A 69,915-nucleotide genomic window follows, 5' to 3' on the forward strand; every position below is an offset into this window, starting at 1 on the left:
TCAACTGATTAGATAACGCCCATATTATGGAGAGTAATCTGCTTTATTCAGTCTACTGATTTAAAAGCTAAACTCATCTACAAACACCTAGAATAATGGTTGACCAAATATCTGGTCACCTGATGATGCAGTTCGCTTGATAGAAAATTAACTGTCACACCACACTGGTCTCAAAATTCGTCACTAAGTTGCCCCACTCTTTCTCCCTCCTGCCTAAATATGGCCTCCCTCTTTCACCTGGAGTCTCTCAGACTGTGCCCTCAGACCACCTGTATCACTCCTGTGGGAGCTTGTTAGTCATGCAGAATGCAGGCCCCACCCGAACCTCCTGCATGAGAGCGCCCAGGAAGGAGAACCAAAGATCTACTCTTTGTTAAGCCCTTAATCGTCTAATATGCCCCCTTCCGACCTGCCAATACCAAGAGGAGGAAGTGAGGAGAAACCCTACGAGGGAAGGTCTGTTCTGAGGACCACTGAGGCTTCCAAAGGCACAAGGGAGATAGGCCTTGTATAGTGAGTCAGAACCACAAGCACAGTGTGAAGAAGAGGAGGGTTTATTATGAAGTCAGGGGGCCAGGGGTGGAAGAAGGACTTCTGCATTATAGCAGCTTTAGGGCTGTTAACTCCTGAAGGACCCAAAGGCCCTGCTGGATCTGCTTGTCCATCTACCTCTGCAAGCTCACTTTGGTGTCCTCCCTTGCTCACTATGCTCTGTCACACTGAAATTCCCTGCAGTTCCTCGGAGAGCCCAGCTCTCTCCAGCCTCAGGACCTTGGCTCATGCTATTCCCTCTGCCTAGAGCCCCGTTGGCATGTCTGGCTCCTTCTCATCCTACAGGCTTCAGCTGGAAGATAGACCTGTTTATTTTTTTTTAAGATTTTATTTATTTATTTATTCATGAGAGACAGAGAGAGGCAGAGACATAGGCAGAGGGAGAAGCAGGCTCCCCTCAGGGAGCCCGATGTGGGACTCGATCCCAGGACCCCTGGATCACAACCTGAGCCAAAGGCAGACGCTCCACCACTGAACCACCCAGGTGCCCTGAGGATAGACCTGTTCAAAGGGCCCTCCTCAAACCACCTCTTCCCACGTGAATCCTCCCTCTCAGCCTCTATGTCATCACCTGTTTTTTTCTCCAGAGATTTTATGAAGTGTGTCATTTTAAAATTTATTTGTTTGTGAAGGGAAAACAAATTCATAAGTCACATATGGGTAAAATGTAATAAATTATATTTTGTAATTTTTCATTGCTTTGTCAGAGGAAACATAATCTTACCTTCTTCTGATAAACTCAGCCAGATTAATGACTCTGGAGTCATCTCAGATTGTCAATTTAGGTTTAGCATTCTGCGCTTTAATCTCTTTCTCAAGTCCCCTTAGCCTTTGATCATTGAAATCTATCCTCCTGGCTTTCATGTTGACCATGACCCGGGTCCTGCTGGGGCCTCCAAAGCCCTCTGCATCCTCCTTTTCCCAAACCTGATGGGGTGTCTGGCCTCCTTCACCTCTCCTGGGTCCCACCTGTGGACAGAGAGTCTCGGCTACTCTTTCTGCACCACGCTGTGAGGCTGCCCCCAGGCCAAGGACCTGGATGCCTCCCTCACCCACACCTCTTCTACTCTCACAGCACAGGGTTCTCTGGGAGTTTCCTGTGGAAGCAGGGCATAAGTCTCCTCTGCTCTGAGCTTCTCCAGTTTTCCATGGAACTTCTTTTATCTTTGACCCCAGGGCTTTTTGATGGCAGAGAGGAGATGCACACAGCCAGCTCCCCTATTGCTACCTCTCCTGCTTCTCCCTTCTCTACCAAGCTGGAATTTTATTTGGGGCAAGGGGAAGGTCAGAGGGAAGGAACACTGCTCTTGGGCCATGGTACTTTCTTCCTCTCTACTTCCTCATCAACCAAGTGCAGGGTTGATGGTATGAAGGTAACTTCAGGAAGGCACCCCCAGCCCTAAGCATGGTGTCGGGCACATAGTTAGCCTTCAGTAAGACTCGATGAATGAAAGAATGAATGAACAAATGATTGTTATCAGTATGTGTTTGCCATCTTGGATGAGACTCTTGCCCAGAATAACCTTGGAGAAAGTGCCAAGGAACTTAATTTGGTAAGAGTTTCAAATGTCCGCTGCAAGGCAGTTGTCCCCTCTCCTCATAGTGAGAGCATTGTTCTCTGGGAGCCAGAAGCAGCCCAGCGTACAAGAAAATAAACACATGAAGTGCTGCAGCGGGAAGGCCAAAGAGAGCCAATGGTTATTGGTGTTAAGTCTTAAAGAGTGCTTTTTTGTTCAAGTCAGTGCTGCAGCCTTAGTAATCCCAAAGATATTGATAAGGAGCTAATTTCCAATTCTCACAGTGTCCTGGAGAACGCACTGAGTGGCTTCCTAGGCAGATCCCGTCACTGGGCAGAGGAGTCCTCTGGGTGCTTCTCCCTTCTAGCATCATCAGGAACTTTCTGTCTCTGACAAAGGAACATTTTCACTGACTCTGACATAAGTTTTGCTTGTCTCTAAGGTGAGGCTGGTGAGTTGGGGGAAGGAGGGAAGAAGGGGGTTATGTTTGGAAAAGAGATGACCATTTGGAAGTTAAAAACAATAGAAGCTAAAAATTGAGCCAAATGATGTATTTTTAAAATTTTTTTGATAGACTCATGATAATATAATGCTCAATTGGTATTCAATAAATATAAAGGATGAGTATATTAGTAAATAAAGAATATATCATATATATATATATAAGCTTTAAATAGACCCTTAAAAGCTGGCCTAGGAACTAAAATAGTCCTTTCTTATATTGTTTCTGTAGGAAAATATGTTTTGCATTCCAAACAACTGACTTGCAGTGGGACTTTGTAGAAAGTGGGGTCACTGCCACGGGGGTGGGTTACGTGACACATACCACAGTCACTCGCCTCGGCCTCTTGTGATCAACCCACATGTTTAGAAGCCCACAGGCTGGGGGCTCAGGGAAGCAGTATTGGCCAAAGGGACAAAGTCTTACTAACAGGGAAATACCTCAGGATATGAACCCACAAGAAAGGGCAGGAAATGGTAAATAAAATCCAGACTTTCTGTTTTAAAGTCAGTTGCCACTTCAGTTAAAATGGAGAATTAACCATTCATTCATTTATTCATTCACTCACTCATTAAAAATACGTGTATAGTCCCACTCTTTCTCCCCATAAGCCTCCTGAAAATAACACCAAAGGGATAAAAACGCGAGTTAACTTGAAAGGACAGGGGGATTGAGAACAGTAGACAAGAGATGTCAACAGAATTCTGGAAGATGGGGTGCAGGGATGGGATGGGGCACATGTGATTACTTTAGGAAAACGGAAGAGTCCAAGTGAAGTGCCAGCCAGAAGGGATGGGGGTATCTCTACAGACCCCTGCCAGGCTTAGCATCTGAAGGCAGCAGTAACTGCAAGAGGTGAGGGTGAGGGACGAGGCTGAAATCAGGGAGACTTACAAATCTTTATCAAGAAGGTGACCCACGACTGCCCCTACCACCTGTAGCTAGGTGACTGACTACTCCTCCCACGTTGAGAAGCTTCTTCTAAGGAGAAATTAAAACTGGAGAGGCTCAGGATGTGAAGACTATAAGCAGGATGTGGACTTGGATGTTAATGGGGGGGGTTAAGTGAGGTTGCACGTTCTGAATTTTGGGGTGCTCAGCACACTTCCCACTCTGCTCACAGACAGTTCCCAACCAGGTGTGCTACAGCCAGCCCTGACCAGAGGGAAATCAGAGAAAGGACTTAGGCTTGCTACCCTCATGGTCCTCCAATGAAGAACCACATCTCATGCCCCTCAGGCATCACCACCAGGCACAAGGCTTGCCTCACACAAACAGCCCCAATCCCCTCTCTTTTTGGTGCCTTGCTTTCAGCTATTAGATTGGGTGGGCAGCAATCATTTGAGGAGCGGATAAGAGAGCAGTTACTATATTTTTAAATTTAATTTTTATTTGTATCAAAGCAATACATGCACAAAGTCCAACTATTCTGCGGGACTCTGTAATGAAATATACAACTGTCTCCCAGCCAAGGCCACCCCATCCTTGATTTCCATTTGCCAAAGGCAATTGCTTTCCATTCTTTGAGCTGCTTTTGCTTCTATATTTATAAATAATATGGTTATACTTGTTAATTTCCTGATTTTTCCATTTTTGGATATTATCTACTGACTTCTCACTTTGGACATTTTGGATTTAGCTCTCTTCCTCCCCCATCTTCGTAATCCCTTCCCTCAACTGCTCAAAATAATGCCACAATTTAGTTGTCTTCATATTTGGTCAATAATTTCCTTTTCAAAAATATAGGTAATACGGGTATGTGATTTTTTTTTTCTGTGACTATGTAGACACCGTTACATTTTGAAAAAGAAAATTATTGCCCCAGTTGAAAGCCAACTAAGATATAGCATCACTTTGAGCCCAAGAGGGAATCTGTGTGATTGGCTTTACTAGGCCTGTTCTGTAAGTGACAGAGAGGTGATGACTTGATCTGGCAGAGAAGGAAATATGGTCCTAGCATGCTCCTGGGCATCACAGTAATCCAAATTTACATGGTCATAATAATACAGACCCTGTCTGTTCACTTTTCATTCTTAAAATCAAACCACCCACAAAGCAAGGAAGACTTAACTTTGGTGAGAGAGCTGGTATAGAGGTTTCTTGATGTAAAAGTAAGAGTACAATAGCAGATAATGGGAAGTAAGGAGAGAGGCAGATGGAAGGGAATGATGCTAATATCCTCAGCTAACAGTGGGGAGTTGAAATGTGCTGCATTGATAAAAGAAGAAAAGGTGGATTAAGTATGTCATATATGTGTACAGAGGGAACCAAAAGAATAACTAACATAAATCAGAGCTGGGAGCAAGGAAGTAGGAAGCTAAATCCTCATATTTAATGGAAGTGAGTCAAGAGACAGTGTCCTAAGCTGACCAAGAAATTGTTTTCAAATTTTATTTAAGATTTTATTTATTCATGAGAGACAGAGAGAGGCAGAGACACAGGCAGAGGGAGAAGCAGGCTCCCTGTGGGGAGCCTGAGGAGGGCTCAATCCCAGGACCCCAGGACCACAGTCCAAGCCAAAGGCAGTTGAGCACCCAACCTTTTGGCTTGGTTCGTGGTCCCCGGGGTCCTGGGATCGAGCCCCCAGTAGAGCTCCTCGCTCAGTGGGGAGTCAGCTTCTCCCTCTGCCCCTCCCCCCTTCTGTGCTCTCTCTCTCTCTCTCTCTCTCTCTCTCTCAAACAAATAAATAAATAAAACCAATAAATAAATATAATATGTATATTGTTTAAAACAATTTTTTAAAGAGGTGGGCAAAAGCAGTGGTCTCTAGAAAGTGGCGTCAGTGTGGAGTGAGCACTGTGGGATTTCTCCCAAACAACTGAAGTTTTAAAAGTTTTGTTATATATTACTTCAATTTTTCAAGTGGAAAAGAAGGAAATGCACACATTTTTAAAAGTTGAATTCAATGTGAATACAGGAGCCAGAATACAGACGTCCATTTTGCAATGGCAATCCGTATGATTATTTCTTCAAAAACTGCACATTTTCCAGGCACTTCTTTAAATGGTAACATAAGCTTAATGGCTGTCCTGTTGAGATACTTACAAAGTTAGCATTGGATACGGGCAACATGAGAGGAGTAGATAATGTATTTTCATTGCTCTTAATGTTGGCTACGACGTAAGTGAGCCAACCACTCAGATAATGAGGACAGTCTGCACAGAAGTGGGAAATATCTCTTTGTGATGGACCTGGTTTCTTGTATCAAGCCCAATTTATCATCTGGAATCTTCTTTTATTACCTAAGCAGGTCTCTCTTACTTGCCCTAGTCCCACCCATTTCTGCAAAGCTGGGTTTAAAGGAGGATTTGATTCAAATAACTTTGGGTCCTACAGCTACATGTCCCACATTGTGCATGGATAATGCATTTCCCTTCATCATTTCTCCTCTTGGTCAAACTTTTTAGAAAGTCTGGAGGGAAAGGGGCAGTGTCCATCTTTGCAAAGAATGTGCCTCTTAGTAGGTTCTTAATTTGTTAAAAGAATGAAATTCATAGCAAGACATATAAAAGCACAATTTGAGCCCAGCTAGCTTTTCCAGCCTCCTCTTCCCTTCCATGTCCCTGCAGCAGGAGACACTCCTTTGTGCTCCAGTGCCTTTGCATAACCCGATTCCTCTGCCTGGAATGCTTTCTTCCACTGTCTTAAGGCAATGAATTCAAGACCTGCCTTCTCTGAAGGAGCCTCCCCCACTGCAGCTTCCTCACTCTCCTTAGCAGACAGGACTCCTTGCAAGTATTTCCAGCAGCCTGGAACTCAATAAAGAGCCATCCTATTGCTCAGCAGTCAATTATTGTCCCCAGGACCCTACTGCAAGGAAAATCTAAAGTGTTATCTTGGCTTATACTTGCAGGAAAAATATAATTCAAAAACTCATCAAACTGGTTGAGAAAGACAGGTGTTGCAGTAAGGGCAGAGGTCAGGAAAATGTTGTAACTGAGTTTTGAAAAAGCAAGCAGTCTTTACACTCTAATGGTGTATGGATTACTCGGGTGGAATGTAGAAGAGGCTCTTCGTAGCCTGGCATGCAGTCCATTGCATGTGCCCTTCCAATCGGCTGGACTTCATTATGTTTGCCAACAGATTTCTACTGAATTCATTTACCCTTGAGAGTCAAACATTTTGCTGTCATTTAAAACCTTCTACTTATGGAAATTTTCAAACATGCACATATCAATTCTCATATACCCATCCCCCAGTTTTAACAATGATGGATATTTTGCCAATCTTATCTAGCCTTCCACACCCCTTTTTACAGGAGAAGGAGGTAGAAGTATTTTAAAGCAAAGCACAGGCATCTATCTCAGGTTATGTCTCTAACAGAGAAGTACTTTTTAAAAATTGTGGTAAAGTACACATAACCTAAAATTAACCATTTTCTCATTTTAAGTATATAATTCAGTGGCATAATGTACATTCACATTATTGCGCAATTGTCGCCACAATCCCTCTCCAGAACATTATCAGCATCGTAAAGTGAAACTCTATACCCATTAAACACTAAATCCTCATTCTCCCCTCACCATGACCCCTGGTAACTTCTATTGTACTGTTTGTCCCTATAAATTTACCTATTCTGGGATCCCTGGGTGGCGCAGCGGTTTAGCACCTGCCTTTGGCCCAGGGCGCGATCCTGGAGACACGGGATTGAATCCCACGTCGGGCTCCCGGTGCATGGAGCCTGCTTCTCCCTCTGCCTATGTCTCTGCCTCTCTCTCTCTCTCTGTGTGTGTGTGACTATCATAAATAAATAAATAAATTTAAATAAATAAATAAATAAATTTACCTATTCTAAATACCTGGTACAAGTGGAATTGTCTAACAGAATTGTCTAACACTTGTCCTTTTGTGTCTGGCTTGTTGCACTTCGCATAACGTCTGTAAGGTTCATCCACACATTGTCACATGTATCAGAAGTTCCTTCCTTTTTAAGACTCATAAGGACTTTGTAAGTAATCATCACAGCAATAATCCCACTACACCACAGCAAGAGAGGACCCTGGTGTCTGGTGGTCCTACTTCTGGGGATATTAAGATGGATCGATGGGTTCAAGGGCTGTCAGCCAGATCCACCTGTTGATAATGTGGCATTTTAAGATAAGTGTCCTTAAGTCTTTGTAAGTGATCTTAAGCACACATGTGTCTGTATAGCTCTGTGTATGTATCTATACCAGTTGCCATGCTCAGCCCTACATCTGTCCTCTCTTTGTTCTGTAGATCTTCAAAACTCCCCACCGTCCCTGCTCAATCTCTGATGCTGAATAGCCACTCTTAGGATTCTTGAGCTCTCAGGTTTCATCCAAGACAGCTCTCTATTTCCAGTTAGTCCTTGACTTGCTTGCAAATGGGAACCCTCCCAGAGCCACACAGATCTACCTAACAGGACCCTCTCCCGCCTGCCTTGGACGCTTGTCCTAAAAGCAAAGCTTTCTCAGAGAGTAAGAGTAAGTGTAGGAGCTGAATTCTGTTTCCTCTAAGTTTGGAGCTTGGTGAGGCTGAAGAGCAGACTTTGCAGATGGGGCCTGGGGACATGACACACGAGGCTAAGACACATCCTAGGCGGCCTACAAGCTTCATGAGTTTAACAAAACAAGGACTAGAGTATGTTTTATTGTAACTTCCCAGCTTGGGTTTGTTATTTTTCTTTTAAAATGAAATACAGATAAGTTGTGTTTAAAAAGTACGTATTTAGAGAATAGGAACTAGAAAGGCCCTGACCATTTCCCAAAGTTCAGAGTTGACGTTGTGCTTATTTTGCATCCTTATAAATTAGCAGAGGCCAACAAGTGCCAGACTTAAAAAGTCAGTCTGTGTCTGTGTGTGCTTTATTAGGGAGGAAAGATGGAGCAACAAGGAGGGAAAAGACAGAGCAGAGACAGTGGGGCAGGAGTGCCTGAGGTGAGGGTGGCAGGAGGGAAGAGGAGAGCTTGAGTCTATAGATAGAAACAGAGCACGAGCCAGGATGCTGGATGCTGGATCAGTTATCCAATAGAAATAAAATACGAGCCACAAACGCGAGCGGTGCATACAATTTTCAGTTTTCTAGTAGCCACATTAATAAAAGTAAAATTAAGCAAGTGACATTCATTTTAATAATTTATTTTATTTAATCCAATGTATTCAAAATAGCATTTTAACATGTAAATAATGTAAAAATTATTAATGTGCAATTTTACTTTTTTTGTGTGTGTACCAAGTCTGTGAAATCCAGTTGGTATGTTATACTCACCACACATCTTAATTCGGATTAGCCACATTCAAGTGCTCAATGGCCACATGTGGTGGGCTGGCTCTCATACTGGACAGCATTGCCCTAGATCCTGACGAAACTGCTCAGACTGTTCTCTCAACTTCTAGCCTGTAAAATGGGGAAAACTCACCCTGTCCTGATCCCTTTATAGGGCTGTGTGAGATGCATGAGACTAATAGGTGCGAATGTGCTTTGTAGGCCAAAGCTATTGGGCCCCTCACAGGCCCCTACCTCAGGAGAAAGAAGAGAGTGTTGCCAAAAGCAGCCTGTTAATCTATTGCCTGGTCTTTCAGACTTAGCATGGATGGAACCAAATAGAAGTGTAGCAGGGCCTCGCAGACATCTCCATGTTACAGACCCGTTAAATTTTCCAACAAAAAAATCAGAATAACGGAGGTGAGGTTGTCAAGTGTTGTTTTACCATCTACTATCACAACCATTCTGTGTATTTAGAAAATGAAAGGGTATTTTAATACTATCCCAAGCACTAGGGATGGTAAGATAAGAAAAATAAGCTGCTTGCTCCTGATAAGGTCATAAACTAGTGGGGGAACATGTAGACAAAAAATTTGTATATAATGTATCCCCTATGGCTCTTATTTGCAAGCATCAAAAAACCCAGTTCAAAATGGCATAAGCTAAAAGGGGGAAATTTACTGGCTCCAGTAACTGAAGGCTGCATGGTAAAAGTGGCTGCAGGCCCACCTTGATGCCCCTTGCCTCTCGGCTCTGTCCTGTATCTCTGGCTCCATGTGGCAAGCCCAGCAGCCCCTGGCTCACAGTCCAGCAGAAAAACCAGTGAGCCTGTCTCCAGCAGCCCCAACCAAAAAAGCTCCTGGAGGCTCATGGGCCCTGATTAAATCCTCAGTCACGGTGGGCCCCCCCCCCAACATGGTGTGCTCCTGGACCAGGAGCATGAGTGGAATGGCTTTCACAAAGGAAAACTGGTCAACAGGTTCTTAAGTTGGGTGGAGAGATGTTAACCGGCTAAGAAGAAACAATGCTAACTAAAAATTATGGGAACATAGAAAAGGTGAGACCAGGGCTAGCTTCATGAGCCTTTGGTCTATGAGGTCCTGCTCTTTAAAGGTCCCACACTTGGTTTACTGTTCTGCTGTCAGCAGTGTGAAATGTTTAATAATTTGGGAACAAGGGGATCCACATTTTTTTTAAAGAATTTATTCATTCATGAGGGACAGAGAGGCAGAGACATCGGCAGAGGGAGAAGCAGGCTCCTGGAGGGGAGCCCGATACAGGACTCGGTCCCAGGTCCCAGGACCATGACCTGAGCCAAAGGCAGATGTTCAACCACTGAGCCACCCAGGTGTCCCTACATTTTCATTTAAATGACAAATTCCATACATATCCTGGATGTGACTGATGTTACATTATACACACGAAGAAGTGACTTTGGAACTGAATTTTTAAAGCTAAAATAGGAATTTTCCCAGTGGGAAGGGCTAACGGATAGAAAGGTGCAGAAGGAGGTTCCAGGAAGAAGGATAAGTATAGGCAACCACCAGGCGGATGGGGAACTTGAAACCAGTAGGGTCTCAGGTGGTTGGGGCTTAACGGGCAGCTGGGGAGTGGCCCCAGTTGAGCTGAAGAGACCAGGACAGAGAAGGATAAGTGGGTGTCAAGCCCCAAGGCTGGCACTCAATAACTATTTCTTTAACAAATTAATAAATACTTTTCCCCAATGCTTTCTTTTATCTAAATTCAATTTGCCAGCATATGGTATAACACCCAGTGCTCATTTCAAGTGAATTACACTAGAAAAGGTATTCAGTTGTAAAACCTTACATTATTGCAAGCGATCATTATAAAGGAACTGGCCCCACTTTCCTGCTTGTTTTTCTACCGCAGAGAAAAGCTAACTTTTCACCATGTAGTATTAGCATCTACTGATCTTTATCATCAGCATGTTAACAAGGTTTGCATTCCACCTCTGTGACTTCACCACCCAAATATTTATGAATCAGAGAGATGTTTCTAAGAACGTGTTTTCCGACTGTTTATAACAATCATAGTGTGCTGTAATTACAAAGATGACGTTTTCAAACCTAAATAGAACAAGCCTCAATTGTGTGGGAGTTCATTGCTTTGGTGATAAAAGAGAAACACAGACGGTGACTCAGGTGGAACACTGTTTCATTTTCATTTTGTGTTTCCTTTGGTTCTACATGTCAGGACATGTTACAGAACCCATGCAGAAGTGTGCTGTGGGGATGTGAACGTTAACACTAAGGCTTTACATGTGAGCAGGAAAGAACAGCGTCCCCTTTCCAAGGCCTGCATGAAAGGGAGGGGGGGCTTCCCTCCAGCACATGGCTGATGAGCTGGTAATGGCCAATATTTTGCTCCCGGATTACTTGAAAAAATGCTAACGAGGCAACACTGGCTCTTCTGAATTGAAAATCTTTTTGAGACTTATTTCAATTTAAAAGAAACATAAGAGGTGAAAGTAATGTTCAGGTGTTTGCTCAGTGCTGAGTACGGAGACTTTGTCTGCCTTGTTCATTCTTGTATCCCTAGCACTTGAACAACACCTGGCATGTGGCAGGCACTCAATGAATAGTTGACGAACAAGTGAATAAATTTATTCCTCTCAGCAATCCTGGATGGCTGTGACCACTTTCCAGATCAGAATGCAGATACTAAGACTATGTGCTGGAAATTGAGGGAAGGGGATGGTATGTCCAGGCGGGCACGTGTAAGACAGGCAGAGACAACGTGTGGCTTCCTTGGTGACTCACATCTTTGTGACTAAGTGTGTTTCTCTTCTGTAGAACCCTTGGTCAATATAGAATGACAACAGGAGCAAAGAGGCTCTTCAAGTGTAACATCCCTATCATGATTATCATCTTTATCATCATTATTGACTATAGGCACAGCTTAAAATTATAGATTGAAGAACTGTAAGAAGGTTTCAGAATTTATCATATTAGAAACTCCCATTTATAGAGAAAAAAAGAAGAAAGAAAGAAAGAAAGAAAGAAAGAAAGAAAGAAAGAAAGAAAGAAAGAAAGAAATGACTACCACATCTCCTTATCAGACCTCCAAGATAAGTCTTACTATCTCCATTTTCAATGTCCCAGGTCAGCAAATATCAGAGCTGGGACTCTTGTCACCTCCCAGAGCCATCCTATTAGCACAATTCCTTGATTAACACAGAAAGAATCTGACCGTCAGAAGAGGACCCAAGGTTATTCAGTTAGTACAGAACCAGGACCTGAATCTAAAATTGATGCCGTTTCCACTTACCCAACGTTCCAATTTGAGATGAAAACCCTTTGGATTTCCTTTTGTTTTGTTGATGTCAGTGAATACTAGGGGTAGCAGGACAAAAACAATTTGAGTTTATTGGGAAGTGATAAGTAATAAGTCATTCCGTTTCCCACCTACTACTTTATTTTTTCCTGTAACCCATCTCAGTCCCTGGCACATGATAGGTATTCAGTAAGTGCTTGATACACTTAATTAAGCCAGGATTTGATGTGGATGGAATCTCAGTCCTTGTCTTTCAGTGGCAGGACTAGGAAAAAGTAGGAAACTATACCCTTTGAAAGACATGGGATGACACTAGTTGTTACCTTCATTATAATATAAAATGTATGCTTTTATCTTTTAAGAATTAACATACTCCATTATCAGAAAGTTAAATAATTCAGATATATATATAAAGGGGGGAAAATTACCTATTCGTATTTCCAACCCGAATAAAGCACTTCCATTATTTTATGGCAATCTATTTTTTCTCTATTCATGTATTTTATTGTTTATAGTTTTTATTAAGTTGTGACTGGCATATATTTTACAATACATGTGTCTGGCCTTGTTAAGCTTATATTATCCCCAGCATTCCCTAGGTTATAAGCTCTTTGTAAGCATCTTTTTAAACAGGGACATAGCATTCAAAAAAGTAGGCTCTTACTTAAATCAGCATCTATTTTGTCAATTCTCAATTATGGCTGGCTAGGGTTCACTGACTTCTCCTGGTTCCTGACTCCACTGCTAATTAACCACTTTATCAGAAAGCTAGCTGGTCTCAACATTATTATTTTTGTAGTATTAAGACTTAATTTTTTAAAGCAATTTTAGATTCACAACAAAGTTGAGAGGAAGATACACAGATGTCCCATAGGCCCCTTGGCCCACACATGCACGGCCTCTCTCATTGCCAACATTCCCTATCAGAGTGGTACATTTGTTATAATTGAGGAACTCACACTGACACATCATAATCACCCAATGTCCACAGTTTACACTAGGGTTCACTCTTGGTGTCGTACAGTTTATGGATTTGGACAATTGTATAATGACATGTATCCTTCATCACAGTATCACATACGGTATTTCACTGCCCTAAAAATCCTCTGCCTATCCATTCCCCCAACTTCCTACACACACACACACACACACACACACTCAACCCCTAGCCACTACTGATCTTTTTACTGCCTCCATAGTTTTGCCTTTTCCAGAGTGTCATATAGTTAGAGTCATATAGTATGCGGTCTTTTCAGATTGGCTTCTTTCTCTTAGTAATATGTGTTTATTTATTTTTAATTTTATTTATTTATTCTTGAGAGACACAGAGAGAGGCAGAAACATGGGCAGAGGGAGAAGCAGGCTCCCCACAGGGAACCTGATGCGGGACTTGATCCCCAGACGCTGGGATCACGATCTGAGCCAAAGGCAGTGGCTCAACCACTGAGCCATCCAGGCGTCCCTCCGTAATATGTGTTTAAGGTCCCCAATGGTTTCTAATGGCTTGATAGCTCATTTCTTTTCAGTGCTGAATAATATTCCATTGTCGGATGTATCACAGTTTTTATCCATTCACCTACCAAAGGACAGCTTGGTCACTTTCAAGTTTTGGCAACTATGAATATGCTTTAAGGGTGGGGGGTGGCTATCCATAGGCAGGTTTTTGTGTAGACAGGTTTTCAACTTCTTTGGGTAAACACCAAGGAGTGGGATTGCTGGATTGTATGGTAAGAGTATGTTTAGTTTTATTAGAAACCACCAAACCATCTTCCCAAGTGGCTGTAACATTTTGCTTCCCTACCAACAATGAATGAGAAATCCTCTTGACCCACATCTTCACCAGTATTTGGTGTTGTCAGTGTTCCGGGTTTTGGCCATTCTAATACCTATATAATTGTACCTCATTGGTTTAATTTGCATTTCCCCGATAACATATGACATGGAACATCTTCTCATATACTTATTTGCTATCTGTAGAGCTTCTCTGGTGAGGTGGCTGCTAAGGTCTTTCTCCCATTTTTTTAAATTGGGTCCTTCGTTTTCCTATTGTTGAATTGATGTCAGTATCACTGGCAAAAGCCTGAGGGAAAACACAGATGAAAGCTGTGGAACCAGTGGGGGCAGATTTCATGGCACTTGGTAATTAACAGTAAGTTGCCAATAATCCAGAAGAGGTTACATTAACCCCCACATTGAGCCCTAGAGCCCAGCTTGGCCACCCTTTGTCCTTCTCTCCCTCAAGTCTTTTTGTCATTTTGATGTCTCCAACATGCTGATGCTGGGGCCTCTCTTCTTAGACATCCTACTGCTAAAACCTGTCCCCAGATGAACCCACTAGCCTTTTCCCTGCCCCTAGTACCTATAATACCAATCAGCCCCCTCCCTACCTGCACCCAGCTCTCTGCTCTATAACACCTGAGACAGGGGACTCCTCTAGGACACAATCCAAAATGATTATTACAATCTTCAAGACCTATTATAGTTGTCCTCTCTTGCCTCTCCCCCAACTTGCCCTCTCCTCCCACACACACCTGCTCAGCAGCTGCCTCACCCTTCTTCAAACATACTACAGGTTTTCACAATTCTCTATTTGCACTCATTGCATGCATAGTTATGGTGGGGCCAGCATGTGCCAGACCGGTGCATGGAGCTAGGAATAAGCCTAGAGGCGAGCAGGGCACAGCCCCCAACTTCCTGGCACCCAGAGCTTCTGCATATGCTTCTCTTTATGCCTGGAACGCCTTCCCTCCTCCTCTGCCCAGAAAATGCTCAGTCTTCGGCATCCAACTCAAAAGTCACTTCACCCATCAGCCTTTGCCAGCTCCCCTGGGCAGAGCCGTCCTGCCCCACTTATATCAGCCTGTAACTACCTGTTGTCAAAGTCTGTCTCCCCATGAGCTCTGAGCACTTGCGGGGCAGGGAAGCTTCACCGTGTATCTGTAGCTCCCAACCCAGTACCTAGCGCACACTAGGTGCTCATTAAATGCTTGCAGAATAACATATATATGAATATATGAATATACATATATTCATATATTTTCATATAACATATAAACGGCACCTGCTATTGCCGGATACTGTTTCATGCAGGTTAATTGGCCACCTAAACAAGATTTAAAACTCCTCAAGGGTAAGGAATGCTCTTACCCTTGCAACCCCAAGGTGTCTACACATATTGCTGAGAGGATCTGGCAAGAGGACACATTTGAAGAATTGACAGATGGGTATAAACTCACCGGAGTGACTCACTATGCCCTCAGCCACTCCAGTTTCAAGTACGAGTTCATCATCAGATGATTTCAGTTCATCATATTTTGGGAAACAGAATAAAAGTCCAAAAAGCCCTACTCAGTTTACTCAGTCAATAGCAGGGCTTATGTTTGTGGTTAAAGCAAATTATGGAATAATTGCAAATTTGGCAGATGGGATAGTATCACAGAGGGCACAGGGATGTGGCATTTGTCAAGTGAGAATCTTCTGGGACTTTGAGTAAGGTCAACTCTAGAAAGTTCCATGCGTTCGACAAGACTTTGGTAAAGGAACGGTGGCCGTTTTCAACATGGGAAGCAAGGGTAGAGAAAAATAAGCTCTCGAAGATTTGGAGGATGATATAGCTTAAGAGAAGTTTTCAAGGAAGCCAGTGTTTGAATCAAGTGCCTATGAGCAATTTTCTTAACATTTCTGAGCTTTGGTTTCCTCATCTGTAAAACTGAAATCATGATACCTACCTCACAGGGTTATTATAAGGATGAAATAAGATACTTGGTATTTTAAAAAGTGCTTACCATTGTCTGGCATGTAGTATGTGCTCAGTAAATAGTAATTACTAAATATAGTGGGAGAAATAAGTTCCCTTGCTGAGCAAGGAGCCCAGTGCGTGACTCGATCCCAGGACCCCGGGATCACGACCCGAGACGAAGTCAGACGCTCAACCACTGAGCCATTAAAGGTGCCCCTTTAATCTGTTTTAAAATCAGTCTGAGAGCTAGAACTTCCCTTTGGAGTCTAGACATTTCTTATGCATCTGAGTTCTTTGTGACTTGTTAACTTCCGGGGTTTAAGTGGGAGAAAGGAAGAAGGTGACATTTATTGAATCCCTCCTACATGGAAGCCTTGAGGCGGTTCTTTAATCCTTGGGTATTACTCTGTACAATCAATATTGTCCTCCTTTTACAGGGCAAACTGAGGTTTCAGGACCCACCCAAAGCCAAGTAGGAGGTGGCGGCGTGGAGATTTGAACCTAGTTCTGAGGGCCTGCCCAAGGTTCTTTCCAGCCATCTCTGGCTCCTACCCCTCTGCTGCTCACCTTTTCAGCTCCAGGGATGCTGTGCGTGGATGCCCCCCGAAATGTTGTGTGTGGCTCCCACAATCAGCTTCCTTCACCTTGGCTCCAGTCTTGGCAAGGAGGGCATCTCCCAGGACGGAGGGCAGAAAGGGGGCTCAGAAACCTGGCTGCTAAGTTTCAGTGTAAGAATTGATGATCCTGAGACCATGTAGAGCTGCTCTTCCTCTCTTAGCATCATCTCCCCAATATCAAGTGAGGACACTGAGCTTCCCAAGATTTCCCATGAACGGTGGCTGAGAGGCGGTAGTTGTCATGGGTAAGCACCCACGGGGGCAATGACTTACCCTTTCTGTGCCTCAGTGCCCTCATCTCTAAAATGGAGACGTTCGCAGTACTTACATCATAGGGTTGTTCTGAGGATTAATAGCAGTAAGTACACCTAAAGGGCTTAGCTCACAGTCCGGAACACAGTGAGTGCTACATAACCGCATTTGCTGATATTATATTACACTTAAAGGCAGAAGAGAGCTCACTAATCCCATAATCCCACCCCCCACTGCTGGGTCCTAGGAATGGAACTTTCCATGGCCCATCCCATGCCCAAAATGTACTTGATATCTTCTCCCTTTCCTTAAACATTCTTATGTGACTTATATTTAAACTCTACATATCCATATTTGTTTAATATAAAAAAATGAAGTACTTATTTTTTTAAAGATTTATTTTTTTTGAGAGAGAGAGAGAGAGAGAGAAAGTGGAGGTGGGACAGAGGGAGAGGGAGAGACTCTCAAGCAGACTCCCTGCTGAGCATGGAGCTCCATACAGGGCTGGATCTCATGACTCCGAGATCATCACCTGAGCTGAAAGCAAGAGTCTGATGCTTAACTGACTGAGCCATCCAGGTGCCTCAAAATAAGAAAGCACTTATTAAGACAGACACTCCAGCAAGATCTCTTCTGTTTACCCCCTGGCTCTGGTGCACAATGGTGCACCCATGTGCATGGTCATGACCAGTTTGATGGAAGTAGATGACTTCCAGGGTCTCTTTGGCTCTGATGTCTTCTACTTTGGAGAATTAGCACCACCCGACTCCAGGAACCTGCTCTTGTGGCCACCTCCCTAGTATCACCCATGCCACCGTTGCCACTAAGCTGGCACAGAGATAGATACCAGAGCTGACGTGCTAGTTAAGCCACAGTGAGCCAATTGCCCAGGAAGCAAGGTAGAAGCATCGCTCCAGCTGTTCTGCCTCTGTTACCACTCATCCACCCATGCCACACACTGGATTTCCTGGTCTAAGGTGGACAAATAGAAAATAAAGGGGAATGGGTAGGTAGAGAGCGGAAGGATGAAAGCAAATGTTCCACAGGGGAAAGTACCTGCAGGGCTCCGTTTGTTTGTTTGGATGTTAGGAAGCCAGGAAAATCCACAGGTGGTCACAATTACTGAGGATCCTTCCAGCTCCCACTATGCCCTGTGTGGCCCTTGAAGATAGAAATCAAGACCCCCAGAGATCCCTGGGTGGCTCAGTGGTTTAGTGCACCTGCCTTTGGCCCAGGGTGTGATCCTGGAGTCCCCGGATCGAGTCCCACATCGGGCTCCTGCATGGAGCCTGCTTCTCCCTCTGCCTGTGTCTCTGCCTCTCTCTCTCTCTCTCTCTCTCTCTCTAATGAATGAATAAATAAAATCTTAAAAAAAAAAAGAAATCAAGACCCCTTTCTGAACTCCATGTAAGCAGTGGGGGTAAATGATGGAATTCAATGCCCTTGCTCCCATAATAAAGACTTAAATTTGTAATAGCACTCTAGCAAAATATTGAAAATACCCTAACTGCTAGAAGTAGGGAAATGGCTAAGTAAATCATACTACATCCATGACTGTGAAAATTTACAGTAATAAAAGTGAGGACAGTCATTATCTCTGGGAGGTAGAGAGAGGTAGGTATGATCCGGAGTTGTCACATGGGGGATCTTCATGTGGTAAGTTCTTGAAGTTTTATTATTAAAACAGGTTTAGGGGCACCTGGGTGACTCAGTGGTTGGGTGTCTGCCTTTGGCTCATGTCGTGATCCTGGGGTCCTGGGATCGACTCCAGCATTGGGCTCCCTGCAGGGAGCCTGCTTCTCCTTCTGCCTATGTCTCTGCCTCTCTCTGTGTGTCTCTCATGAATAAATAAAAAAATTTTTTAAAGGGTATATATGTTCTATATAATCATATGTATGTATACTACATTTCACAATAAAATGAACAACTTTTAATTTTAAGAAAAAATTATGGTAATAAAGACCACATACAATTCACAGTAATAAGCAAAAGAGCAAATTTCAAAGTTGTATGCAATTTCAGTCATATGCTCTTAAAAATCATATGCATGAAGAAATAACTGAAGGGAAACACACCAAAATGTTAATAGTGTGAGACTATGGGTACTTTTCTTCTCTTGCTCATTTCTCAAATGTTATGATGGTTATACATATAATGGTTTACAATGGTGATAGAAAGAAGGAAAGAAAGAAAAAGGAAGGAAGGGAGGGAGGGAGGGAGGAAGGAAGGAAGGAAGGAAGGAAGGAAGGCAGGCAGGCAGGCAGGCAGGAAGGAAGGAAGGAAGGAAGGAAGGAAGGGAGGCTCTCCTACTTAATTATTTTCAGGTCACTCTCATATCTGTTATCTCATTGATTCTTACACACCCCTTTGGGAAGTCCATGTTAAATAGTTCTGTTTTTTAAAAAAATAGTTCTGTTTTACAGACTGGAACACAGGTGAAGTGTTTATGACCTGCACTAAGTCACTGAGTTTGCTAGAAGGATACCTCTGAGTGGGTCCCAGGTCTCCTGAGTCCTGCTGTCACATAGCAGCTGGAACCTCATCTTGGACACCCAGGGCTCTAGGCTCCCCACTCTTAAATGGCAATAGCTGTTACCTGGGCTTTGGTCACATATTCCAGGGTGGGTGTCTATGGCAGTAGAAGATGGACTATGTACAAAGATGTCCCCAAAGATGTAATCCCCACCTGAAGTGCTCTCACACCCCCTCCTTTCTAGCAAGGCACCAAAGTCCATTGGTAAAATTCCTTGGAAAGGCTGAGAGAGTGAGAGAGAGATCCATTGTCAGGACCACGGGCTGTTTGAGAATCAAGTTGGACAACATTTCTTAACTCTAGTTTTTGGAGAGGAAAAGTGTTTACCAAAATGGGCCTGTCCTTGTGCTATTTAATGTCTTCTCTCGCCACTTCTCTCCCTCCAGCTCTCCCACTTCTCTCCCTCCAGCTCTCAGGAGAGGTCGCCAGGGGCTTGCAGGATGGCTTCACAGCAGGTGTCTGTTTGAGACCCTCAGAGCTCATCAGCCCAGGGCGCCTCACTTCAGAGAAGGTGGGGCCTTAGAGAGGGAGTAGCTTGCTTAAAGGCAGAAACAGACCAGAACCCAAACCCTCTGCTCCCAGCCCAGGGCACTTTGCACGGGACCACTGGGAGCTTGGAGCAGCACCCTGCACTGAGGAGAGTGGCAGGTGCGTACCAGAGCTGTGTGGGTGGAGAAGGGGGATTCCCTCTCACTGTTTTCTGCACAGAGTCTTATCCTCGCTCCCTTGAAGAATGGTCATTTCTGGATATAGCTCCACTTCGTCCACGGCTGTTGCTACTGACTAAAGGGACAGGATGGGCTCCAGGACAGATTCAGGGGTTTACCCTAGAAAGCTCTTCTTGACTCATAATTAATGATACCACAACTGAGGACTGGCTGGGTGCCCCACGCTCAGTGAATCCTCCCGACAAGTTCATGTGTTAGGTGCCGTTATTGATGCCATCTTCCAGCTGAGCCGAGAGAGAGAGAGAGAGAGAGAGAGAGAGAGAGAGAGAGAGAGAGCAATGACTCCTCCAAGGTAACCCAGCTGCTTGGTGCTCAACCCAGCATCAACACACCACCTTCCCCACTTCAGAGTTCCGTATGTGATGCTTCCCCGGTTTTTCTGAAAGGCCCATTTTGGAGGATCTTAAATGAGTAATCCCCACATTCTAACTGACTTTATGGAATGTGTGCACTTTGGGAAGCAGAGCAGAGAAGAAAAATCCTCCCTTTCGTGGTGAGGAAGTGGGTGGAGCCAGATTAGGGCTGCCAGGCCAGCGCCCCGCTGCTTCCCTGATTTTGGGTTTGACTTACCTGCCCTGAGCTCTGTAAGCAAATGCAATCTTGGGGTTTGAAGAAGAATAATGCTGGGGCGGGGTGGGGGATGGGGGTGGAATAGGAAGGGACTGTTCCCTGGACTAAGAATCTGCTAAAACCTTTAAATATCCCTTGAACTTTTTTTTTTTTTTTTTGGCTCCCTGCAATGTTTTGGTGTTTGGATTCCGTTGCCACGAGTGGGCTGTTTTTAGCTGCCTAGTTCAGTCCCCTCTCCTTTTAACTTTTTCCCCTTCCTTTCGCACATGCCCCGGCATGAAGTTTCCAATTCTTATCTCAGCAAAACACACTACGGCTGGTCCGAATGTGGATTCCCTCGGTGGGTCTCCAGGGTGGCACCTCAGCAGTATTCAAGTTTCTGCTTAACCCTCTTCCACTGAGGATTAAACACCCCTTCCCACCCCCATCCCTTCCCCAAACCCCAGCCCCAGCTTCCTTTCTCAGCAGGGAGGGGAGGTATGCTTTGCCTTTGGGTAAAAGAGCATTTTGGTCTGGGGAGCTTTTCTAGCCCCCTCTGCTCGATGGGACACAAGGTGCACGCTAGACATTGGTGGCATTAACTCAAGTCAGGGTGAAATGAGGACACACAGGACTGAGATATTGATCACTCCTCCAGCACCGCACACACCTCGAGGCTCTTCTCTTGCACGGAGGCTCTTCTCTTGCACGGATCTCTCCCAGTCTCCCTCCAGCTGGGCAGGCATTTCACAGCCCTCCTGGGGGCTGGGGGCAGGGAGGCAGGCAGCGGCGGGTTTTGTTTTCCTTGGATAAGAGTTTCATTCACCAGGGACGGACTTACTTCTCTGTCAAGATTCTTATCACTTTTAGAGTTTCAGTGGGACAGAGAGGCAGAGAGTGCGAGGCTCACACTTCTGTGAACAGCATTTTCTATCCAGATGTGACTTGGAGATTGAAAACCAAGACTTACTCGAATGAAACAAGACCACTAGAAAAGGGACGGGAGGCACGATGGTAATAAAAAGAAACGGCTGGGGGCTGTGGACTCCTGTGTCGTAATTACCCTTCTCTTGCATTGTTTCGTGGAGGCTGGTCTGGCTGTTTGTTTACCCTACGCCCTAAATTGAATTCCCCCGCAAGGACAGGACTAAACCACAAATCTGGCTTGGGTGTATTAAAATGTAAACCGGTTTAAGATTTCTGCCAGCATTCCACGGAAAGAAAAAAAGGGGGGGTAGTTTTTTTTTTTTTCACATGTTCTCCTCCATCTCCTTGTTTCACTTTAGGATCGTGCAATTTATTCCAAGGCGATAGATGTAAAGAGGCATCCGGTAGATGCCAAATAATTTTCATTTGAATTTACGAACGTTCTTCCTCCCGGTCCTGCAGCGTCCTCGGGGTTGTGCCGACACGCCCGGGGCTTACCTGCCCGCGCGTCTGCAGGAGGGAGGGCTGCGGGAGTGTGGGGCTGGGTGCGCGGCGGAGTGGGCGTGGGGCCGGAGGGTGCGGCCCGGAGAGCCGTTACCTGGGCGAAAAGTAAAGCAAAAACAACCTCCCCACGCTTCCCGCGCGGCGCAGCTGGAAACTCGGTCAGGTCCGGGGCTACCTCCTGGAGGATCTCGGGTGAAACCCCTGGGCTCCCCGAGGGGCTGCGGGCCGGAGGGTGGGGGGACTTCCGAGGCTGCCTTCCACGTTGTCACGTGCGAAGCTTGGCGACGGGGTGGTCTGAATGAGGTTCGGGGTTGGGGGACACGAACACGGGCGTGGGGACCTGCAGTTTCACCTGCAGCTCTGAGGCTGTCTGCCCCAGGCATCGGAGGGGCTGCGGAAGCGGACAGATATCCCCCGGGTGTGCAGGGCTCTGTGTGTAAGCGGGGGTAGGGGCGGTGTGGGAGGAGGGGGCGACCCCTCCATTACCGCGGACCCTAACAGGTTAGGGGGTGCAGGTGCGGGTGTGGGGCTGCCGGCGAGGCCCGGGCTCCCGGGCACGTCTAGCTCTTGCCTCCAATCACCAAACCATGACCTTCGATCGCCTCTCGCAAGAGGCAGGTGGAAGCAGAGGTTTCTGCCCCCGACCGTGCCCCCAACACGCTAGGGGCGCGCGCCGGTCCCTCCTCCTCCCCGGCAGGTTCGAAACTTCGCGAGCCACCCTCCCCCGTCCACGTTATGTTCGTCCTTGGGCAGCTGAGCAGATCCCTGGTTTTGCCACTTTCGAAGCCGAGACAGCTGGGGTCGAGGAATCGGAACCCGGAAATCGGTTTTAGGGTTCAAATCCAGTTCTGCTGAAGCTCCAAGCTAGTATCTGGGGCCACAGGACCCCCCCTTTCCCGACAGCCGGGCTTGAGTGTCGGAGGAATTTTTGAAACTGGGCCTCATTTCGGCTGCGGTCAGTGCGCCCCCACTCCCCGCCGTCCCGTCCCGGCCAATTCCGCTCTGGGCGCAAAAAAAACCCAAAAAAACAAAAAAACAAAAAAACCCAAAAGCAAGCAAACAACAACAAAAAACACGTGAAAGGCGAAGATGGGTTTCCTCCTTAACTTAGCCTAAGAGGGTGGAGACACCCCCCGCCCCCGCAGATCAAAGCCCCCTCTGGTCCGTCCGCGGCCCCGGCCCCACTCGTGGCGCCCAAGTCGCCTCTGGGTTTCCAGCTCTCTCGTCTTTCCGCGCTGCGTGCGTTTCGCTGAGAAAGTGCCCGTCCATTTCAAATGCTTCGCGGTTGTAAAAAAACCCTAATCGGCACGGTCCTGGCCCTGGCCCCGGCCCGGGAGGCCCGCTCCCCGCCGGCCCGGAGGCGGTGCCGCGTGTGCGCCCGTGCGGGGGGCGCAGGCGCTGCGGGTGGGGGCGCCCGGTGCCCGCGAGCGCTGCCCCGCGCGGTCGGGTCAACCCGCCGACTCCAAGCGGGCCGAGCCGCGGAGGTCACCCCCGGCGGGTAACCGCGTGGGCTCACGCAGGGGGCGTCTGGGCACCTCTCCCACCGCGCGCACCAGCGCTCCGGACCCTCCCTGCTCCCCCACCCCCACCCCCACCCCCCACTTGGGAAGGCGGCGTGCGGCCGGGGAAGGGGTATTTTCCTGAGGCTCCAGAAAATGACCACGCATTTTAGAGGAAGGTCGTGCCCGCTTCCCAGCCTCACCTAGACTGGGCCGCGGCCAGGCCCCGCCCCGCGTCTGCCCCCATCCCCCAGCCTAGCGGAGGGAGAGATGCCAGCGCAGTGCAGTCATGCCGCTGGCTTGGGCACCATTGGCTCATGCCTGGAACACGCAGCGGCGAGTACGCACATCTGGCGGCCCGCCCGGCCGGCTCCGGGCCTGATATGGAGAGAGAGGGCGGGCGGCTGCGTGTCCCGGCGCAGGACGCCGGGGGAGCGCGGCCCGGCCGGCTCCTCCCCGCGCTTGCATCACCGGGGTCCCCTCCTCCCTTCCCCCGGTGGCCCCTCCCCCGCCCTCCCCCCGGCCCAGCCTAGTTCGGCTGGTTCCCGGGGGAAGCTATTAATAGCATTACGTCAGCCGGACTCGTAACCCGGAGTAAACTGGCCCGCCGCCAGCCGAGGGCTATAAAAGGGGTGATGCAACGCCCTCGGAGCCACAGTCGCACGCAGCGAGGCGCGCAGTGCCCAGCGCTGTCCTGGCGCCGCCGCCGCCGCCGCCGCCGCCCGAGCCCGAGCCCGAGCCCGAGCCCGAGCCGACCCGCCTGCCCGCGCGCCGGCCGTGAGTCCCCGGGGCCCGCCCCGCAGACAGACAGCCCGACCCCGCCCCGACCCCGCCCGCCCTCCGGACCCTGGCCGCCCCGAGTGGAGACGGGAGGTGAGCGCCGCGACGGGGGCCCGCTTTCACCCCCCCTGCGCCCCTCTAACCGCCGGGCCCGCGACCCCGGCGCCCGTGCCCGACCCGCGCGCTCCGCCTCCGGCTGCCGGAGCTTCTCCCCGCCGAGGCTGCTGCTCCTCGGCGCCGCGGGAAGTTTCTCGCAGAGAACTTTCTCTTTTGACTTGGGGCGCGAAAGGTTCGCGGTGCCCGAGAGGTCGGGCTCCCGCTCCTCCCCGCGCTCGGCGCTTGCTTACCCCGGGCCGGGCGGGCGCGGGGAGGTGGTGCGCCCGGGCGGCGGAGGCTCCCCGGCGCGCTGGCCCGCTCGTCCTCCGCGTGGTGCCGGGGCCCGCGGAGGGGCACCGAGGCCGGCCGCCCCGGGAGCCCGCCCGAATGAATGGAAGGGGGCCGGGCGAGCCGCCGGGGGCGCGGGCGCGGCCGCTGGGGGTCGCCCTGCGCGCCCTGGAGCGCGGGCCGCGCGACCGCGCCGGAGCCCGGAGCGAAAGTTCCTTGGGATTAAGTTCCGAGGTGGCGAGCGCTCGCGTCGCTGTCCCGGGGCGGAAGGCGGGGAGATCTCCCGGCCCGGCTGGCGTCCAGCCCCTGCGCGGGAGGCTCCCTGTCCCGGGGCTCTCCACGCCTTGCGCCCGTGGCTCTGCCCCGGCGGGCCCGCGGGTCGCTCTGCGTTTCGCCCACGGAGACCCACCTGGAGGAAGCCAGGGTGCGAAGCCAGCGCAGATAATTGAGAGAATGCCCTTGTGGTCTAGCGCCGGGACCCTGAGAGCTGATACTGCGCTTCGTGTCTTTGAGCCTCAGTGTCCCCAGCTGGGAGAAGTGCTGGCTCCCTCTCTGCCTGTTTGGAAGCCCCAAGTCATGGTTGGGACAGACAACCCGTAAGGTCCTCTCTGGCAGAAGTTTTTCAGATTCCAGGGTGGTGTAACCAAAAGAAAGGGGGCCGGTGAGAAGACTTGAATGACTTGACTGAGGGTCTCTAATGACCCTGACCGGTTTTGGAGGGGATGAGGGGGAGGGGACCTCTCAATGGAGCATGTCTTCCCTTCCTAAACTTCTTTACATTGGTTCCAATGGTTCTCCTTCTCTGCTGCCTTACACCACATTTTCATTTCATCTACTTATCTTCTTTCCTCCGAACCATTTACTTTTCCCTGATTCTATTACCGAGGTCACATATGCATCCTTACAATTAAAGGTATTGCTAAACCCTTGATTTAGCAATTTAGGGGGGGATGTGCTAGAGAGTTCAGGAGGTCTCCCAATGCATCTATTTCGGTGTGGGTGACAGTCCCATCTGTTGGAGGCCTCCTCATCTTTAAATGAAGGGGAGATTGCTATGACTGCCCTTCTTGTTTTGTATTTAGTATTGGGTGTAGAATAATTCTACAGCATAGAGACTCTTGCCTTGAGGATATCCTGGAAAAGACTGGAGTGGCAGAGGGGTTTGTGGTTGTTATCGTTTGGATGAATTCAGAGACAAAGTGACAGGTAACACTCCAGGCTAACAGTGTGGTTAAGATACAGCATCCAGAACCCATGGCAACTGTTGGAACCTTCCCATCCTTCCTGTTCTAACCTCACCCCTCTTGGCCCTTTTGCTCCATTGTTCTCTTTCTTCTGTGTTCCCTCCCTGCGCCAGTCCTGTCAACGCCTCCTCTGTGGTGGATACCAGTTTACTAAGACTACTGACCCTTCATCTACCTGGCCAGTGGCTCTATTCTCCATTTGCCTTATTGGTTAGTCCTCTTGGTGTTGGATCTCTGTTGGTGGTGAAGCAGAATGAGCAGTGGGTGAGTGGTCAACAGCTTGGTGAGAGCTGAGCCAGTCACCTGCTTTATGGCCAAGTCATTATCTTCCTGGATCTCATGTTACTCAATTGCAAGATGAAGATCTGACCTCCGTTGCCTCTAATATCAGGCATTATATCCCATTCCATAGAGCCCATGATTTCTTCTCTTTTCAGTGGGCTGGGCATGGAACAGGGTCAATGATTCTAAGTGTTACCCCGCCTGGAGAGGAGGAAGTACATAACCAGGACAACAGAGAAACCAGAAATGGTTTCATGTGTGAGCACTGGCTATTTCTTAAGTATATAAGAGCAGTAGAAACAAGCTTTTGCCAGCAAATAAATAGTGGGGTAGAACTGACCTGGTGTGTTGGGAGCTCTGGGTCAATCAAAGTGCAAAGGAAACTATGACCTGAATTTCATTAGGGTTCCAGTTAATTCCTGGAACTAACTAATGAAGCTAACTTGCTTTGACAACAACACTTGGAGTTCTTCCTGAAATGGGGAAAGTGGAATCACAGTAATAATGGCTATCCAGTGGGTGTGTAAATCCACCTGCGTGACTCTTGTTTGGTCTTCTTGACTGCTCTGTGATGGTGCCGGGGCGATATTGGTCTCATTTTACAGATGAGGAGACTGAGGCCCAGAAGGTATGAGTGGCTTGTCAGTGGGGTCTCAGCTTGTGAGTGGTAGTGATCATAGGCCTGTTCATGAAGCCCCAGCCTTACACCAACAGTTTTCAGGTAGGCTGGGATAAAGACCAAGATAGGAAGTTAGTGAAAGATCAGTATTGGCTTCCTATACCGTGAGATGTTTTACGAGCAGCACTTAGTGTGAAGAGTTGAAAATTAAAAGTGAAAACACAGCGTTGTTGTAACTACTAGGAAATAAAATCTGGGAGTTGAATTTCCAGTTAAAGAAATACATGAGTAAAGTTTCACTTTCTTGAAAATGATGAAACTGCCAAAGATATGACATGGTTTCTGATTGAAGATAATGAAGCAAAAGCAAAATGCAGGTTCTTTGTAGCAAGTCTGGGCAATTTTAAGATCAATGTGGAAAGCCAACTCAGAAAAATCCCCACACAGATTTTTTTGTTCTTCAGTGAGGGGGAATGTTGGCAGCTCTCGACTTTCAGAAAAGTTGTCTGAAGATTTAACTTCATTTTCCCTGTAGGGACACAGCCTGAGTCTGGGCTGAATCAGACCTTAAGAGAATCAGTAAAGGAGTAACTAGAAAGTATCTGAAGAAATTAAGCTTTAGCAGAATGCAGAGAAAGCTCAAATCTCTACAGATACAGCTGCTCTCCTTTCCGAAAGGCTTTTAGCATTTTTACCACCCATTTCCATCCCCCAAGTGAGCCCACCCAATGCTTTTCATAAAAAACATTCCATACCACTGACATTCTTCAGTTTCTTTCATCGGGACTGCGGACTTTAAGAAGGAAAGAAACCAGTCCCAAACAGCAGACCCCAAGCCCCGAGAGCTCATTAATAAACTTAACTGGGGCTGAAACAGGACTGTACTCCACTGCAGTGGAATTCAAACTACCCTTTTACAGGAGAGCCATCCAGGCCCCCAAACAAAGGCCAGCCCAGTGGTAGCTCTGAATTCCATCCCTGAACTACTGGGTTTTTTAATCAAATTGGTTAAGGGAGGGAAAACATGAATGCACGGGAGAATCTTAAGCCTCGGGCTTTAGAAGGCTGGTTTCTCCAGAGTTCATCACCTGCCGAGAAGTATCCTCCCTCCGTCCTAAGATGATACGATTAAATTGCTGGAGGGACACCAGTTCTGGCTCACAACACAGGGCTTTGGGAAGAGAATTACATGCGTTTCCCAGATTTCTTTGAAGAGTCAGTAGTGGTATTGGTTGGCCTGGAATTCTTGCCTCCCTCGGTGTATTTCAGATCTTAAGGGGGAGTCAGTTAAGAGGCCAGGATGCTCTATTCAGAAGTGTTTAAGGTCACAGAGAGTGATGAGCCACCCTGCCACCATGACCCCACAGAGCCAGCGGGGTTGGAGGGATCCCTGGGAGGCTTCCCAGTTGCCTTATGTTTTCCAGGGCACGTTCATGAATTACTTCCTCAACTCCTTGCACAACTCCGAGGGTCCCCAAGTCCTCACTTTTTCTTCTGTTTGCTGATAACACATTCAACCTGATTTCAGATACCTTCCAAGTTTCTTTGCAAAATAGAGACTGAAAATGGGGTTACGTAAGAGTCTCACTGGGTTTTTTTTTTTTTTTTTTTTTTTTCCTTTAAAAGCTCTTCCTCTTTCAGGACTGTTTGAGGCTGCATTTGCATATATGCACACCAGCCAAAACTTACAGCTTCTTGAACTCAGAATAGCCTGAAATGCCACCTCTGGTAAACTTCAAGTAGGCATTTTTTTTAAAGATTTTTATTTATTCATTCATAGATATGCAGAGAGAGAGAGGCAGAGACACAGGCAGAGGGAGAAGCAGGCTCCATGCAGAGAGCCTGATGTGGGACTCGATCCAGGGTCTCCAGGATCACGCCCTGGGCTGCAGGCGGCACTAAACCGCTGCGCCACCAGGGCTGCCCTCAAGTAGGCATTTTATCTACATCACTGAGCTGTGTATCTTAAGAACCTGTTTTACCCAAGATGAGGATGGCATGAAATGAAAATAAAACAGAAGCCTGAAGGCTTTCACGACCTTCCTCTGGGGGTACAGCTCTGGTGTTGGAGGCCGCAGGTGTGGGGAGACTTGATCCCGTACCCCTAAATCCCTGAAGTAGTTTGGGTCTCGATATTTCTTTCAGCAAAATGATGCTTCAACACCCAGGCCAGGTCTCTGCCTCGGAAGTCAGTGCGTCGGCCATCGTCCCCTGCCTGTCCCCTCCTGGGTCACTGGTGTTTGAGGATTTTGCTAACCTGACACCCTTTGTCAAGGAAGAGCTGAGGTTCGCCATCCAGAACAAGCACCTCTGTCACCGGATGTCCTCTGCACTGGAGTCGGTCACCGTCAGCGGCAGGCCCCTTGAGATGACAGTCACGAAAACTGAGGTAGGTCCTCTCCGAGGTGCCCGTTCTTCCAGGGCTTATTCATCATCTACCCACCATGCCAGGCATGCTCCGGGCGTGGGGCTGCACAGAGTGTAGTGACTGTGTTCATCACTGCTGGGACCTGGGCCGCCAGACTGTGGAGCAGGGACCAGCCAGCCATGCTCACCACCCTGGTAGCAGCTTCTGCTCCAGGTTCACTTCTATCTCTGCCATTTGCATTCTTCCCCATCGAGCAACCTTTTATGAGACACCTGGAGTCACATATGTGGCGACAGTCTTGAGAGGTGCCTGCTGGGGATGCAGTGGTGGCTGGAGGACCTCAGAGTGGAGGTCTTGGCTACTCTGTGGGCCTTCCCCTCGTGGATAAAAGATGAGAGTGTATCATGCTTACTTAATTGCCACGATCACTGTCTTTGGTCAAGGGTAAGTGGAACTGGCCAAAAAAGAACTGAGTTTAAAAGGAAGTTGGTTATGAATCTTTATGATTCTATAAAAGGGGGTGGGGATAATAGTGACTCCTGCATGGGACTGATCTAAGGGTTAAACAAGATGGCATTTGCTAGGGGTCTAGCTGATGGTCGACATTTGATGACTGGTAGCCAGGACTACCATATGACGCTGTATCCAGACGGCATCATTGGAGGCATTGCCTGAGCTCCAGTTAACCTTGGGAGGTCATCATTGCCTTCTCTAATACTGCACAGTGCTAGGTGGGCCATGGGACACACAAGGAATTTTTTTTTTTAATTCTTCAAACATCTTGAGTTATCTCAAGATAATCTCATGTCATGAGAAGTAGTAGGATCCCCACAGAAGAAAGAAAAGAATTTTGCAAGGGTATTTGGAGGGTTCTTCATAGGAAAAAGCAGATGTCCAGGGCAGAGGACATCCAAAATATTTCCTGCTCCTTGGAAAAACTCTTTAGAGCCACCCAACTCATCCACTGATTGCGTGTTTACTAAGTGACCTTCTGATCTTAGGTCACTTTCACAAATAAGTTCTCCTATTGGGAAGAGAATGCACCAACTGACCTTTTTAATTATTCAAGTCCCCTTGGTTTGCTGCAATTCTCATCTTAAAATAAAATTCTGAGCCTATGAAACCCATACGCATCCTGTACGTTTGGGCAGTTGGAGTCTGTTCCACCGGGTCCCTGTCACCTCTGGGAAGAAGGCAACAGGTGGAGTGAGGTAGTATGTCCCGGAGAAGACACAAGACAAGGAGCCAAAGGCCTGGGTTTACACCCAGACTTTGTAGCCTACTGGTCTGGTGACCAGGGGGTAGTGATTCTTGGGCCTCCCTTGATGCACTGCTCCTGGCCACTCTGTGCCTTCTTTCTACATCGTACGGTGAGGGGATTAAACTGAATGGTTTTTGAAAGCCTTTTCCATCTCTGACAGTGTATGATTCTGAGATTTGCTCTACTTTCAAGTACTTCCTCATGTGAGAAAAACCCTGAATCCTCTCCCATCTATCCCAAAGTATCTGTAGGGTTGCACAGGAAGTATTATAATTACCGAGTACTTGATGAAGGTATCGATGGTGGGGTTAATAATGATAGTCACTGAGGCTTACATATAGCACTGGCTATAAGCCAAACACTGCAGAGCATTTTAATCTTACATATATCTGACTTAATTTGACCTTCCTCATAACCTTATTGATAGATAAGACTATTGATCCCATTTTACAAGTGAGGGAAACAGGCTCAGAAGAGTATGGTAACTTGCCTAAGTTCCCTCAGCTAATAGGTGGTGAAGCTGGGATTCAGAGCCAGTTTAGTTTAACTCAAATGTCTCTGCCTGTGGGGTTCTGGGATCCAGGATGTGAAAGGTGGAACTGCCCCTTGCCCTGCTTTCCCCTCAGACTTTGTTTCTCTAAACTATGAGGCCTCTCATCTCACTGCAAGCTAAGTCACTGTCATTGATCCAAAGTACTAGTAATAAGACAGGTCTGAGGGGATTACTGTGTCCCAGGATTTCTTTGGTTTGAGGTGTGGCCTCCATGTCCTTTCCTGCTATCCAGAGCAGTGAGTGACAATAGCGGCCTAGACCATCACCACACCCACTCAAGCCCATGCCTGTGGCCTCGAAGCCAAGCCCAGCAGCTGAACTTCATAGGTTTCCCATCCGTCATGAGACAAAGTCAGGATCAGAGCCAACTTCTGTAGAAGACCAGATCCTAAAGCAGGACAGGGTTTTGTTCTCTGAGGACCCCCGTGGCTGACTCAGGGTAGGGCACAGAGGAAAGGTCAGTATTTGTTTGCTGGATGAATCAATGGTTGGTTCATGTTCACCACCCACAGGTGGCACCAAGCCCATAGGCTGATAATGCCACTTTGTTTGGGGAATGCGCTTGGGTTCTTCTTTTCCAAGGGCTCCACGGGCTTCTTTTGAATTCATGAAAGAGGTGCTTTTATGCTCTGGGTGAAGGTGGAGGTGGATGGGGGTGCCCTTGGGTCTCAAATCAAAGAAGAGGCAGGAGGGAAGGGGTGGCTAGGTGATGTTCCTGAGGTCATTCCTGGATCCAGGAGAAAGGACATATCTACCAAACAGAATCTATTTTCTGCCCTAAGCGATTGACAAGTGTTATAGACAATTATCATTTTGGATATACAACTCATTTCAAGATCTAAATGCACTTTTTAAATAAACTGAATTTTAACTGACTAATATTGCCAATGTAACTTTAACTGGTAGTTCTTCGATTTTGTTTTTTTATTCGTTCCTGTGGCTGTGTGGAGGGGATTAAGGTAAGAGGCTGGGACCTGACTTCTTCAGCCCTCCTCGCAGGGGGGCTGTCCTGGTTTGCCAGTTTTTACTGCAACGAAAGGCAGTGCGTTGAAGGCGGGTTGTAATTCTTGCCTCCCATTAAGTGTGTGGTCTCTTGAATTTTATAGGTAGCCCCTGAAGAAGATGAAAGGAAAAAGAGGCGGCGGGAAAGAAATAAGATTGCAGCTGCCAAGTGCCGCAACAAGAAAAAGGAGAAGACAGAGTGCCTGCAGAAAGTGAGTCTGCCCGGGGCACCTGGGTGCTGCAGTCGGTGAAGCGGCTGACTGGGTTTCAGCTCAGATCATGAGCTCCTGGGTCGTGAGATCGAGCCCTGCAGTGGGGTCTACGCTGAATGGGGAGTCTGGTTGTGGATTCTCTCCCTCTGCCCCTGCCCCCACTCACTCTCTCTGGCTCTCTAAAATAAATAAGTACATCTTTTAAAGAAAGAAAAGGAAGGAAGAAAGAAAAAGAAAAGGAAAGAAGAAAGGAAGGAAGGAAGGAAGGAAGGAAGGAAGGAAGGAAGGAAGGAAGGAAGGAAAGAGAGAGAGTCTTCCCCTTCTGGCCCCCTCCTCTTGCTCATGCCTGCCCCTGCCAACCTCATGTTCCCATCACAAGGAGAGTCCAAAAGCGCCCTGCCTAGAAGTCTCCCAAGAAGGATGTGTAGCTGGTAACAGAAAGGCCAGTTGCTGAATGAGGAGGTAACAAAGCTGTTAGCACCATCGAAGGGAACTCTGGTTGTAGAAGCAGCAGGTGTGTGAATTAAAAACCACAGATTGTCTGCTGCCCAGATTCCCAGCAGTCTTGGCTCGTCCATACACGTCCAGCAGCTTCCAGGCTGCAGGATATGTCAGCCCAGTTAAAGAAGCTTCACTCACCCGTTTTTACCGAGAAAAGGAAGCAGCCAGTTCTCACTTGGCTCAGTATGAAAAGCCTTTAATTAATCTCTTCAAACAAGTTATTTCCTTAAACTGCAAGCAGTGGTTATACTCTTTTTCTTGGCCCTCTTGTGTGTTGGTAACTCTGCCTCCCTTGTCCTGGGCTCTTCCCATAGTCTGAGCTCGTGGCTGTGTTCAGCTAATTCCCCTTCTGAGGGGAGAGGTACAGATGGGCACAGCATCTCTGGGCAGGTGGGGCGGGCCGTAGCACAGTCCTATGGCTGTGTCCCCTTCCCCCAGGTGTGGACAAGCCAGCGCTGAGTCTCTGCCCAGGTCCTCCAGGTCCCCAAGGATTCTGTTGATTGCTTCAAGAGAGGTGGTGAAAATTGAGACCTTTTGTGTGTGTTGCCATGTACATTTTTTCTGGGGAGGTGAACCTCTCACTGAAGTTGGTGACTCACAAGAGCCTGAATACCATGAGTCTGCATTTCTCCCCAGCCCTCAAGGCTCTCGGGGGCTCGGGAGAGCTGCACGGGGGCTGTTGGACTCACACAAAGGAGATCGGTGAGCTGTCGGTTCTGCAGCAGCCTCCTTACCATGAGAGTCACAACCCACCCTCAACCTTCAGTGGAAACTCAAGGGCATCTCTAGAAGCCTCCAAGTTCAAAAGCTTCTCTCCAGGGTCTGGGTTCTCCCAGACCTCATGCTGTTGTCCCAGCTTTGCGGGGTTGCTGGACCAGCGAGCCCACGGCACTCCCCTCCGCAGGCCATCCCCAGCTTGATGAACTCCCGAAGATGTGTGGCCACCGCCGCCCCAAGGCCAGCCCCTCTTCACTGGAACCATGGCTTCTTGGCTAATAATTCTGTTGCTTGTCCCCCAGGAGTCGGAGAAGCTGGAGAGTGTGAACGCCGAACTGAAGGCCCAAATCGAGGAGCTCAAGAACGAGAAGCAGCATTTGATATACATGCTCAACCTTCATCGGCCCACGTGTATTGTCCGGGCTCAGAATGGGCGGACTCCAGAAGATGAGAGAAACCTTTTTATCCAACAGATAAAAGAAGGAACATTGCAAAGCTAAGCAGTTGTGGTATGGGGGCAACTGGGGAGTCCTCATCGAAACCTACTACATCCCAAACCCTGAAGCCATTGGAGATCTGACTTCCTGTGCACCTCTCGCATCCTGGCAGTGAAGGACCATCGAGGCGGGAGAGCCCTTGATGACTCAGCTGGGCCTTTCCTCTCTGCACCAGAGTGGACTTTGGACCAGGGCAAGGGCATCTTTTGTCTCAATGCCAAGATTTAGGCCTTAACTTACTGGCTATTCTTGGATGCTGTAGGTGGCCCCTGGTTAGGGTCTTGCCCATCTTTTGCCTGGATTCTACAGAAACCAGGACTCTCACCATTAGGACTCATGCTCAAGAAGTGTCTGTACCTTGGGTGGGTGGTGTGGGGCCACGTCCTGCGCCGCCACTACCACTGTCACTCCTCGGGGACACAGAGTGAGAATGGCATTTAGTGAAGTTGTACAATGGCCAGGGTTGTGCTTTCTAGCAAACATGCTGTTATGTACAGGAATTACTGTGTGCAAGGCATTTGTGTCAAAGCTAGGCATTGTGCTCTTCTGATGTTTGTTTTGCACAACACCGGTGTGATTTTCCTCAGATCTGGCTGCTGAGAGTTTGAGGGGGCTATCACCATATGCAGTGTCTTACAAAACGTTGAGGTGGCCAGAAGAGCTCATCAGCTCCGGGAGAACAGAATTCTGCTGGCGAGCAGTGCGGTTTTTGTGTCAACAGAGAAAGCTGCCTTTCCCGTGGCACCCAGGCATTAACGCAGAGTTCATGGGCATGACTGCAGGTCCTCTGTCACAAACTCAGTTATAATGTCACAGGAAGAAAGCAGAAAGTCCAACTTCCAAAGGTCTAGGACTCTCCACTCAGTGACTTAGGTCAGGAGTTATTTCTAGGCCAGCAGAGCCAAAGAATATTCCATTTTCCTTTTCTTGCAGTTGCAAACCACATTCAGTGGAGACAAGTTTGAAGCCAGGTGATGCCTAGGCTTTAGCATTATTGGATGTTAATGGCATTGTTTGTCAGGCGGATGTTTGTAGAAATCTGGCCCAGAGCATTTATTGCTGTGAGAGGTCATTCACACTGGCCATAGGACTCTGGCTACTGTCTGTTTAAATTCTGATGTTTCTGTGAAATCCTCAGAGTGTTTAATCCTACTTAATAGTGTCATTACAATTTTCTGTAAGAGAATATATTACTTATTTATCCTAGTATTCCTAACCTGTCAGTACAATAAATATTGGAACCAAGACATGGTAAACTTAAGTGTTGTACTGGTTTCTGTTCTTTTTAAATCAGTTGCTCGTTGAAATCTAGTCATTCTCCATCCCCTCCCTCTCCATTGATGGGGAGGGGCGTTTAGCTTAAAAATTCTCCCAAGTGTCATCCCTTTGCTCTTTGGGGGGCCACCAGGTGAGATCGTTGACTTTCAACCCTGTTCTCAGTCTGTGGCATTGGATGATGCTGTTTCTCATTGACAAACCCTGGAACACGGCGCCAACCAAGTATAACCTTTAGGCCGTTTGGTGTCAAGATAGAGGTTTGATATAAAATCCCAATTGCAGGGCAGCCCGGTGGCTCAGTGGTTTGGTGCCGCCTTTAGCCCAGGGCGTAATCCTGGAGTCCTGGGATCGAGTCCCACATGGGGCTCCCTGCATGGAGCCTGCTTCTCCTTCTGCCTGTGTCTCTACCTCTCTCTCTCCGTGTCTCTCATGAATAAATAAAATCTTTAAAAAAAATTAAAATAAAATAAAATCCCAATTGCTAAATACCTTGACTGTGTTTCTCGGAATGTACAGACGCTGAAAACGTAGACCTGATGTTCACCTTGACACCGTACATTTTGCCACGGAGCACCTCTTATTTGCTCAATTACATCAATTATGTCCACACATGTGTCTGATTGTTGCAGGTATGTCTTTCAAATATGAGGAAAGAACAGAGGGAGGAAGAGACGGGATAGGTGTGACGATACAAAGAAAGGTATCCCACCTGATTTTCTGGAATCTCGAGGGCATATGATTCCTTAGGTCTAGAATGGAACGAAGCCCCCTTACTCTTCGCCCGTGCACACAGGTATCCCTCACAGGAAATAACAACTGGCTACTCTCCTACTAATGTCGTTCTTCAGAGATATATTAGCTTCGTTAAATGGTAAGATTCACGTACCTGAATGGGGAGCCTGCTCCCTCGAACTCAAGTATGTTTCCTTTAAACTATCACCTGTGACACAAGTGTCCTCGTGTTGTGGCTTTATTTGCGCATTAGGGATACTTCCCAATCTGTAAAGAGCCATCTGGTGGAAGTGCCATTCGCCACAGCTTTCAGGAGCTCATCTATTTTTTTTTAAGGGAAGGGGGGCAAATTCCTTGCATTTTACCCTCTAGTTGTAGGTGTAGATGCCACCAATCAGCTGTTAGAAAACTCAAGACAGTTTGTGAGTGGCCGCAGACAACAATGAATTGGCAAGAGTGGTGGTGGCTATGGCCAAAAAACTTGATCCCAAAAATACACTGTATATGGTTAGTGGAACTGAAAGCTCCGTTTACCGAGTGCGTTAAAAAGTTTTGTCTTCTGGGGCCAAGTTAATGTTTTGATACTTTTAATTTGAAAAAAGGATGAGGGGGATCCCTGGGTGGCTCAGCGGTTTAGCGCCTGCCTTTGGCCCAGGACGCGATCCTGGAGTCCCGGGATCGAGTTCCGCGTCAGGCTCCCGGTATGGAGCCTGTTTTTTTCCTCTGCCTGTGTCTCTGCCTCTCTCTCTCTCTCTCTCTATCATAAGTGGATAAATAAATCTTAAAAAAAATAAAAAAAAAAATTTAAAAGGATGAATGTTTACCATCCAACTGTTTAGTTCCTCTTGTTTCACATTGGATGAAGAGGGCAGGTTGGGAGGGGCTGAGGGTTTAAGCTCAGGTGGGACCTCCATCAGAGCCAGACACCTGGCTTGACAGTGTCTTTCCACCAGGCTGCCCTCTGCTGGGTGGTGATGTCACACTGGCCTGGCACGAGGAGCCCACCCTGTCTCTTGTCCTCACCTCACCCTTGTCCCCTTGCCTCTCCTTGACATCTGGCCTGACACCTCCTTCAGAATAAAGAGTTTTAAAGGGTTCTGGCCCCGGGGGGGGGGGGGGTGGATTTTGGAATTCAAACTTTCACTTTCTGCCAAGAGCTAAAATGCTATTTTCCATCTTGATCCTAATTTCTCCCCCATGGACTTTGAAGAACCCCAAACCCATGGTAAGCCATCCCATGCTCTGGTTGTGTTCAGTTTCTCTGTGTTGTCATGGATCAGCCTGAGGTAGAACCTCAGAGGAGGCCAGTTTTGCCCATTGAGCATCCCTTCTGTGTTCCCGTAGTGGCTCTAACCCCAGACGCTTCCCCACTTGTCCTCTCAAAAACTGCTCTTAGGAAGGAATTCACACGGAGGCTTCAAGGGCCAGTGGGGGATGAATGCTAATAAGGACCACTATTTATTGAGTTAGACAATATGCTCAACACTTCACATGCATTATCTCATCGAATCCTCACAGCAACTGTTATCCCCATTTTACAGACGAGGAAACGGAAAGCTGAGTTGCTTGCTCTATGTCACACACCACTGACCTTTCTAAAGGATTCTGAGCAGGAGTGGATATTTGTGTGTGTGTGAGAGAGAGGAAATAACACACCATAAAATCTACTGTTATACCCATTCTAGAGAGTATAAAATTCAACACATTCACAATGCTGTGACCATCCCCACTATATAGCTCCAGAATCTTCATCCCCCGCAAAGTAAATCCTGTATCTATTAAGCATCACTCCCTACTGTCCCCTCCCTCCAGCCCCAGGCAACCACTAATCTGTCTTTGGATTTGCCTCCTCTGCATATTTCATATGCTTAGAATCATATGGTATGTGGCCTTTTGTGTTTGGCTTCTTTCACTTAGCATCATGTTCTCAGGATCCATCGATGTTGTAGCAGGTACCAGTAACCTCATTTCCTTTTCACAGCTGAAAAACATCCCACTGTATGGACAGACCACATTTTCCTTATCCATTCACGTGTTGATGACCAGGTATGTGTATTTTAACAGAAAGATAGCCTTTCTTTTCAAGGAATAAATCTCTAATGTAGGATGTCAGGCATAACATCAAACTAGGAGATAGGAGTTGGGAGCAGGTATCTTTCTCAGAACTTTCTTTTTAAAAACAAATAGGGACAGGGATCCCTGGGTGGCGCAGCGGTTTGGCGCCTGCCTTTGGCCCAGGGCGCGATTCTGGAGACCCGGGATCGAGTCCCACATCGGGCTCCCGGTGCATGGAGCCTGCTTCTCCCTCTGCCTGTCTCTCTTTCTCTCCCTCTCTCTGTGACTATCATAAATAAATAAAAAAAATTTACAAAACAAAACAAAACAAATAGGGCAGCCCCGGTGGCTTAGCGGTTTAGCTTCGCCTTTGGCCCAGGGCGTGATCCTGGAGACCCGGGATCGAGTCCCACGTCGGGCTCCCTGCATGGAGCCGACTTCTCCCTCTGCCTGTGTCTCTGCCTCTCTCTCTCTCTAGTAAATAAAAATAAAATCTTTAAAAAATAAAAACATTGAGATAGCACAAGTGGGGGGGGGCAGAGGAAGCAGCAGACACCCCTCCCTCCCCCCGCTGAGCAGGGAGTCTGACATGGGACTCGATCCTAGGACTCCCAAGATTATGACTTGAGCTGAAGGCAGACACCTGAGCTGAAGGCAGGCGTTTAACCTACTGAGCCACCCAGGCATCCCCTTCTCAGGGCTTCCAGTAGCAATTTAGAAATCACACATTCTGTGGCTAGCTCTGTGGGAGTGGCAATAAGCAGGAGGTCTAATGGTACACACCCCCCATAGGTGTTATTGCTTCCAAACCACTTCCGCATGGTAGGGAAGTTGCTGCAGGAAGATGTTTTCCAGGCTCTTGGAATTGAAGATGACATCTCAGCCCCCTACTTCATTTCACTAGGGAAGAAGGGAAGAAAACCGAGGGTCTTGAGAGAGAATAACGAAGTTCAGCACCCAGGCTATTTGTTCTGTGAAGTCAGGCCAATGATACCACCTCCATGTCTTCACCTGTGAAACGGGGCGGTAACAACAGTACCAAACTCAATGGATTCTCATGGTCGTGTGTTGGTCATGTGTGAAGAACATAGCATGGTACTGAAGCAATGCAGTTTTATTTTTTAAGAGTTTATTTTTTTATTCATGAGAGACAGAGAGAGAGAGAGAGAGAGGCAGAGACACAGGCAGAGGGAGAAGCAGGCTCCATGCCAGGAGACCGACGCAGGACTCGATCCCGGGCCTCCAGGATCACGCCCTGGGCCAAAGGCAGGCGCTCAACTGCTGAGCCACCTGTGCCGCCCAGCGATGCAGTTTTAAATGTCATTCTCAATGGTTGTGTTTACTGTGTTTACAGTGTTTACTGTGCTTTTATGAAAGGGCAGGCAAAGGGCCAAGGCTGCCAAGTCTAGGTTTGTGGATAAAATGAAACCATGGTTCAAATGTAGCACATCATCTTACATTCCTACCGATTTTGTCCAGTTGCTGAATCTTTTGAATTTGAGGTAGGAAAAAAAAAGGTCCCCACACAATATGTTTCCATTTGAAGTTTTTGAAGTTTTTATTTTGATACCCACCTGAGTCCCTGGCAGGGTGGACCTGTCCTCTGTGGGGGTAGTGGGGCGTTTGTGGGGACGATGGTGGCCCTGCCCCGAGGGGGTGTCTGGGGGATGGGAACAAAGGGGTATGTGACAGTGACAGGTCACAAAGGGCAGCAGAGGATAAATATGGCTGCGCTGGGGTTTAGTCCAAGAGAGTGGTCACTGCAGTCTCTCAGGAAGATAAAAAATCCGGGGCAGAGGTGAGGTGGAAAAGCCCACCATCCATCTCTACACCCTTGCAGAGATTCAGTCTGAGGTCCAGGCACCCTACAGCATCCCCTCTGCAGTCCTCAGAGCCCCCACCCCGACCTCTGCCATCCCTCTGGGAGGCTCTGAGGCAAAGGGAGGGCCTGTGGGGTGGGGTGGGGTGGAGACACCTGCCGGAGGGCCACGCGTGGGGCACAGGAGCGCTGCTGCAGCCTGTGCCGAGGAGGCTGAGGAACAGAAGATCCAGGGCCCCCCGGCCCTTGCCATCACTGCTTGTCACACGAGGCAGTCATGAACACCGAGTCCCTGCTCCCCTACCACACGGCCCAGAGCGGCTCGGGAGTGGGCATGTTCAACACCACCATGGGGAAGCTGCAGCGACAACTGCACAAGGGAGAATACGACATATTCAAGTATGCGCCTATTTTTGAAAGCGACTTTATCCAGATTACCAAGAGGGGAGAAGTCATCGACGTGCACAACCGGGTGAGAATGGTGACGGTGGGCATCGCATCCACCAGCCCGATCCTGCCGCTCCCGGACGTCATGCTGCTGGCCCGGCCGGCGGCGGGCTGCGAGGAGCACGGGCGCGGCCAGGCCGCCAAGGGCAAAGGCCGCAAGGCTGCAAAGGCCTTGGAGCTCACCAGGCTCCTTCCCCTGAAGTTCGTGAGGATCTCCATTCACGACCGTGAGAAACAGCAGCTGCGCCTCAAGTTCGCCACGGGCCGCTCGTGCTACCTGCAGCTGAGCCCGCCTCTGCACGGGCGGGAAGACCTCTTCGCCCACTGGGAAAAGCTCATCTACCTCCTGCGGCCACCGGTGGACAGTAACAGCAGCACCTACGCCATCCCGGCGGGGGACATGCTGTGCATGCCCGAGTTTGAGGAAGAGGACGGGAGGAGCGCGGCAGGGGCCGATTTCCAAGGGAAAGGGGATCAGGACCAGGTCAGCATCCGGAGCCTCCACGTGGTCTCCGAGGTGGCCGGGGCCACCTCTGCCGCTTTTGCTGGCGGGGAGGGGCCCCCTCGGGACGCCCACAAACCCTCCCGGAGCACGCACGCTGCAGAGCTCGCCCTGGGGTCGGCGGCAGGTGCAACGGCGGCGGCGGCGGCGGCGGGGACAGCGGCGGGGTTCGCGGCGGCGATCGCGGCCGGCACCGCGGCAGGTGCACTGGGCGTGGCCATCACCAAGCCTGGGGGCGCCCCCAGCGCGTCCCCCAAGAGCGCGGCAGCGGCCGTGGCAGGTGCCGCCAAGACCCCGGGGTTTCCTTCGGACTCGTCCACCAGCCTCTCCCCGGAGCCCAGCAAGGCCCTGGCGTTCGCCGGGGCGGCGGGAGAGGCGGCGCAGGACGCGGCGGCGGCCCGGCTCACCCAGGCGCGCAGGGCGGGCGGCGCGGCGGAGCCGGCGGGGAGGGGCCGCGGGCGCCGCAGGGAGCGGAGGGAGCGCCGCGAGAAGGAGCGGGCCCGCCGCGGGTCGCGCCGCCGCAGGCCCGCCGACAGCCGCCACAAGGCCTCGGGGGACAAGGGCCCCCGGAAAGCCTCCAGCCGGGCCTCCGCCGGCCGCAGGGCCGCGCGCGAGGACCAGGAGCGGGGCCGCCGCAGCCCCGGGGACGCCCGGCGCGCGCAGCCCTCGGGCGGCCACGCCCCCGCGGCCACGGAGTCCCGGACCTCGCACAGGTCGGGGCGCAGCGCGTCCACCGCCAGCTCGGGCTCCGCCCGCAAGAGGCTCAGCAGGATCGGCGTGTTCCTGAGGAACGTCAGGGCCAACCTCGCGACGCGCACCGTGGCCTCCGCGCGCCGCCGAGGCGTGGACGCGCTGGCCAAGACCGCGGAGGGGGGCGGCATGGAGGCCATCCTCGAGGCCGCGGAGAGCGGCCAGCTGGCGGGCGCGGGGAGCGGGACACACGGCATCCTGGAGACAGTGACCTTCGGAGCCCATTCGTAGGACCCAGAGCTTTCGGCAGCTGCACAGGGCAGCGGGGCTCGGGGGAATACCCCCACCCCGGAGACCCCATTCCAGCTTTCCTCCCTGCAGTTGAAATTAAAAAAAAAAAAAAATTAAAAAAAAAAAAACAAAACCAACATAGCATCTGAGAATGGCATGCTGCGTTCTGTCTGAATCTCTAAGTCCTGCAGCCCAATAGTGACCTCACAGCGGGTTCTGTGAGGTCCTGCAGTCCAGTTAGTGACCTCACAGTGGGCTCTGTGTGAGGTCAGCCGGGCTGCCACCCGAGACCCCAGGGTCTAGTCGAGGGCAGCCCCCACCTCACACCCATGCTCAGAGCCAAAGGGGTGCTTCATCTTGCCCCCAAGGCCTGTGTGGCTTGGTCCTCAGGGCCACGGTTGAGAGTCCATCAATGGCCTGGAAAGCTCTACCTCCACCATTTCTCTGTTTTTATAAACACAGGTCTGGGAGGTCCGCAGACCAAGTAAGAGCAGGTTAGTCAATGGAGGGAAGAGGGATAGAGCAGCATTTCTTGCGTTGAAGAGGGGTACAGCAGCATTTCTTGGCAATCAAAACAGGGAGGATTCTCAAACAGACTTAGCAAGTTCTTTCCTTGGTATATATACCTTGGAGAGACGCCTGTTTTAAGACGCTTATAGAATGTTTCAAAACACTGCAAGTGGTCCAAACTACCATCAGCACAATTGATAATACACTAGAATGTGAATAGAGAGATTGACTATACATTGACAAAGTTATTTGAACTGTTCTATAATATTCTATAGTCAATCTCTATGTCAATGTATATTGACATGTATAATGTATGTTATAGAACACTTTAAATGACTTTGTCAAATAACTGTGACAAAAACAAAGGAATAGTAAACACAAAACTCGGGACAATGGTTTTCTCCAGGGTGGAAAGGCAAGACAGGGTCACAAGGTACACACAGGAGATGTGTGTCATAGTGCTTTCACATTACGGCAGAATGGCCCTTAGACTTGCTGTGGCAGTTATGATGAAGTTACTGCTTTGGACACACCTTAACCAATGCCTTTTCCTTTAAATTGGGTTCCGGGTTCTTAATCATCTATACCTACAATAAATGGATCTATACCTACCTACAATAAATGGATCTATACCTACAATAAATGGAATTTAACTCCTTTGTTTAATATCTCTATTTTACAGATACAAACACTGAGGCTCAGAAAAGTTAACTTGTTCTTGGCCCCACACAGTAGAACCTTTGCAGAACAGTGATCTGCTTCTTTATGCAAAGCATTCCCACCCCTATGTTCCAAAACTCTGCATCAAATGTACTGGTTAAAGGCAAGGAGGGATGGGAGCTGGGAAACTCCTCACAGTGAGCCGCTGTGAGCTGGTTTTTTAATTCAGTGAGCTCACAGCCCTCAGCTGGCCTTATCTCGAGAGTGTCCAGACCACCCTTAAGCAGCATCTGGCTCGGAGTCTTCTATCCCTAGCCTCTGTGTGACCTGCACTACAGACATAAACAGACCTCCTGCCTGGGATTCCAGGGACCAGTCTGGAATCTCCCTATAATCCTCCCACAGACACTAATTAAACTTTGGTATGGAGAAACCATGTAAAAAAAGTTTCTGGGGTTCAGAAAACAAATCCTTAAACCTCACATGAAGTCACAGCATCCGTGTTGCTTGGACCTTCAGTGTGTGGCTTCTATTGGTAAAGGGAATGGTGGCCATGGGATAGGGCACTGGTGAGGAAGGAAGACAGAGACCCATATACATCCATGACTTCTTCTGGCAAAACAAAGTTTGCAACCCCAGGATGGAGAACTATTGGAGTGAGTCAAGTTATTCTTAAAGAATAGAACATGCCAAAGATTAGATACGATACGGATTGGCCCTTGGAGGAAAACAAGTTCAGAATCATTAACCCAGAGTTTCAGAGAAGACTAGGAGCTGCAGGGAGACAAAATTAATGGTTTACTCTTAACCAGCTTTTCCCTGGACTCAAGGTGGGGAAGTTAGAAAAAGATCACATCACATTCCTTTGATCTTCTGATTTCCACACAGGCAAGTGCAGGTAAACACTAGTCTGGAAATAAAGACATCTGCATAGCATTTCTCTGCTTAATAGCACTTAGCCGGTTAAAGTTCTTTAATGTATGTGGCCCCTTCTGATTCTCACAGGTCTCCACTTTGCCGATCAGCAAATGGGAGTTCAGAGCATTTAAGGGACTTGGCCCAGGTGGAGGTGATGGTGCGGGGAAGGATGGGGCGACTCCTTTCACGTATCACCTACTGAGTGCCAGCTCCGTGTCCCACGGGGAGCTACAGGGTGGATGGAAAAAAACTGGAAGGGCTTGGGTAATTATCACAACTCTGAGGGACAGATACAAGGAGATACGCCTGTTCAGGGCACGGGATCTGTTCAGAGGAGGGGTTCCGGGGCATGGGAAGGAATCTTGGGTCAGGGAAGGGCTCACAGAGGAATGGGCAGTTTTAAGGATGAACAGGGCACTGCTGGTGGAGGAAGTATGGGAGCCAAGGGTAAAGGGTGGAGGAGGTGCAGGTAACAGAAAAGAATGTGTGCAAAGTACAAAGACTTGAAATAGCACGATGTGTTGAGCAATTACAGGTATTTCAGTATTGCTGGTTGGAGCGCAAGGGGAGAAGAGGGCCATGAGGCCACAGAATCAGGCAGCTGGATCTTCGGGTACCTGGGGCCCTGTGTGAATGTCCTGGACTTGGGGAGCCATTGAAAGCCAGCGCCTGATGGGAATAAGTTCTCTCTGGCTCCAGGGTGGGCAGCTGATGGGCAGGGGGCTGTCTGGAGACAGGGGATCCCCCAGCAAGCCATGGCATTAATCCTGGCCAGACATGAGGAAACCTGATCCTGAGCGGCAGTGTTCCCCACAGAAGGGGGCAGAGCCAGGAGATGCTGAAAAGATGGAACAGGACAGTTTTCCATCCCACATCTTGAAAGACAGGGAGCTCATTTGTAGGTTCAGCACTCATCTAAAGGAGGTGGAACTGACCAAAGGAGAAGTGTCCTGCCCCCTTGGGGACTGGTGGTCAGTAAAGGGGATGGCAAGTAGAGAGGCTCATGGGAAAGCAGGGATGAGTGTGTTAAGATATAAAACAGCTTCTAGGTGGCTAAGGGGTAAAACATCAGGATAAGGGAGCCAAAGGGAACTGGAGAGGAGAGGAGAGGAGAGACTCCCTGAGCGGCTCCTTTCCCACGGAGCCCTCCTTCTCTGCGCAGATGACTCGCCCGATAGAGCCCCTTGTGGCCACATCCTGGTACTGCAGGCTATCGCTTGAGGGATGGGAGCCAGGACTGAGGCTGAGTGGCAGTCACCCCTTCCCTTTGTCACACCACAATTAGCCTAATGCCAATCCCAGAGGTGTGAGCTGGTGGGGGAAGGGCCTGAGTAATGTATCCCATCCAGGCAGCTTGGCTCCAAGCCTCTGGCAGGGGAGTGGCAGACTGTGGAGAGGCCACAAGACCAGTGTCCTGGAAAGTTGGGGCTTCCAACTCAAGGGGACAATGAGTGACCATCAAGAATAGGGGTAGGGGGAGTTAACGTCTGGGTCCCTCTGCAGCCTAGAAGTCATTCGAGGAACAATCTACGATGGGCGAGATAGGAAGACATTCATGTACACACACACACACACACACACACATCAGTAACACAAATCAAAGTGTGGTGGTGGCCTTGGGCAGTGTACAGAAAGAGACATCATGGAGAAGGGAAGATACAAGCAGGGAGATGGATAAAGAAAAGGACTTGGGAGTTTCGGGGTGTTGGGAGATATTTCTAGATGACAGACTAGTACAGTGTACCCAGGATGTCATGTGTTTAGGGGATAAGGTGGGGGACAGATGGAGGTGATGGGAAATGAGTCTGGAAGGGGGATGACACCACGGCATAGAGGAGAGACTGGGGATGCTGCACAAATCCCTGAACCCCATGATCTTCATTACTGCAAATGGGACCTTTAATCCAGTGGTGAGGGGTATGTAGAGTTGGATTTTCCTGGAGCAGAAGAGCAAGAGAACTTTACATGTGCTATGGAGGTTCATGTCTTCCCACACTAAGTGGGTGTTTCCCATAAAGTGTGCTGAAGTAGTGATACCACTTATCCTGGGGGCGCCTCGAGGACCCAGCCAGTCTGCTTTGCCTTCCGGGAGCCCCATCTGACACCCCAGGATGCTGTCCCAATGTTGCTATTTTCTACATGTGCCACGAGCTGCAAAAGATTGGGAAAGATCTTTCTAGATATGCCCATGTGTGCACACAATACAGCTGGCAGCAAAGAGCCACTGAGAAGCACCTTCCTAGGAGGGCTGGCCTGTTACTGGTCAGTTGCTACTGACCATGTCACCCCTGTTTCTTTCTCCCATGGACATTGTCATAGCCCCAGCACCTTGCCATAATGCAATTCACAATGGTTTAAGGAAAGAGAAATTAGAAAGTTTTTCATACGCTTTTTAAAAAGCTAAATTAGTTTTTTAAAGACCCATCCTGTGCTTTGAGAGCATGTCAGGAAGCTCCTGTTTTTAACATTTTAGTGTGAAATATAACATACATACAGAAAACCCCCACATAGCTAGCACCAGTGATGAATCAGAACATTGGAAAAGCCCCCCCTCATGTTCTCTGCCACCCAGGGTAACCATTATCCTAACTTCTGACGTCATAGATTAATTTTGCTTATTTTTCCACTTTAGGTAAGTGGAATCACATTGTATTGACTCTGATTTCTTTCCCTCCACATAATAGTCATGAGATTTGTCTGTGATTTTTCTGACAATAATTCATTCATTCTCGCTGCTATATAGTGTTTCATGACATAAATATACCACAATTTATTTATTCATTCAGCTGTTGGTGGGCGTTTGGGTTATTTCCAGTTTTTTGGCTAATAAGAATAGTGCTGCTATGAACATCCATGTGCAGATCTTTTGGTAAAAATATACACAAATTTCTGTCAGGCATATACTTAGAATTGGAATTGAATATATGCATATGTTCAGTTTTAAATGATATCCCTCAGTGACTGTGCCATTACACACTCCCACCAGGAATGCATGAGAGCTCTGCTTGTCCCACATCCTTGCCAATATTTGATGTTGCTCATCTCTTTCCTTCTAACCCATCTGGTTGATGAAGTGCCTTTTATCCCTTTCTCATAAAAATATACTTTTTTAAAACATAATATGGTGACCTATAGAAAATGGTAATTTTGTTATAGTGTCCCGAATGGGCAAAGTTAGAAGTTGCCTTCCAAATTAGTTTTGAAATCTCACACATCTCTGTGATCTTAAAAGTCTTGTTCATACATTTTTTAACGGTTTCTCATTTTAAGGAAGCTTATCTTTTTATAAGCCTCTCCTGCCATCCTTTTGCTTTATAACAAACTACCCCAAAACTTTGTGACCTAAAAAATGATTATCTCATAGATTCTTCCACATCAGGAATTTGGGCAGGGCTCGACTGGGAGCAGTTTCTTCTGTTCCTCTTGGTTATTGAATGAGGTGGATCAGTAGTCTGGTCCAGGGAGTCAAAGAGATCTTCATTCATACGTGTAGTACCTTGAGGGAAATGGCCATAAGGTGGGACGCCTCCATGTGGCCTTCTGCATGATGGTCACAGGGAGTCAGACTGGCTTCCCTCAGAGCAAATATCTCAACCTAAACCTAGTGGAAGCTGCTTCTGACTGAACCTCAGAAGGCACCCAGCGTAACTGCTACCACACTCTATTGGTTATAAGTGAGTCATAGGGGCAGCCCAGATTTAAAGGGAGAAAAATTAAGCTCTGCTTCTTAGTAGGGAAATGACAAGACCACATTGTATAAGGGCATGGGGGTGGTAATAGTATTGTGGCCTTCTTCGGGAACTGCAATGTGCCCCTCAACAACCCCATGCTCACAAAGTCAGCCTGGCCAGGACGTACCTGAGGAGCCCTGAAGTAATTGTGGCCACTCCATCTTTCATACTTTTCCTGTCCTTAAATCCCTCTCGTGTGTTCCTCCCTCTTTTTACTTTATTTTCTTACTCCCTTCTTTCCCTCCGCCTTTCAGGTCACTAAACACACAAGGACTCCCACTGGACATTTCTTCCTCCTCTTTTCCCCATCCCTCCCCACATATCTTCAAGTTCTTTGACCCCCAGGGAATAGAGTATTGGGACACCTAGAACCACAGTATGACAGGCCCAAAAGGATCTTGACTAATCCCAGATGTGCTTTACATATGAGGAAGTTAAAGCCTAGCAAGGAGAGGGGGCTTTCCCAGGGTCCTCCTTCAAGTAAGCAGCAGAGTTCTCGCTAGCGCAGCACAAAACCTAGCTAACAGTGAGTCTCAAAGAAGATCAACAACTTTTCCTTCCATTTCTGACTTCCTGGAACTAAAGCCATTTGTTTCTGTTTCACATGCATTGCCTCACCATTACAATGTCCTTTTGGCCTCTAAGTCAAGGAGCGAAACTAACGCTGGCAGGCCTCTGTTGCCAGAGAGGCCTGGCCCAGGCCTGGCCCAGGTCCCAGCCTTCAGAGATGGATGGGGGTCTTGTGGTTATAGCATGTCAGGATTAGCACAACCAGTCACCCTGAAAGCCAACTGACTGCACCTGGACACGGTTGTTCCTTTCTGATGCGGAAATTCAAGAATCCTCTAAACTTGACTAACAACTAACAACCGGTGTGGAGCTTTTCTGGGCATCCAGGGGTAGTGACTTTAACTTAAGCTGATGATGATGAAAGGCAGGCTAAGGATAAATCTGACATGACATAAGGCAAGAAGACACAACTCTCTGGCCAGGCCCGAGAGACAGAAATGTTGTTAGGTCAACTTCACTTGGGGGGAGGTGAGGGCCCAGAGGGCAGATCAAGTGGGGCTACCAGACATCCCATAGCATCAGGCTGGATTCCAAGGGAGAAGAAAACACAAGGGGTTGGCCTGTTGCTTTGGGATCTCGGTAGTAAGGACATGGAGAGTAGCCTGTTAAGAAGACTCTCAGAACTCCTTGTAATCCACCAGCTTGGCGCTTCGGCCACAGGATAGCAGCTGTGCAAATGGGGGATAAGCTGAGAGTGTGACATGGGTGTGCTGTCAGGGAAGTCACCGTGCACCAAGTGTGAGAGTCCTGGAGGCAGGCTGTGTCTGTGTTGACAAGAAAGGGTCCACCAATCATTCTTGCCTCCAGGCACAGTATGTCTAGAGGATTCCATCCTTCCCTATGGCCTTCCATCCCATCCTTCCTGCAGCCCTTAGCCTAGCTGACTGACAGGAGGCCCAGGATGAGGAGAGACACCGCTAATGATGCTCAGCCTGCCTTGCCCACAGAGGCCAGACCAGCAGACCCTCCCCAAGGCCCCTGACTGCCAGTGGTACGGTACAAACAAGTCACGCAAGGTCTCACGCCTTTCTTCTTGCTGGGGTCTCTTTCTCCAGCTCGTCTGTACCTTCCTGACAAATAAAGGAGCAATTTCTCTTCCTTCATGAACAATTCTCATTCCTTTGCCCCTCCTGGAGAGAGAGGCGAAAAGGGAAACCACATCACTGCCAGTGTCATTTCCCAGCTTGTGGTTGGCCAGAGCCGGCGCCTGGCCCTCATCCACGCGGCCTGCTGCTGTGGCTGCATCAGCTGGAGCTCAAAGCCTACAAGCAGCTGCCACCCCGGGCACAGGGCCAAGAAACTGGGAGCCCACCCCGTGTGGGCTGCAGTCTCTTCCCTGCATCTTATTTGGTTGGGGCTGCCACGTATAATGACAGTAGTATCTGCTGAGGGCTTCCTCTCTTGGCAGCCACAGTTCTAAAAACTCTACAAGGGCTATTGTGTTCGGCTCTACAAAGTCAGCATAACTATTCCCATTTTACAGATGAAGGAGCTATGAGGCATGGACGAGTTCAAATCACTTGCCCAAGGCCGGCAGGGGTGGTGCCAGGATTAAATCCCAAGGGGTCTCTGCCCTCCTGCCCCCCTCATGAGCTGACTCGGTGGAGGTCGTGGCCTCAGAAGGTATCTGACTCCGCACCGTGGTGAGCGGCCAGCCCACGGCCAGGGTCAGTCAGTGAGCTCCGTGGCTTAGAACACTGGCCACCATGCCAGGTACCCCCCTGGCCCTGGCCCTGAGGGTCCCTCCATTTCCCTCCACTCCTCTGCGACAGAAGCACCTTTCATTCAGGCCCAGGGTGTCTTGGCCACTGGAGGAAGGAGCTGCATACGTGGGCAAAGTGGTTTGTGTCTTCTAGTTCCAACCTGCTGACATCTGTCTTACCCAGAACCACTATAAAATCTGTCATTGGCACTTTCATGCTGTGACACCTCAGACCATCCCTGGGCAGACCCTGAGCAGACCCACCTTTCTGGGCCCAACAAGAAGGCCTCGTCTAACAGAGAGGAAAGAAATGACCCTCAGGGAATCTGCAGGGCCACACACTCGCTGACTTTGACCATTAACTTCCTAGATAGCAAGGGTCGCCTGGGTGGCTCAGTGGTTGAGCATCTGCCTTCGGCTCAGGTTGTGATCCTGGGATCGAGTCCCACGTTAGGCTCTCCGCAGGGAGCCTGCTTCTCCCTCTGCCTGTGTCTCTGCCTCACTTTCTGCATCTCTCATGAATGAATAAATAATATCTTAAAAAAAACAACAACACTCCTGGATAACAACTGTCCACTCTCCCTTCTAACTAGCCACACAGTGTTTACCCACCCATTCTCGCTCCCTCTTACATTTCCCCTCTCTCCCTTTCTCCCAGTGGTCTCTCTCAGTCTCCCTAAATCTCCCTTCCTTCCATCTCTACCCCCAGCTTCGCCGCTCCCTTCTGACCTTTCCTTAGATCTGAGGGCCCCTCCTCACTAGCTCCTGTCCCATCTAACCCCTCACATCTGAGTCATGATGACTCAAAGTCCCTCTCTCAGGCTCCACCACATTAAGAATGAAGCTTCAGTGTCCAGAAAACAGAGGCCCCCCCCAACCCCACCGACGGAGTTCTCAGTGAGCCCAGCATGAGGATCTGCAGGTCAAGTGGATGACAGGACCTCTTGCCAGAAGTCAGGGTTGCCACTCTTGCTTCTCTCAGTGGGGCACAAAAGCTGAAGATCATTTGCATTAATGCTCTGGGTTTCTTTGACTCAGAGTCCCAAACTCCAAAGCATGCTAATTTTATGTAAACTGAATGCAAATGAATATAGAAAATTATGCGACCCTGAGTTTACTGGAAATCAGAGGCTTCCCTGACGGGAAGACTCACAGAAATTTTGGAATCTACTTCCCAAGAGAAATTTAAAAATAGAGTGGCCTCCAGTTGGGGGTTGGGGAGGGACATAGCTGGAAGTCATTCAGAGGAAGGAACACGGTCTGGATTTCTGTGTCATTTCTAAGTGACCCAGCAAAAGTCAGAGGAAGAGAAAGCATCTGGCCACCAAGCCTTCCCCCTTTCTCCTCTCTTGGCGCTAAGCTCTGGTTCAGCTCCATGCCCTGCCAAAACCACCCTACGGTGTTCATCTTGGAGAGCAGAGCATCCAGGACATTATGGCATTTTTGGAAATGTGCGTTTTATTTATACCCCACTTCCCATGACAACACTACACTATTCTCTTCTCCCCCTTTGCATTTCCTATATTGACCTTCTACTTGTTCCTCATTGGATATGGCTGGTCAAGTAAACAGAATGTTCTGGAACCTGGCCAGGGAGAGTTAGGAACTCTGGATTTCATATAAAGAACATCTCAGAGGATAGGTCCTGAGGTCAATCCAGGCATGAAGCCTTAGGCACCTCATTTCCCGGAGGAGAGAGGAAAGGACCACTCTGAGAAAGGACAGAGAAGAAGGTGGCCCCAGAAGCAACAGCCCATTCTTCGGACCCTAAACTGAGATGTTCTGACTAACCTCAAAAGGGAGTAGCTGGCCTTTTCTTAAATATTTCAAGAGAAGGGAAGATTTTTCCAAAATATTTCCCAGAGTCTACTAAGTTTCATCAGAGTATTTTTTCCTATATTAACAAAAATGTCTGGTGTTGTCCTGGCAGTCATTTTCTTCTGGTTCTTTTTTCCAGTTCAAGAGCTCTTGACAGAACCTTCTACTGCTCATTAGTATCCATATTCTCCTTTTCTTTCTAGGCAGGTGTTCACCTACATTTCCCAGCATTCCTATTATTATAGACTGGCCATGTGACTGAGTTCTGGCCAATGAAATAGAGACAGGGATTATTTTTGCCATTTCCAGGCCTGGCCCATCAAAATCTTGCAGAAGGTCCTTCATCTGCTTTCCCATCACTATCTGGACAACCCAGGGCACCACAAAGCCACATGATTAAGATGGAAAGAACTTGGTCCCTGAATGACTCCATGGAGCGGATCACCCTTCACCCTGCCCTTTGCCACCTGCCCTGGACTTTGACTTGGATGCACATAACTTCACTGTTTAATCCACTGAGATTTTAGCTTATCCAGACTAACCATATGGTGAAGGCAAGATCTGAAACCAAGTCATCAAACTCCAAAGACCATCCTCTCTCGTTAAGCTATATTGCTACACAATACAGCGGAAGTATAAAAGTGGAGCTACAAAATATTGTCTGATCTCACAGCTCCCCTCTCTCCCTCCGTGCTTCTCCCACAACCAAAAACTAGAATCCTAAAGATTTTAGAAGAAATTGAGTAAACAAAAACATAAAATCAAGGAAGCAATCCACAAATATTTGTTGACTACATACTATCTTCTGAGCATACACAAAACTACTTTTGTTGCTATATGTCTGGAGAAACCTTTTTTATCATTCATGCCAAGAAAGGTTCTTCCTCCACCCCTGAGGCTTCATTTCATGGTTGTAGAGTTATGGATTTGGAGGACATGGAGTACAGTCATGGTCCTATGAAAGCATGCAAAAGCCATCATCATGATTTGCAGCTCACCACCGAATCCTGTCATCCCTATCCCAGCCAATGAGAGTTGAGTCAGTGAACAAGGACCAACCACACTATGATCACGGCAAGAAGAAATGTATATAATCAATCAACCTCTCTAGCAGAGTAGCAGCTAGCCACCAACACTCACGTGGACCAATGCTCCTGGGACACTTGGAGTCGGTGAACCTTGTCCCACCAACAAGCACTGCCAGATGTCAGAACCCTGCTGCCTGCCCATCCAGCCAGGGCTTCCACCCAAGATTTTCCAAGTTCACATAGGGTCCCAGCATCAGGCTTGAGAGCCTTGAAGTCACAGCCTCTGCCTTTTGATCTCCCAGATAAGATAGGGTGGAGGTGGACGATAGGGTGGGAGGCAGGTAGGGTCCTATTCTTTTTATTTTGAGAAAAGATTTTTTTTTTAATTTATTCAAGAGAGAAGGAGAGAGCAAGCTGGAGGAGGAAGAGGGATAAGCAGTCTCCAAACTGAGCACAGAGCCTGACACAGGGTTCAATTTCACAACCCTGAGATCGTGACCTGAACCGAAATCAAGAGTCAGACTCTTAACTAACTGAGCCACCCAGGTGCCCCCATCCTATTCTTTTTAGCAATGTGATTCTTATCCTTGATTCTCCCTCTCGCTTAATGAGCTGTTTGGGGAAAGTCTGATTTTTATACTTGGGAAGAAGAAGAATATAAATTTTCAATCTGAGACAATTTTCATCTAAAATACTTTATTTTACTCAAGTTTCATATTTTACAGATGGGCAAATAGAGATTCAGAGAAGCTTAGTAATGGTCCCTGACCACAGCGGCAAAAGTTAGATTTGAACCCAGCGTTGTCTGATTCCAAAGGCCTTGCTGGTTGCACTATGCCAGTGTTTCTTAAACTGGGCTGCTCTTCAGAATCACCAAGAGAATAGTTAAGAATACAGTTTCCCAGTCCTGACCGCAGGCTTCTGAATCCCTCTCCAGGGGCAGGGCTCAGCAATCCTTGTTTGCACTCAGCCCGGGGGCAGATAAAGATGAGCCAAACTGGGGCTACGCCCCATTGTGCCGTGCAGTGGGAAAGACCAGAGGGTAAGTTGAGTGGGGACGCTGAGAGAATGAACGGAGAAGAGAATGGAAGGGGCCTTCTGTGCTGTTGCCCAGGGCTGGCCCTGCCCAAACACTGGCGCCTGTCACTTAGTAGTTGAGATCCTGACATTGGGCCTGGAGGACAATTAATGACATCAAGAAAAGGCCTTTCCAGTCAGCTGTTTTCCTTACATCTCTACTGTGGAAAGGGAATATCGTGCCTGTGGAATTCAGCTGCAAAGAATCATCTCCAGATCTATTTTTAATAGATCTCCAGAAATGGAGAAAAGCCTGTCAAGGTTCAGAATGTGCTCATCATTTTCCTGATTCAGGAAAACTGCCTTGATTTAGTGCTCATTGCTTGTAAGCCTGCGCTCACAGACAAATTGGCTGAGTGTGAGGTATGCGGGCAGTCGGGGAGCTTCAGCTGGAGACTGTGTCACAGAGGAATCCAGATGGCAGGAGGGCGGGCTCCCTTTCTCTCACTCTCTGGTTGTGCCCAAAGTTCAGAGCTGCCTCAGGCCTGGAGGTCTGAGCACCTCTCCCAGAGCTCCTGGTGGGAGACTCGGGGATGGTCCCTCAGGAGGCTATTTAGAGGCCTGAAAATCTGAGGGAAGAAGTGGTTTTAAAGATGGTTTGGCGAACAAGGGGTGGTAGAAAGGGAGGTGGGTGGGGGGTGGGGGTGAGTGGGTGACGGGCACTGAGGGGGGCACTTGATGAGCACTGAGTGCTATTCTATATGTTGGCAAATTGAACACCGATAAAAAACAAATTAAAAAAAAAGGAAGGTACATCTGAAAAAAAAAAAAAAGATGGTTTGGCTTTCTGCTCCTCCCCATTGGACATTTTCTGGTGCAGTGCCAGCCATGTCCTGGAGACACGACGGTGAAGGTCAGAGTAAATGGGTTTGACCATATTGGGCACCTGGTCATCAGGGCTGCTTTTAACTCTGGCAAAGTAGATATTGTCACCATCAATGACCTTTCATTGACCTCAGTGACATGGTCTACATGTTCTAGTATGATTCTACCCACAGCAAATTCAACAGCACGGTCAAGATTGAGAACAGGAAACTTGTCATATGTGGAAAGCCCTTCTACATCTCCTAGGAGCAAAATCCCAAAATGAGGTGATGCTGATGCTGAGTATGTTGTGGAGTCCACTGGGGTCTTCACTATGGAGAAAGCTGGGGCTCACTTGAAGGGTGGGGCCACAGGGGTCATCATCTCTGCCCCTTTTGTTGATGCCTCCCTGTTTGTGATGCGTGTAAACCATGAGAAATATGACAACTCCCTCAAGATTGTTGGCAATACCTCTTGTACCACCAACTGCTTGGCTCCTCTGGCCAAGGTCATTCATGACAACTTCAGCATCATGGAGGGAATCATGATCCATGCGATCGTTGCCACCCAGAAGTCCATGCGATCGTTGCCACCCAGAAGTCCATGCGATCGTTGCCACCCAGAAGACCATGGATGGCCCCCCTCTGGGGAGCTGTGGTGTGATGGCCAAGGGGCTGCCCAGAACATCATCCCTGCTTCTACTGGCACCACCAAGGCTGTAGGCAAAATCATCCCTGAGCTGAATGGGAAGCTCACTGGCACAGCCTTCTGTGTCTCCATCTCCAACATGTCAGTCTCCTGCCACCTGGAGAAAGCTGCCAAATATGATGACATCAAGAAGGTGATGAAGTAGGCATACCCCCTCAAGAGTATTCTAATCTACACTGAAGACCAGGTTGTCTCCTGTGACTTTAACAGTGATATCCACCCTCCCACCTTTGATACTGTGTCTGGCATTGCCTTCAATGGCAATTTTGTCAAGCTCATTTCCTGGTATGACAATGAATTTGGCTATAGCAACTGGGTCCACATGGCCTCCAAGGAGCAACAGGCAGCCCCAGTGAGAGAAAGAGGAAGAGAAAGGCCCTCAGCTGCTGGGAAGTCCTTGCTCCAATTCATCCTCCAACACACTGAGACTCTCCCAACCTCTATGGTCTCATCCCAGATCCCCTGAAGAAGGGGAGGGACATGGGGAGCCCTACCTTGTCATGTATCATCAATGAAGTATACTGTACCCAACAACAAAAACAAAAATTGATTAAAAATGTACAGTGATTGTATTTGAATACTCAAGTTCTCAAGTTGGAAGTTCAACCAATAAGAGAATGTTTCATTTTAGATAATGTGATAACCACCATTGTTGAGTTTCTTTGCCAATGTTGAGTGTGAACCAAGAGAAAGGGCTGAAGTATTTAAAATGTCTAAATTGCCTAAATGTAGGAAAGGATGTTTGACATGCCTTAACTTGATGAACCTCTTTACTAAGAGTAAGGATGAATCCTACCCTGAAGCCTCCAGCAAAGAGGTCACTTTGTACCAATTAAAATCCAGGCCATCACTTTGACATACCCTGTGGCTTTGCTGTCTCCGGAGCCAGGAGCAGCCTGCCCAGAGCTTTCAAGGCTCAGTTGTGCAGCATCAGGATCCAATTTCACATCAATGAACACGGCAGGAGTCAGCCCTGGTTGGGGGCATTGTTCACATGTATGTGTTTGTGCTACGTGTCCACAGGTGAGTACACACATCCACATCACTCACTGGCTGGGAGCTCTCTTGTTCCAACCTTCCTTCCATCCCAGACCTGGATCCCTGTGTTCAGGGATGGTGGGATTGATGCTGCATGAACTTGTGTTTGACTCCTTTTAACTGGAGGTCATGTGGATGACCAGAAGTTGTGCCTCAATATAATAGAACTTGCTAAATCCAAGACCACTTGCTTTTCTCAGCCTAAGCGATTCAACCAGGTATAATTGGTGCCCATATGGAACCTTTGCTCCCATCGGTATGCTCCCTGGGTGGCCCATTAGAGAAGACCCAAGGGAGAAGCAGCTGCAGGTATGATCCCTCTCCCCAGTCCAGCTTCCTCACAGATAATGTTCCTTCCACTATTTGTTATTTGTTTTTAACCATATTCTTCTAATTCCTTGAAGGTGTGAATAGCTAACCACACTGCCAACTTGGCTGACACAAATAGGTATTAGTGTTGTAATTAAGTGAAACTTACCCAGCAGTTATAAGACTTGCAAAATGATAGGAGGCATATAAGCATTACTTTGCTTCCTGGTAATTAATTCTAGTGGACGTAAATAAGCTCAACCACTGCCTTCCCGAGTACTGTACCTCTCAAGCTGCAGACTTAATAGAGGCTTTTCAAATTCTTAGATATTAGCTGGATTGTCTGGTTTTGTGTTGGCGGGACACCAACCGACATTTCTTTCCTACTGGAGGAGAATCTCCCAGCGTGTAAGGTCTCGGTAGGTGGCTACTTTAGAGACTAAAAAGGCCAGGCACTCCTTGTCTTTGCACCCAGGTGTCCAGGTATCAGCCTGATTCAGTACAATATGTGTGCCAAGACTTCAGTGTTGAACAAGTGACACAACGTGCAGAGGCAAGAGAACTCTTTCACAGTGAGGAGGGGTCTGTACCAGGCCATTCTGGCTACAAAGCATTTGTTGTGCTTCCTGCTTCTTTCCTGCAGACTCGTCCCATACCTCTTTCCAATAAATTCCCTTTCTGGTTACAACAACCAGACACTGTTTCTGGATCTTGCTCCTGAAATCACTCCCTCAGTTGTGGCAGGCATTATCCTACCCAACAGCTGCTCCACCCCTTTCTTGCTATTGGAACCATACGTTTCATTTGTTTGTACTTCCAGCTGGTCCAAGTGAATGGATCATGATTGTCCAGTCCCATCCTCTTGTCCAGTGACCTGTAACTCAGTTCTGGCCAGAGACCCAAAAGGAAGCTGCTAGATGGAAGCTGATTGTGCCCCTCCCCCATTTTTCCTCCTTGAGAAGCTGCTACAGGAGAAGGGAAGGTTGGAGCCCCGGCAGCCATCTCGCCTCAATGAGGGGACACCACAGCAGTCACGAAAAAGGCAGAGAAGAGAGAAGAGTGAGAGTCCTTCATGACCTTCTAGAGGCACCACACCAATCCCAGAACTACCTTCGTGTCTGGTCTTGTGGGTTTGCTATAATGAATCAGCCTGTCATTTAATTCTTTATTCCAAGTGTTGCATTATTTGCAGCTGAAACATTCATATACGCTGATTCACTGAATTTCACTGTTTTCCCAAATAATTAATCACACGTTATTGAGGCTAAATGAGATCTGTGAGATCAGTTAGCTTTGAATCACTATGTAACAGAAGAAGCTGAAGCAGATGCAGAGGCAGAACCAGAAGGAGAACCTGGACCTCTTTAGTTTTACCCCATGGCAGATTCCCCAACACCCTGAAGACTGAGAACCCACAGCAGGGCACTGGTGGGCAACTATAGGGACAGAGCCTGAATCCTAGTGTCTAAGTGTTGTTGGGCAAAGGGGCAAAAAAGAAGAGCAGAGTGGGCTGGGCTTAGGCAGGTCTGTGGCCAGAAACACCTGAGACACCAGAGCCTGAAGAAGGATGAGATGTGTTTCCAGGTCTTTCTGGCAGGGTTCACTCACACATACACACAGGCAACCCTGCCCTTGTCCACACCACCCCCCAACATGCACACACACTTTTACCCTGAGCTCCACTTCCCAGCCTCTTGAGCCTGAGATCTCCAGTTTCCCTACGCCTGGCATCAGAGTCCTCTTCCTCTCACAGATGAGTGCTTTTTGTAGTTTTTGTTGGTTTCATGCCCTGTATTTTGCTCTACTTCACAATTTTTCTTGCCACTGTGCTAGGGCCAAAGATAGCTTGAGGAGAAGCTAGAAATTAACTTTCGCATCCGCAAAGCTGCAAAAGAGTGAACCGGACCTAGTGGGGATATCAGCCAAGGAAAGCAGCTAGCTGGCAGAGATGCCGGTGTGCTGTGATTTCTTCAGAAAGACCCCTCTCCCCCAACTGCTACCCCAAATCGTGCTTCCTTTGCCTGGGAAATTGGTGCTAAAATTCTACCATTAGAGATACAATGGAAATATTCCTAGGAGACAAAATGCTCCATAATACTCCTCAAGGTGAGTGAATTTTTATGATCCTATCAAGAGGGTAGACATCGAGAGGGATGGGAAGGATGTGATGGTTAGTTCCATGTGTCAACTTGACTGGGCTTGTTCTAGGTGTTTTTAGATGAGAAGGACATTTAAATTGGTGGACATTGAGTAGAGCAGATTGCCCTTCATAATGTGGGTGGCCAGCTGAAGTCCTAACGAGAATAAAAAGACCAACTTCTGAGCAAGAGAGAATTCTCCAGCCAACTGCCTTCAGATTTCATCTGCAGTACCAGCTCTTCCTGGTTCTACCACAGATGGTCTTTGGTCTGGAACACGTGCATATATTATATACGTACGTGTATATTATATATACGTGTATATTATATATATATATACACATTCTATTAAATCCATCCCTTGGGAGACCTAAAACAAGTGGTATATACCAGATATATTGGAGTGTTGAGGGTAGCATCAGAAGACTCCTTTCGTTATACAGGATAGTCTCTGTAAGTAAGACTGTCCTGCTGACAGGGCACACACAGGCGAGCAAGAGGGCAGTGGGGACAGTTGCATCCTTCCTAGGGGAAACATTGGGGGAGGGGGAGGGCTGGGAGGAGGATGGCAGGTATGTCAGGCCATAGCGGAGGACCTGAGCCATCAGGGTAAGGAGTGGAAGTTACAACAGTGCAGCCACGAAGGAGTCACTAGAGATTCTTGAGGCAGAGAGTGGCATAATCCAAACACTAAATCTGGTGGCCATGTGTGGAGGGACAGAATGAGGGAACTGATGTCAGGGACCCCAGGGAAGACATAGCGAAAGGCTGAGTGTGGGCATGAAGGGATGGTAGAAAAATCATGAGAAAAGAACAAAGCGAAAAAAAAGAAAAAGAAAAAGAAAGGAACAAAGTAGAATCCAAGTGGCCAGGTCCCCAAGGATATGATGGGGGAATGTAACACTATGAAAAGAAGCTAAAAAGTGAGGCCAGGGAACTGGTATGTGGGGAAGAACCAGTGAGTATTAGGTGCTGGTTGGTCACCCAAGTGGAGATATTACTGCAATTATTATTGGCCAAAACACATTGAGAACATACCCTCTACCAGGCACCGTGTTAAGCCCTTTGCATGCATTATCTCATTTATTCCTCACAGCCCCCCAATGGGCAGATGCTATTATTATCCCCATTTTACAGATGAGAATATTAGGGCTCTGAGAAGCTAAGTACTTGCCAAGTTTCCACAGTTAATAAGAACCCAGTTTTCTTACTCCAAAGCTCCTAACCACCTCGAGGCTTTGGCACTTGAGCAAGAGGTCAGAAGCTGGTCCATGGCCATGGGAATGACAAGAAGGGTCTGAGGAGTATCTGGGACCTCCAAGGAAATTTGGAGAAGGAAATGGACGGGAGAACTAATCTTTATTGAATACCCTTAGACTAGTCACTTAGCTATTACTATCTGTAAGTTAGCCTTTAATCAGACTCCTAAGAGCAACTTCCCCCTTCAGCAGCAGGATCATAGTGGGGTCTAGAGTTGGTGTCCATGTGCCACCAACAGCTCACTAACCATGGCGTGGAGTCACCCTTACCTGAGCATGAAGGAGGCCCCTCATACCTTCTACTTTCCGCCTCAAGTCCCCAATTTCTATTTTTTTCGAACTGGGAGTTCTTTTCTAGTTGTGAATCTGGACAGCAGATGCAGAGGTGAGGGGAGCAGGTCTGGGGGTCACTATAGTTTTTGGTTACTCCCTGGAGAACTTCAGTGATAGTCTGGGATGGAGACAAAAGAGCTGAGAGGATGGCCAGTGAAGAAGGGGAGATGTTGGAGACAGAGAAACAGGGAAGGAGGACTTGAGGGCATTGGGGCCGCAGAAGCATTCGCCCTCTCTCAAGTCTCGCTTTTATCCACTCACATCTCCACGCTAGGCTTTTTGACTCCCTTTTCATCTCCTAAAAGAAAAGATACTCAAGAAAACACTTGAACTGAAACCAAATTGATCCCCTTTCCCTTGAAGCCGACCCCATGGCTCTTTTCCCCCCGGGTACGGCCATCAATGCCTCCTCCTTCCTCATGCACATCTCTGCAGGAGCCAAAAACAAACCATTCGCCTTCAGAAACTTCTCCTTCATCAGTCCTTCCCTGTGACCCCATGTGAAAAGACGTGAACCTTAGGAACCTGGAACAAAATTCCTACCTATCTTCAGTCTCGTTCATGGCCTGCAAGTAGAGATGGAGATGAATGGGAGTACCCACCTCAGTCCTTCCTGCTTTGAGTCTGCCTTCCTCACCCAGATCTGTGTTCCCAGCACACCTGGGGCTCCTGGCAAGTGTTTGTGGGATAAATGAATGAATGAACAAACATGAAATGAAAGGTGTCAAGGGAAGAGACTGCTGGATGGAGGAGCCTCCAGTCTCCTTGGCTGGCACCGTGGTGAGTCACATGGCTCTCCACACTTCCAAGGAAAAGCTCTGAAAACCATTAGCTTGGACTCCGGCCCAGCTGGCATGGAGTAGATTTTAGTCAGCCTGCTGTGGAGGTCATACACTGGATGCCCATCCTTGGACCAGTGGCCTCGTTTCTGGTACCCAACACTCCTAGCCAGATCCAGGCTCAGACCTTCTGGCTATTGTCCTGTTTGGGCAAGGCAGTGGGGTGGAAGCTCCCAGCAGGTGGGCACTTGGGCTCACCACCTGTGTACCCTCAGGGGCAGGATCACCATAGGTGGTGGGTGGATGTCAAGGGGGAAAAAAATAGCTCATTAGATCTGCCAGCATTCTGAACACAGAGCCGTCATTCAGGTCACACAGCAGCTCAGGGAGGAAGATGAGGAAATAAACATGGGCAAAGAAGTTAACAGACTTCTTGAAGCCTGCACAGGTATTTTGGTAGAGACCCAGGATTGGTTCAAATCAAGTCTTTTGTTCCAAAGGCCATGTTCTTTTTTTCAACCATGAAAACTCAAATGGATCTGGAGCCTAGAAGAGGGAACCATGGTGTCCCAGAGTCCAGGCAGTTAGTGCTCACCCCTCTCCCCACCCAGGCTGAGTCGTAAAGGGCAGCAGCTCCTTTTAGGCTTCAAGGTGGCTCACTGACATGTTGCTAAGACTGGGTCTCTGCGACCTCTCAGATGCCAGGATGGGAAAGAGAAGGCTCCTTCTGAGACCTACAGGGCCTGGGTAGGGTCTGGATGCCAAGGATAGGCCTCCTGCTTCTACCTGAAACCCCGAGGGTCTCCTCCTCTTGCTGGGGCCTGGGGCCCATAGCAAACAGCCAGAGGTCAGGCCATACTCATGCTCTGGAAGGACCCAGTGTCCCATGGGCGAAAGGAGAGGCAGAGCCAAAGAGCCTGGCAAGGGAAGACCACTTGACCCCAAAACAAGGTGAGCACATGGGCCAACCCAGCCTCTCCAAGCATGCTCAGGTGTCTGAGAGGCAGCTTGAAAGGGCCCCAATCATGGTCAGCTAACTCCAGCCGAGTCTGTGGCTTGCCTCCAGAGCTCTGTGGCCTTGAGCAAGTCACTCAACCTCTGTGAGACCCCCTTCCCTGTGATCATCACACACTTCAGAAGACTACAGTGGGCATCGAATGAGATGGGGGGTGTGAGTGAAGCACTGCCCAACAACGTGTACAAAAGAAACGGAGAGAAAACATTCAATTAACATTTGTCAAATGGAACTGTTCTTATTTCCAACTAGATGTTGACTTTGCAGCTTTTACCTAGTTGGATTTGGGTTAATATTCCCCCATATTTTCTCATTCTGCCTTTTAATTTGTACTTGAGTGATTGGGGAGTGACAAGGAGCATTAATTGCGAGTCTAGTGTGTGCTGAATTAGTCCTTTTCAAAGTTAGTTCCCTGGGCAGATTGTACCAACATCTCCTTGCAATTTAGAAATGCAAATTCTTCGAGGCTCACCCCAGGCATACTGATTCAGAAACTCTGGGTGGGGCCCAGTAACTAGTATTTTGGTAAGTTCTCTGCTGATGCCAGTGCATGCTAAATCCACTGTCCTAAATATTGTACATGAGTATCTCATTTAATTCTAAAATGCCTTAGGAGGTGGCAATTACTATCTCTGACTTACAGATGAGAAGCGGGCTTTAGTGAAGTCAATGCCTTGCTCCAGGCCCACACTATTGCTCTTTGCTCTCACTACTACAGTGCCTCCCAGAAGCGGGAGAGTTTTGTTCCCAGAGGGTGTCCTACGAGCAGGTGTGAGGGGCAGGAGTAACTGGTGAAGAGGGAATGTTCTCCGGGGCTGATGAATAGGATAACCAGATGCTTTTACATGGTGTGCAAGACCAGCCAGACTGTCACCTTTAATGAAAACAGACAAAGATTAGTGCTAGGGTTGTCCTCCTATTGAGCTGGCATTCAGAAGGCGCCACTGCTAGTTTGCAATGTGCCCAGAGCTCTGCCATCCCAGATCAGGAGTTTCAGCGGCAGACCCGTTGCTGATGACACCGTCAATGACGCACGGAACTCCTGCTGCTTGCCCTAGAGGATCTGTAATTTGATCTCCACCCAGCGATGTCATGCCCTTTAAAGGAGGAGAGAATGAAGATCTAGAGAGGCCCAGGGACAAAAGCTCACCATCAAGGGGCCCGGCTCTAAGGATCATTCCTTCCATCAGGCTTTCATTGGGAGAAGGCAGTTCTCGGAGTCCTCAGAAACAGGCAATCCCCTAGCCGTGGCACCCTGGCCCTCCTCCCCGCGGGCTCCCTGCCCAGGAGAAAGCCAGCGGGAGGGTGCAGAGCCCCGGGCGCCCCAGCCGGAGGAGCCCAAGAGCGCCCGGTCCGCGGCCACGAGATGGCGCTGTGGTTCAGGGCACTCGGGGGCCCCGCCCGGCCGGCCCCTGCCCTCCCCTCTCCGCCCCTTTGCCAACTTGAGGATTTTAAATATTGCACAACTCGGCCTCAAGAATGAGCCCTTTGCAAGCCGGGAACGCCGCACTAGCGTTGCATGGGGACCGATGGGGCCTTGCACTGGCCACCGCGAGCCCTGGGGACCGTGCGAACTGAGCGAGGGGCCGGGCTGTACCCCAAAGCTAACAGAACACGGGGGGCAACTCTAATACCAAGAAAGGGTTGCTTGGTTTTGTTTTTTTCTTTTTTTGCCATGAATAAATGATCTCCCTCCCCCTAAAGCACGCTCCAACTTTAAAACTTAGCCATGGCAGTTTTTTCCTTTATATCAAAAATAAATTACAAGGGGAGTCGGAGTCCTGGCCTGCTGTCCCTTCGGGCCCAAAGTCTTTTTTCCATCGCTTAAGAAAAACAGGCACAGGTAGGTTTGTGCACATGCTTCCCCAGAATTCTGAGTTCGAATCCTGGATCTGCCCTTAAAAATTGTGTACCACCCAGAGAGTTCTTTAATCTCCGGAGGCCAGCTTTTCTCGTAGGGAATAATATAGTGGATTGTCGGGAAAATTAAATACATGTAAGCCACGGAGCATAGTGCTTTGACATGTAGTAAGTGCTCAATAAATGTTACCATTATTTCTTTTCCACTAATACTCACTGGCTTGTCGTTGTTAGCAGGGTAGGCCAGACACTTGGCATTCAGTCCAGGCAGCCTTGTGTTTGGGGCTGACTTCATTTGGGCTGCCTTATGGCCCCCAGGGGGCTGGCTGATAGACCTCTAAGCTCAGAAGACCCAGCACTGGCCCCTGCATGGTACACAGTAACTAAATTGGGTCGCCCTGGTCACCACAGACCACAGCCTCCAGCTATGATTCTTCCTCCATCCTGTCTTCTCCAGGTGGCCGGTGCTCGCAGACACCTGCCATCACAATTGCTCAGTGCCCCCCCTTCTGTGCTGTGGTGCCCAGTTTTGAGTGACACAAGCTACAGCCTTTTACTTCCCTGCTCCCCAGGGCTGGAGGGATGTCTAGAGTGGGCCAGGGCAGCTCCAAAGCTTGTTCGATTTCCACTCAGGGTTGGAGAGACCATGTGGCCCGTAGAAAGCCCTGCACGGGCCCAGGGAGGACCCTGGTTCCAGAGCCTTGGCCCGGGGAAGTGTGCAACTCTCGCCTCGCCGCGCACAGTCACACAGGTGACCAGGTCAGTTTGCAGACGTTTGTGTCTGGAGTTCTTTGGGGTTTCTATTTCTGTCTTTCCTGACTTCTACATTTCTAAGCGCTGGGTGTTCCCTCACTATCTCTCTGTCTTGCACAAACCAATCCTTGACCGAAAAAAAAAAAAAAAAAAAGGTTTTGCTAGCAATGCAGAAGCACTCCACGTGTATTGACGGACTGCCTGATAAACTGGCTGTGAGATCTCCACCAAGATCTTTAAGGAAGCTACCATCCGACTCATTAGATTCCATCAGGGCCCAGCTGAAGCCGCTCAGAGATCACTCCTTGTCAACAAAAGGCTAACCACATATGCAAATGAAGTGTTGGAGGTGTGGGGCGGGGGGTGGTTAGTAATCTGAGGGGAGAAAGGGTTTCTGGTTCATCTAGGAAGGCTTTCTGGTGTGGGGTGGGGAGGAGTGTGTGCTGCTGAAGCTGTAATTAAAACGGACGCAGTTTGACAAAATGAGAGAAGGGTGTGGTTTTAGGGCCATAACCCATCCTTTCCTGGTTCAGGTCCTCACTTGACTCATTCCAAAGTTCCCCTGCCAGCCCCTGGGAACGTTCCAGTGCATGACATCTCTCAGGAAGCTAGCTGAGGTTCCTAGAAAACATCACCCACACAGCGCCAATCTGCCACCTTCACCCCCACATCTTTCTTAGAAATCCTACCTGCAGCTAGGAATGAATGGATGGGAGGTCAAGGATTAAGCAATAACCAAATCCTGAGGTCGGGGCACCCCGGTTATAGAAATCTGGTTTCTGGTCGGGGCCACTTGCTGGCACCTACTCCCTGGGGAAAATGTGAGTTAAGGCCCAGTGGGGAAGGGGGTGTCTGAGGGGCTCTCCGGACGTCCTGATCCCTGGCTCGGCTGGCAGAGTGGGGCTGGCACGGCCAGCTGCCCTCTGAGGTCCTCGCCTTCCTGTTTTCCTCTTGGGCCTTTGAGAGGGAAATCTAAACCGTGTGTCTCTGATTCATTACTGTGAACTCATCAAGTTGGTGTTTGGTAAGAGTCCTTGGATGTTTCGGAAAGAGCTTTTGGTTTGGTTTCATTTGTTTTTGTAGCGCTTTTCCTTTGAAATAGGAAGTCTGTTTTTGCCAAGAAGAAAATGAAAAACTAGATTTGAAGTTGGATCAGAGCAAAAAAAGAAATTTACATTTTTATCCTTTTGTTTCTCTGTTCTTGACTGTGCCGTACAAAATAAGTGATAGCTAACATTTAATCTTGCAGATTGGGTCGTTATTATCATCCCCAATCTACAAATAACAAAACGAAACCCAAAAGAGGTAAGTGAATTGCCCAAGTCCACAGAACCAGGAAGTGGTAACCTGATATTCGAAGCACAGTGCCAAGGGCCCCCCCTTAGGGGGACTTAGAAACATGTTTTAATCTCTGTTAAACTCAGAAGAAAAATGTGAATTTTTAGATCTGAAGAAAATGTTTTAATACGTCATATTAATATGTCTGTCTTGGGGCATCTGGGTGGCTCAGTCAGTCCAGCGTCTGCCTTTGGCTCAGGTCATGATCTCAGGGTCCTGAGATTGAGCCCCACAACGGGCTCCCTGCTCAGTGGGGAGTGGGTTTCTCCCTCTCCCTCTGTCCCTCCCAACCCCCACTTGTGTGTAAATGTGAAAGGAAGAAATAGGGAAGTGGAAGCATTTATGAGAACAGGGATTTCACTTGGGGAAACTGAGGCAGGAGATAGCTTGTGTTGATCATCAGTTAAAATTCAGTTCCAAAACCACTTTGAACGTTTTTCTTCTACATTTCTCTCTTTTTTAAAAAATGATTTTATTTATTTATTCATGAGAGACAGAGAAAGAGGCAGAGACATACAGGGAGAAGGAGGCTCCCTGCAGGAAGCCTGATGCGGGACCTGATCCTGGTACCCTGGGATCACCACCTGAGCCAAAGCCAGGTGCTCAACCACTGAGCCACCAGGCATCCCTCTCTTATACATTTCACATCCAGGACTCAGATTTAATTATTAAACTCCATAGTAGTACTTAAATAGCACTTAAGTCCTAATTGTTACTTAAACTCATAAATGATTATCTTATATAATGACAGAAGGATAAACAGGACTTTTGTTTTTGTTCATAGTTCTTTCCTGTTGGTTATTAACTCCTATTCATTCTCTAGCAGTTGGTGTCCACTAGTAATTAGCAAATTGTCCTAAAGGTCATAAGAAACCATCTCACTTCCTTCTTCTTGCATCAAAGTGACATATTAAGCTTTGCAGGTTTCCATGGAGCAGACTGGTAGTTTACAAACAAGGCTCCTCAAAGCTGGTGCTTGGTAAAGATGCCCAGAACTGGCTTGAGGTCTTTCTCCCTGCTTTAACCTGAATATTGATAGATAAATAGATAGATAGATAGTAGATAACTAGATAGATTTACATTCCATAAAAACTTAAAGAAACGTAAGTAAGAATTCTAGAAACTAGTTTATTTATTCCAAGAACAACTTAAGATGACTTACAAAAATGGATACGACACAGCAGGATTGGAGTGGGGCAGAGCAGAGGGGGGGGGGTACAGAGAGAATCTTAAGCAGGTTCCATGCCCAGCAAGGAGCCCAACAGGAGGCTTGATCTCACAACCCCGAGATCATGACCTAAGCCAAAATCAAGAGTTGGATGCCTAACAGACTGAGCCACCCAGGAGCCCCACTGCAAGATTTTTTTAAGTAAAGAAGGAAATGGAAAGAAGGGAAATCGTGGTAGGAAAAGTCAGACGTCACCATGGTAAGGTTCAGGCACTAATGCCCAAGTGGAGGGGCTGGCTGAGGGGTTAGGAAGGAGAGGCTGCACCTGGCAGACATGGTTCCCCAAAGGGTCATGTAGACACAGCCATTCTCTATCTGCAGAATAAGGAGATGTCCCCCTGGGCAGTGCCCTGAGCTCCCGATGGATGCTTGTAGAAAATGAGTGAGAGGAAATGATTGACTTTGGTTAGGCTTGTCCTTCTCTCTCTTGCCCACCATCCTTATCCTCCCCTTCCCCGGAGACCCACAGACCTTTCACAGGCTTGTCCTCTCTCTTGCCCACTCACCTGGCTGTCCGTAGTCCTCCAGCCACAACCCCCTCCCTATACTACCCTACACACGCCAGTCACTCCTCACAAACTATCAGTAAGTGACAAAACCCAGGCTTTCACACCCAAGGACCTCTACTAAATACTAATAGCTACCATTTACACCATGTGTACTCTGTGCCAGGCACTGTTGCAAGCATCTCATGTGCATTGGGTCACTGATTCTCACAACCCTACGTGGGGCATATTGCTATTAACCCCATTTGGCAGATCAAGAAACAGAGGCACGGAGAGATCAAATAACTTGTCACGGACATACAACTGAGGATAGCACAAGATTGGAATCCAGTTTGGCCCTGTGTTTTTACACACTCACCCTCTGGCCTCTGGATCTGCCAACATGTTATAGCTTGCTGGCTGGGGCTGTTACTGAGGCTGAGATCCCAGGTTTTACCCTCAAGGAGGTCTCTCGGCCTCATTCTGGTCCATCTGTTTGGTAGCTGCAGGTGGCACCTTGTGCTCTGTCCAGCATTAATTGATAATGTAGATCCCAAAGGAAACCCCAAGGTTTGAGGGGCTGCAGGAACGCAGCGCAGGCCTTCCTCACAGTGGAAAAAGCAGCTGGCAGGTTGAATATGTGAGACGGCATCATCGCTGATCACTAGTTCAATCTTACTAACACTAATAAGGATCGTGAACATTGCCATTTAGAGCCAGGTGCTGTTCTAGACTTTCGCATTCACGATCTCCTTTCATCCTCAAAGCAGCCGAGCAGGTAGGTATTATTAGTCTCACTATACAGGGGACATTGAGACCTTTGGCAGGTTGAGAGACTCCCCAGAGGGCACAGCCAGCTCCCCCCTTCCTCCTACCAGGCCATGGTACCTCTGCTCCCCACGTGGTCACCACTGTTGTGCCACCTAAACCCACGTGTACAGAAGTTCCTCCATGAGCATTCTTGGGATCTTCCTTTGCTTCAGTTCCTCAAAGCCAGGGTCCTATTCACCAGTTCTCTTTATGCACCCCTTCTCCAACGCCAAGGACCCCCAATGAAGTTCTTCGCAAGGTGAGCTCTAGTCAGATGTTCCAACTTCATGGCTCTGCTTGCATCAGCAGCTGGCATCTCTGGTAGAAATGCAGAATTAAGGAAACAGTCAAAAACCTAGTTTTCTGATCCTTTATCCCTCCCCAAATCTCCTCGCTTGCCTAGACACGCACAAAGCATGTATTTATGCAAACACCCCCAAAACATACCTACAGGTGAGTGTCCAAGACCCAGCCATGTAAACCATTATGCAAATGAGAGGGCGGCTGGTGAGGTGACTGCCAGAGCCATCTGCGTCTCTGTGTGCTCACACCCAGAGAGAACTCAAATACTGGCAGGTCAACCTCACTCCTCCAAGCTCATCCCTGCCCTGATGACTCAGGGAGAAACCATGGAGCAATTTACTCAGCAGCTTCTAAGAGTGGCCTCTTCACTACCCTGCCAACCCTCCTGCACCCCCACCTGCACCTGGCGTGGGCAGGGAGAGGTGATAATAAATGGGCTGTTACCAGCTGTCATTGCTGGGCAGCAAAATGACTGCTCAGCCTGGTTCAGGAAAACACACTCCCCTCCCTGCGAGTGATCCCCTGGGCATGCAGGGGCACGAGAAGGAAACGGGTGCCGGGTCTGGCTTCAGTCTCAGGATGAGGATGAGTCTCAGGCGTCATGAATCTGGATGGTGAAGACTGTGACAATATAGCACCAAAGTTCCCTTTTCTACCATCCCAGAGGAAACGAATTCCTAAGCAAACAAATTCAATTATTTGTGCACGTATTCCATGCATATAGGGAGCACACCCAGTGAGGACCAGGGGAATATATAATCAGTCCGCCCATGAGAGAGACTCAGGCATTTCCAAGCTGTTCAAAGGCCCTGTGGTCCAGCAGGAAAACACACTCATGATTCTCAGTGTTTTCCTCTTCGGTGGAGCAGATCCACGGGATCCTCTTAGTTAACCCTCTGTAGCTCCACTCAGTGAAAATACATCCATTTGGAAGAAGCAAAAGCCCTTGTACTTTGCAATACTTAAATAATTTACCTTCTAAAAACTCAGACTACGCTCCCTACCTCAACAATTCTGAATTAATGAGATGACCCGAAAGAACGATTTTTTAAAAAACCACAGGGGCTT

General features: G+C 48.4%; 3 protein-coding genes and 2 long non-coding RNA genes across 10 annotated transcripts in view; 3 read left to right on the forward strand and 2 right to left on the reverse strand.

The window, feature by feature from the left end:
• Positions 1 to 11,376: 11,376 nt before the first annotated feature.
• On the reverse strand, positions 11,377 to 36,824 carry LOC119872499. Its single transcript, XR_005361939.1, has 3 exons — positions 36,694 to 36,824; positions 35,627 to 35,772; positions 11,377 to 12,150 (listed from the first exon to the last, which is right to left on the reverse strand). It is a non-coding gene; the product is annotated as an uncharacterized LOC119872499 (long non-coding RNA).
• Positions 24,265 to 35,120, forward strand: ATF3 (activating transcription factor 3). 3 transcript variants are annotated; one of them, XM_038542084.1, is made up of 4 exons: positions 24,265 to 24,312; positions 28,894 to 29,137; positions 32,037 to 32,144; positions 33,665 to 35,120. In XM_038542084.1, exons 2-4 carry the CDS (start codon positions 28,898 to 28,900, stop codon positions 33,860 to 33,862), a joined length of 546 nt encoding a protein of 181 aa, XP_038398012.1. In that variant the 5' UTR covers positions 24,265 to 24,312; positions 28,894 to 28,897; the 3' UTR covers positions 33,863 to 35,120. The 3 variants fall into 3 exon arrangements, with proteins under 3 accessions (XP_038398012.1, XP_038398013.1, XP_038398011.1); XM_038542085.1 differs by lacking the exon at positions 24,265 to 24,312 and adding an exon at positions 25,584 to 26,057; XM_038542083.1 differs by lacking the exon at positions 24,265 to 24,312 and adding an exon at positions 25,585 to 26,111.
• Positions 35,570 to 38,976, forward strand: LOC102155437. 3 transcript variants are annotated; one of them, XM_038542086.1, is made up of 3 exons: positions 35,570 to 36,008; positions 37,851 to 37,915; positions 38,717 to 38,976. In XM_038542086.1, the coding sequence occupies exons 1-3, from the start codon at positions 35,972 to 35,974 to the stop codon at positions 38,939 to 38,941; spliced, it is 327 nt and encodes a 108-aa protein (XP_038398014.1). In that variant the 5' UTR covers positions 35,570 to 35,971; the 3' UTR covers positions 38,942 to 38,976. The 3 variants fall into 3 exon arrangements, 2 of the variants coding, with proteins under 2 accessions (XP_038398014.1, XP_038398015.1); XR_005361936.1 differs by lacking the exon at positions 35,570 to 36,008 and adding an exon at positions 36,913 to 37,094 and having other exon boundaries at positions 38,829 to 38,976; XM_038542087.1 differs by lacking the exon at positions 35,570 to 36,008 and adding an exon at positions 36,913 to 37,094.
• Positions 38,977 to 39,648: 672 nt separating this feature from the next.
• FAM71A (family with sequence similarity 71 member A) lies at positions 39,649 to 41,796 on the forward strand. The gene has a single exon (XM_038541742.1). The coding sequence runs from the start codon at positions 40,021 to 40,023 to the stop codon at positions 41,671 to 41,673; it is 1,653 nt and encodes a 550-aa protein (XP_038397670.1). The 5' UTR covers positions 39,649 to 40,020; the 3' UTR covers positions 41,674 to 41,796.
• Positions 41,797 to 67,129: 25,333 nt separating this feature from the next.
• Positions 67,130 to 69,915, reverse strand: part of LOC106559002 — a 5,669-nt gene continuing 2,883 nt past the window's right edge. For both annotated transcript variants that reach the window (XR_005361937.1, XR_005361938.1), the window contains exon 3: positions 67,130 to 68,862. This is a non-coding gene — a long non-coding RNA (uncharacterized LOC106559002). The remainder of the gene's footprint in view (positions 68,863 to 69,915) is intronic.

This window comes from Canis lupus, chromosome 7 (genome assembly GCF_011100685.1).
Source record: "Canis lupus familiaris isolate Mischka breed German Shepherd chromosome 7, alternate assembly UU_Cfam_GSD_1.0, whole genome shotgun sequence".
Taxonomy (NCBI): Eukaryota; Metazoa; Chordata; class Mammalia; order Carnivora; family Canidae; genus Canis; species Canis lupus.

Coding starts and splice junctions, on each gene's coding strand:
- ATF3 (XM_038542083.1), top strand. Junction 29,138..32,036: donor TGACAGTCACGAAAACTGAG/GTAGGTCCTCTC, acceptor TGAATTTTATAG/GTAGCCCCTGAAGAAGATGA. Junction 32,145..33,664: donor AGACAGAGTGCCTGCAGAAA/GTGAGTCTGCCC, acceptor CTTGTCCCCCAG/GAGTCGGAGAAGCTGGAGAG.
- LOC102155437 (XM_038542086.1), top strand. CDS start 35,972: ATGTCGTTCTTCAGAGATATATTAGCTTCGTTAAATG. Junction 36,009..37,850: donor TATATTAGCTTCGTTAAATG/GTAAGATTCACG, acceptor TCCTTTTCACAG/CTGAAAAACATCCCACTGTA. Junction 37,916..38,716: donor ATTCACGTGTTGATGACCAG/GTATGTGTATTT, acceptor CACCCCCCATAG/GTGTTATTGCTTCCAAACCA.
- FAM71A (XM_038541742.1), top strand. CDS start 40,021: ATGAACACCGAGTCCCTGCTCCCCTACCACACGGCCCAGAGCGGCTCG.